The sequence below is a fragment of the Cherax quadricarinatus genome, unplaced genomic scaffold, assembly GCF_038502225.1.
Source record: "Cherax quadricarinatus isolate ZL_2023a unplaced genomic scaffold, ASM3850222v1 Contig14, whole genome shotgun sequence".
NCBI classification, from domain to species: Eukaryota; Metazoa; Arthropoda; class Malacostraca; order Decapoda; family Parastacidae; genus Cherax; species Cherax quadricarinatus.
This window is the reverse complement of record NW_027195040.1, coordinates 71010-143098: the sequence shown is the minus strand read 5'-3', so window position 1 is coordinate 143098 and position 72089 is coordinate 71010. Positions and strand designations below refer to the sequence as shown.

The following is a 72089-nucleotide window of genomic DNA, read 5'->3' as shown; positions in this document are numbered from 1 at the left end:
ATTCTGAAGAGAAGCTGCAGAGATTGGTGGATGAATTTGGTAGGGTGTGCAAAAGAAGAAAATTAAAGGTGAATACAGGAAAGAGTAAGGTTATGAGGATAACAAAAAGATTAGGTGATGAAAGATTGAATATCAGATTGGAGGGAGAGAGTATGGAGGAGGTGAACATATTCAGATATTTGGGAGTGGACGTGTCAGCGGATGGGTCTATGAAAGATGAGGTGAATCATAGAATTGATGAGGGAAAAAGAGTGAGTGGTGCACTTAGGAGTCTGTGGAGACAAAGAACTTTGTCCTTAGAGGCAAAGAGGGGAATGTATGAGAGTATAGTTTTACCAACGCTCTTATATGGGTGTGAAGCGTGGGTGATGAATGTTGCAGCGAGGAGAAGGCTGGAGGCAGTGGAGATGTCATGTCTGAGGGCAATGTGTGGTGTGAATATAATGCAGAGAATTCGTAGTTTGGAAGTTAGGAGGAGGTGCGGGATTACCAAAACTGTTGTCCAGAGGGCTGAGGAAGGGTTGTTGAGGTGGTTCGGATATGTAGAGAGAATGGGGCGAAACAGAATGACTTCAAGAGTGTATCAGTCTGTAGTGGAAGGAAGGCGGGGTAGGGGTCGGCCTAGGAAGGGTTGGAGGGAGGTGGTAAAGGAGGTTTTGTGTGCGAGGGGCTTGGACTTCCAGCAGGCATGCGTGAGCGTGTTTGATAGGGGTGAATGGAGACAAATGGTTTTTAATACTTGACGTGCTGTTGGAGTGTGAGCAGAGTAACATTTATGAAGGGATTCAGGGAAACCGGCAGGCCGGACTTGAGTCCTGGAGATGGGAAGTACAGTGCCTTCACTCTGAAGGAGGGGTGTTAATGTTGCAGTTTAAAAACTGTAGTGTAAAGCACCCTTCTGGCAAGACAGTGATGGAGTGAATGATGGTGAAAGTTTTTCTTTTTCGGGCCACCCTGCCTTGGTGGGAATCGGCCAGTGTGATAATAAAAAAAAATAATATATATATAATATATATATATATATATATATATGTACATATATATATATATATATATATATATATATATATATACATACATATATATATATATATATATACATATATATATATATATATATATATATATATATATATATATATATATATATATATATATATATATATATATACATATACATATATATATATATATATATATATATATATATATATATATATATATATATATATATATATATATATATATATATATATATATATATATATATATATATATATATATATATATATATATATATATATATATATATATATATATATATATATAAATATATATATATATATATATATATATATATATATATATATATATATATATATATATATATATATATATATATATATATATATATATACATATATATATATACATATATATATATATATATATATATACATATATATATATATATATATATATATATATATATATATATATATATATATATATATATATACATATATATATATATATATATATATATATATATATATATATATATATATATATATATATATACATATATATATATATATATATATATATATATATATATATATATATATATATATATATATATATATATATATATATATATGTATATATATATATATATATATATATATATATATATATATATATATATATATACATGTATATATATATATATATATATTTATATATATATATATATATATATATATATATATATATATATATATATATATATATATATATATGTATATATATATATATATATATATATATATATATATATATATATATATATATATATATATATATATATATATATATATATATATATATATATATATATATATATATATATATATATACATATATATGTATATATATATATATATATATATATATATATATATATATATATATATATATATATATATACATATATATATATATATATATATATATATATATATATATATATATATATATATATATATATATATATATATATATATATATATATATATACATACATATATATATATATATATATATATATATATATATATATATATATATATATATATATACATATATATATATATATATATATATATACATATATATATATATATATATATATATATACATATATATATATATATATATATATATATATACATACATATATATATATATACATGTATATATATATACATATATATATATATATATATATATATATATATATATATATATATATATATATATATATATATATATGTCGTGCCGAATAGGCAGAACTTGCGATCTTGGCTTAAATAGCAACGTTCATCTTGCCATACAGGACAAGCGAAAATTTGTGTATGCAATAATTTCGCCAAAATCATTCTGAACCTAACGAAAAAAATATATTTCACTGGGTTTGTTTAGTATTAAATTACTGTAAACAAATATAAAATATATTTAGTTGGGTTATTCTAAAATAAATTTCTCTTGTTATAATAAGGTTAGGTAAGTTTTCTAAGATTCTTTTGGTGCAAAATTAAAAACTTTTACATTAACATTAATGAAAAAAATATATCTTTAAACGTATAAGAGAAAATTTTAGAAAGGACTTAATTTTATATGAGTTCTTTCTAATTGACCAGTTTTACATATTCGGCACGACATATATATATATATATATATATATATATATATATATATATATATATATATATATATATATATATATATATATATATATATATATATATATATATATATAAATAACTCAAATTAACTTGTAATAAATAATTGTCAATGAGTAAAGGAAGAAGTGGACGAGGGGCTTAAACCGTGTTCCGCAAGTTTCACAGTTCAGGTGTAACTAACGTCTCATCTGTTATGACATTCAAGCCTCAGTTAAAACTAGCTTAAGAGTAATCAGTTTAATTAGGTTGATCAATCAATTTGTCAAGTGAAAACATTAATCAATCTAATGATAAACTATTAGTAGATAATTCCTTGAGATTATCACGACACTCTCATAGTGATTATAAAGATTACGTCAGTGGTGACGTGTACTTAGTCAGTGGTGACGTGTACTTAGTCAGTGGTGACGTGTACTTAGTCAGTGGTGACGTGTACTTAGCTCTGTGAAGACCTGTTTGTGTGCTCTCTGTGAATCTGAACCAGGATGCCCTCTCTTGAGCAGCTTTACCAGCAGCTGAGAGAAGAACTCAGAGTTGCTAAACTGGAGATACGGCGATTAACGGAGGAGAACAAGAGGATTCGTAGTAATCCACCTGTTGTGAGTCCCCAGGTTAAGAAGGGAGCTTGGTCAGTGGCCGGGCAACATGGAACCAAGCTGAAGATTAAGAAAACGGTTGGAGAGGCAGAAACAACGAGAAACCAGAAGACTGCCGTGGAAACTTCCAACTCATTCTCGGTGCTACCTGACGAATGTGAGTGTTCTACTGGGAATGCCACAACGAGCACCAAGGAAGCATTGGCAGACGTGAGTGAGACATCCCTAGAAACCCCAACGAAGACCATCGAGAACGTCATGACGAATTCTACAAGTGGTGTAATGCTACCTGGCGAATGTGAGTCGACTACTCGGAGCATCACTACGGACGACGCCAAGGAAGGTAAAAACATTGTTGTTGTTGGGGATAGCCAGATTAGGTACATGGATAGGGCATTCTGTTTGAAGGATAGGAGTAGGAGGCAGAGAGTATGTTTTCCTGGGGCTGGGATGAAGGATATTGTTAGCCGTCTGGATGACATCATGAGAGGTAATGGGAGCAATCCTATTATCTGTCTCAGTGCTGGAGGCAACGATGTTGGCAGACGTAGGAGTGAGGACCTGATTAGCAGGTATAGGTCAGCAATAGAGATAATTAGGAAGAAGGGTGGCAAACCTGTCATATGTGGCATTTTGCCAAGGAGAGGAGTTGGAAATGAATGGTTGTCCAGAGCAATTGGTGTCAATTGCTGGCTGGACAAATACTGTAAGGAAAATGCGGTAACATTCATTGACAACTGGGACCTCTTCTATGGCAGAAATGACATGTATGCCAGGGATGGGGTTCACTTATCTAGGTGTGGGGTGGGAGCACTGGCCAACGCAGTGGAGGGAGCTGTTAGGTCTTTAAACTATTAATAGGATGGGTTTTGGCATAGTTAGTGGTATAGGAGAACTTTTGAGGAGGATATTGGAAAGCCAGTGGCAAAAATGACTGTGAAGTCGCAGGGATAGTAACATGAGTACTAGGAGAACTAGTAATAGGACATGTATGCCAAACTGAGGAGCACTGATATTGGTCTTTAAACTAGCCAGTGGCACTAATTAGACAATGACAGTAATAGGTTTAGTGGAATAACAGAAAGGAGCAGGAAGGGTAAAGAGATAGGAGGGTCATTAAATATTTATTACACAAATAGTCGCAGTGCTAGGAATAAGATGGACGAGTTGAGACTAGTTGCTAGTGCAGGTAACATAGATGTATTTGCCATTACTGAGACGTGGTTTAATTCAAAAAGTCGGGACATGCCTGCAGAATGTCACATTCAGGGTTTTAAATTGTTCCAAGTAGATAGAAGTATCGGGAAGGGGGGTGGGGTGGCATTGTATGTCCGAGATCGCTTGAACTGTTGCATAAAAACAGGTATTAAGTCTGAAGTAACACATACAGAGTCTGTTTGGATAGAATTTTCAGAGGGGCATGAAAAATTAATTTTAGGTGTGATATACCGTCCCCCAAATTTAGATAGGGACCAGGGGAGACTACTATGGGAGGAAATTGTTAGGGCCACAAGGCACGATAATGTAGTAATTCTAGGAGACTTTAACTTTAGTCATATTGATTGGAATTTCTTAACTGGGAATTTAGAATCATACGATTTATTAGAAGTAGTTCAGGATTGTTTTTTGAAGCAGTTTGTGACAGAACCTACAAGGGGTAATAACCTGCTTGACTTAGTTCTGGCAAACAATGAATCCCTTGTTAATAATTTAGAAGTTTCAGAGGAACTGGGTGCCAGCGACCACAAATCAATTACATGTAGAATTGAATGGAAGTATGATAGTAGGGATAACTCAGTAACAGTCCCAGATTTTCGCTTAGCAGATTACGATGGGCTTAGAGAACACTTATCATCTGTTGACTGGGGTAACGAAGAGAGCTATCAATATGACAGTTTTCTGAACACAATACATGCTGCTCAAAGAACGTTTATCCCTTATAAGGAAATTAGATCAAATAGAAATGACCCAAAATGGATGAAAAATAGGCTGAAATATCTACTAGGGCATAAGAAAGGAATTTATAGGCGTATCAAAAGAGGCGAGGGTCATCTTATGAATCAGTATATTGACATTAAGAGGGACATTAAAAAGGGGATAAGAAAAGCTAAAAGGGACTATGAAATTAAAGTTGCTAGGGATTCTAAAACTAACCCAAAAAGTTTTTTCCAGGTCTATAGAACAAAAGTCAGAGATAAGATAGGTCCCCTTAAAAATAACCATGGGCATCTTACTGACAAAGAGAATGAAATGTGCTCGATTTTAAATAATTATTTTCTCTCGGTTTTTACACAGGAAGACACTAATAATATTCCGGTAATTAATTTTTATAGTGGATCAGAAGAAGATAAATTATGTAACATCACAGTCACTAGTGAAATGGTTGTGAAGCAGATAGACAGACTGAAGCAAAATAAGTCACCGGGTCCTGATGAGGTTTTTTCAAGGGTTCTAAAGGAATGCAAAATGGAAGTCTGTGAACCATTAACTAATATTTTTAATTTATCTCTTCAAACAGGTGCAGTGTCTGATATGTGGAAGATGGCTAATGTAATTCCTATTTTTAAAACAGGGGACAAGTCGTTACCGTCAAATTACCGCCCAATAAGCCTGACCTCAATTGTAGGCAAATTACTAGAGTCAATTATAGCTGAGATTATAAGAAGCCATCTCGATAAGCATAGCTTGATTAATGATACTCAGCATGGATTCACAAGAGGCCGGTCTTGTCTAACTAATTTATTAACTTTCTTCAGTAAAGCTTTTGAGGCTGTTGACCACGATAAAGAATTTGATATTATTTACTTAGATTTTAGTAAGGCATTTGATAGAGTTCCGCACCAAAGACTGTTGAAGAAAGTAGCAGCTCATGGCATTGGGGGAAGGGTGCTCTCGTGGATCGAATCATGGCTCACAGACAGGAAGCAAAGAGTGTCCATAAATGGGGTTAAATCCGAGTGGGGATCAGTAACAAGTGGCGTTCCACAGGGATCAGTCTTGGGCCCGTTGTTGTTTATAATATATATCAATGATCTTGATGAAGGAATTACTAGTGATATGAGCAAATTCGCCGATGACACGAAGATAGGTAGGATAATTGATTCAAACGTAGATGTTAGGGAACTTCAGGAGGATTTAGACAAACTCTACTCTTGGTCAGAAAAGTGGCAGATGCAGTTCAATGTAGATAAATGCAAGGTTCTGAAGCTCGGGAGTGTCCATAACCCTAGCACTTATAAGTTAAACAATGTAGAACTTAACCATACAGATTGCGAAAAGGACTTGGGGGTTATGGTAAGCAGCAACCTTAAACCAAGACAGCAATGCCTAAGCGTACGTAATAAGGCAAATAGATTACTGGGATTTATATCAAGAAGTGTAAGCAACAGAAGTCCAGAGGTCTTACTGCAGCTTTATACATCATTAGTAAGGCCTCACCTAGATTATGCAGTTCAATTCTGGTCTCCATATTACAGAATGGACATAAATTCGTTAGAAAACATTCAGCGTAGGATGACTAAATTAATACATAGCATTAGAAATCTTCCTTATGAAGAAAGATTGAAGACTCTTAAGTTACATTCACTTGTTAGACGAAGAATGAGGGGAGACCTGATCGAAGTGTATAAGTGGAAGATAGGTATTAATAAAGGGGATATTAACAAGGTCTTGAGAATATCTCTCCAAGAGAGAACCCGCAGTAATGGATTTAAATTAGATAAGTTTAGATTTAGAAAGGACATAGGAAAGTATTGGTTTGGAAATAGGGTAGTAGATGAGTGGAACAGTCTACCTAGTTGGGTTATTGAGGCTAGGACTTTGGGTAGTTTCAAATTTAGGCTGGATAAATACATGAGTGGGATGGGTTGGATTTGAGTGGGACTTGCACATCAGAGCTTATTTCTTGGGTAGCATTGAAAATTGGGTAGGTCAAATGTTTGTTAGTGGGATGAATTGTAAAGGACCTGCCTAGTATGGGCCAACAGGCCTGCTGCAGTGTTCCTCCTTTCTTATGTTCTTCTTATGTTCAATCACCTGCCCTAAACGATACCACAGTGAAAAGCTCGTTGTGATGATGATAACGAGATACTGCACATCCTCTTTAAGAGACGAGGCCATACCTCCGGTGAGACTTGCCTGAACTTTATAATGGCGACTCATCAAGACTCACTGCAAGGTATCATCACTTGTCTTATGTGTCTGATGCTCTAACTGCGAGAATCACCTTCTGGTCTGACAATATTAACATGAGTCACAGTAGGTGACAGCATTCTTTCTACACAGTTAAGTGTCACCCTCCCAGAGGTCATTTGTGACGTTGGACACGTCGCTTTAATCACAACCAGTCAATGAGCTGAGGGTTATTTAAGTAAAGCTGTTGGCATCATAAACTCAGATCATTGCACAACACTGACAACCAGCCTTGAAACTCTGCACCCAGTTCCTCACTGAACGCTCACACACACACCAACATTCTCCATTATTTCTTTCGTCTGGTGCCCAGCTTTGTGAAGCCCTATGATTTGAGCTATAGTTTCAGGTGTTAAAGACTTCGTTTTACCCATAATCAAACATATATAGCCCCAAAACCAAAGGGAACACTGAACAAAAGATTGGGTGGATGAGAGACAACAGTGCAACACTTCCTCTCACCACGGCAGCCACGTGGGCACTGAGGAGTCACTGTGGAGTGTGGCGGCAGGCCGTGACGTCATGCTAACGGCTGCTACCCGGCATAATTCACTGACGAAAAAAGGCCCACCTGTATGGTAGGCCTTTGATTTTCGTTACTGCATTATGCCGAGGCGCTCACCCAACATAATGCCATGACTAGCACTGTATATAATTTACCCTCTCCCAGTATTTCATTCAACATGGACATCAAATGTGTGAGAGCAGCCAAGTTGATGTATGAGTTAGGTTAGGCAAAGTTCGTCAGGAAACAGAACGAGTGTTTCCTGACGCAGCTCTTAGCCAGATGATGACCCACTGTTGGGGCTTCTGGTCATCTGACCGAGGCCTTCCGTTGGAAATAAATTGTATAAAATACCAACACAATGGAAATATAAATACATATGCAGTATAATGTGATCCTTTATTGACAACGTTTCGCCCACGCAGTGGGCTTTATCAAGTCAAAAACAGATTTACCTGGGTGAAATACGTGAGTATATATAGGATGAGAATGCTGGGGCAGGTGGAGAAAGCTGCATGTGACAATCTTCCGAGTAGAGTGATAGAGTCTAAAACCTTGGGTAGCTTTTAAAAGAGATTGGGTAAGTATATGAGTAGACCTCCTGCAGTGTTCCTCGATTCTTATGTTCTTATGTGGGATAACGATGAAGAAGTTTCTTGGCAAGGGGTTCAGCTATGTTATAGAAGCCGTTGTTCTGGTTGAAGTTTTTAGATATACAGATAAGTGATGATTCCAGGATTCTTTGGTGTTGAGTGTTGTCTTCTTTGGCGATAAGTCTTGCGGAGTTTCTGTAGTTGATTAAATGGTTTTGTGAATTTCAGTGTTGAACACAGGCATTCCTTGGATCGTCAGATCAGAAATACGCGTTTGGAGGTCTCTGGATGTTTCGCCGACTTATAATTTACTGCAGTCATTACAAGGGATTGTGTATACCCATGCAGAGGACTGAAGTTTGTCCTGTCTATTACTGGTAATGTCCTTGATGGTGGTGGATGTGGAAGTAGATACTTGGAATGAGATTTTGGAGATAAGAACATAAGAACATAAGAAAGGAGGAACACTGCAGCAGGCCTGTTGGCCCATACTAGGCAGGTCCTTTACAATTCATCCCACTAACAAACATTTGACCTATCCAATTTTCAATGCTACCCAAGAAATAAGCTCTGATGTGCTAGTCCCACTCAAATCCAACCCATCCCACTCATGTATTTATCCAACCTAAATTTGAAACTACCCAAAGTCCTAGCCTCAATAACCCAACTAGGTAGACTGTTCCACTCATCTACTACCCTATTTCCAAACCAATACTTTCCTATGTCCTTTCTAAATCTAAACTTATCTAATTTAAATCCATTACTGCGGGTTCTCTCTTGGAGAGATATCCTCAAGACCTTGTTAATATCCCCTTTATTAATACCTATCTTCCACTTATACACTTCGATCAGGTCTCCCCTCATTCTTCGTCTAACAAGTGAATGTAACTTAAGAGTCTTCAATCTTTCTTCATAAGGAAGATTTCTAATGCTATGTATTAATTTAGTCATCCTACGCTGAATGTTTTCTAACGAATTTATGTGTTTGGTAATGGAGTTGGTAGGGAGGACTGTGCATCTCTTCTCGGCAGCGTCTTCTCTGGGTGTGTTGAAGCCTTTAATGAAGTGACGCAGGCAGATCTGACGATCCAAGGACTGCTTGTGTTCAACACCGAAATTTACACAACCATTTAATCAACTACAGAAACGCAAGACTTATCGCCAGAGAAGACAACACTCAATACCAAAGAATCCTGGAACCATCACTTATCTGTACATCCAACAACTTCAACCAGAACAACGGCTTCTATAACATAGCTTAATCTCTTGCCAAGAAACTTCTTCATCGTTATTCCATATAAGAACATAAGAATCGAGGAACACTGCAGAAGGTCTACTCATATACTTATCCAATCTCTTTTTAAAGCTATCCAAATTTTAGACTGTCACTACTCGGAAGATTGTCACATGCAGCTTTCTCCACCTGACCCAGCATTCTCATCCTTTGAATACTCACGTATATTTCATCCAGGTAGATCTGTTTGTGACTTGGTAAAGCACATTGCGTGGGCGAAACGTTGTCAATAAAGGATCACATTATGCTGCATATGTGCCTTCCTCTGGCTTACCGATCCACCCCTTTAAAAATTATGGTCATAGTTATAACCATTTAGTGAGATCTACAGATGCATGAGTACTGGCAGACGATTGACTGTATATATCCACACACTTGCCTCAAGAACTGAAATCAGCAGGCTCCATTTTTCCATCAGCTAACTGAATAAACACTGATATAATTCTCAGGATGCAGACTATTTGAAAAAAAAAAAAACCGGAAAATAACCATCACTAATTGCTACAATATATAGACATATGAAAAGAACTGACGCTCCTAAGAGTGGTGACATAAACATGAGACTTATAATTAAATTTGACCCATTAATAACACTAAGTTAACATACTATGGCTTGAATACGAGTATACTGTTGACATTTGTCAGCTGAGTTAGTGAGTACGCAGTGAACCCCAAGGTCGTTAGGTAAGACACTTATTCAACAGTTAGGTATCTTTATTTCGAAACGTTTCGCTACACAGTAGGCTTCTTCAGTCGAGTACTCGACTGAAGAAGCCTACTGTGTAGGCGAAACGTTTCGAAATAAAGATACCTAACTGTTGCATATGTGTCTTACCTAACAACCTGTCGGTATTTTATACCATTTTAATGTTAACCCCAAGGTCGCTAACTTTTGTTTGTAAACAGATCTAGTGGGAAGACCTACCCTCCTCCCAGCGCAGGGTTACCATGTGTCTAGAGTTCTCCAGCAGGCTGGGGTGGGTACTTGGGCAACACGGCTGGGTGTGGTAATGTCTGAAGACCTCATCACAACAATGCCACTATCACATCTGCGAGGAAACTGATAGGAAGGACAATGGGAACGTTCAAGACAAGAGATGCTTAGCCAATGATGATCCTTTTTAAATCACCTGATCTCTCTAGGCTGGAATACTGCTGTACATTAACATCCTCAATCAAGACAGATGAAATTGCAGACCTACAGAATGTACAGAGAACCTTTACTGCACGTGTAAGTTCCATCAGACACCTTAACTACTGGGAGCGCCTGGAAGCATTTCACTTGTACTCAATAGAGCGCAGGTGAGAGATGTCATAATCTACACCTGGAAGATTCTGGAGGGACTGGTCCCTAATATGCACACAGCAATCACCCCATACGAAAGCAAAAGACTTGGCAGGCGATGCAACATACCTTCAGTGAAAAGTAGGGGCGCCACTGGTACACTAAGAGATAACACAATAAGTGTCCGGGGCCCAGGACTGTTCAACAGCCTCCCACCAGCCATAACGGGCATTACCAATAGATCCCTGGTTGTCTTCAAGAGGGAGCTGGACAGATACCTAAAGTCGGTGCCGGATCAGCCAGGCTGTGGTTCGTACGTTGGACTACGTGCGACCAGCAGTAACAGCCTCGTTGATCAGGCACTGATCCATTGGGAGGCCTGGTCGTGGACCGGGTCGAGGGGGCGTTGACCCCCGGAATGCCTTCCAGGTAGACTCCTCCAGATATGCTTGTAGTCGCACTGGCAGGGGTTGCCATATATGGCAAAATATGGACACTAAGAGTGTGTCTAGGCTTGTGCAAGAGTCTGATGCATTAGACAGAGATTAACTGAAGATCCTGGTTGAATAAGACAGGATCATAATGACAAGTCATTACGGACTCATATGTCAATGAATGCAATATTATAATTAATATCTCATGAAGAGAGGAGAGAATAAACGAGGGGAAACACTGATCAACTCTCCGTAGCGGGGATGTAATGGTTTCTTCACCACACAGGAGAGGCTCTAGAAGCTGGTGCAAAATTTAACCACATATTTAATTTCAATCCTTCCATTCTGATAACTTGATAATGCAACTTCTGAGCAACTACAAACTTAATGTACATTTAGTCTCATTGGTCGTTATGCAAGATGTGAATTATATTTGAGCTTTGTATATTCTAAGTTATCAGTTGTATGAGGAAATCTGAGTATTAGTTTTTATAAGATGACTTCTGAATGACTCTTCAGATTCTCTTCAAATATTCAACTCTAATATATAATTACCGTATCGGTGAGTACAAACAGGAAGCTTATCTGTCTCGCCATCAAGAGACGGAGGATGCAGCATCCACCACGTCTTGCGCTGAATGACCCACATGGGTTTAGCACTTAACACATAATTGTATTATCAACTTTTGCTACACAATGCACAATTCCAGTACCCTTCAGGCGACTGGATTATGAAATATGTTGATATCTTTTTTTGGACAGCAAAGCGACCCAAATATATAATGTTCATTATGATGCCCTCTGGAAAAAACTATATTTTGTCGTTATCAGCGACGTGTACTCAGAAGAAGGAAGGTAAACACGACTTATCATGTAAGAGTTCTTTCATCAGATTTAAGATATTTGAGATAAATATTATGTATCTGTGAATTTACACCTGGTATAAAAGGAATTTACACCTAGTATAAAAGGAATTTACACCTGGTATAAAAGGAATTTACACCTAGTATAAAAGGAATTTACACCTGGTATAAAAGGAATTTACACCTAGTATAAAAAGAATTTACACCTGGTATAAAAGGAATTTACACCTAGTATAAAAGGAATTTACACCTGGTATAAAAGGAATTTACACCTAGTATAAAAGGAATTTACACCTGGTATAAAAGGAATTTACACCTAGTATAAAAGGAATTTACACCTGGTATAAAAGGAATTTACACCTAGTATAAAAGGAATTTACACCTGGTATAAAAGGAATTTACACCTAGTATAAAAGGAATTTACACCTAGTATAAAAGGAATTTACACCTGGTATAAAAGGAATTTACACCTAGTATAAAAGGAATTTACACCTAGTATAAAAGGAATTTACACCTAGTATAAAAGGAATTTACACCTAGTATAAAAGGAGTTTACACCTAGTATAAAAGGAATTTACACCTAGTATAAAAGGAATTTACACCTAGTATAAAAGGAATTTACACCTGGTATAAAAGAAATTTACACCTGGTATAAAAGGAATTTACACCTAGTATAAAAGGAATTTACACCTAGTATAAAAGGAATTTACACCTGGTATAAAAGAAATTTACACCTGGTATAAAAGGAATTTACACCTAGTATAAAAGGAATTTACACCTGGTATAAAAGGAATTTACACCTAGTATAAAAGGAATTTACACCTAGTATAAAAGGAATTTACACCTAGTATAAAAGGAATTTACACCTGGTATAAAAGAAATTTACACCTGGTATAAAAGGAATTTACACCTAGTATAAAAGGAATTTACACCTAGTATAAAAGGAATTTACACCAAGTATAAAAGAAATTTACACCTGGTATAAAAGGAATTTACACCTAGTATAAAAGGAATTTACACCTGGTATAAAAGGAATTTACACCTAGTATAAAAGGAATTTACACCTAGTATAAAAGGAATTTACATCTGGTATAGAAGGAATTTACACCTAGTATAAAAGGAATTTACACCTGGTATAAAAGGAATTTACACCTAATATAAAAGGAATTTACACCTGGTATAAAAGGAATTTACACCTGGTATAAAAGGAAATTACACCTGGTATAAAAGGAATTTACACCTGGTATAAAAGGAATTTACACCTGGTATAAAAGGAATTTACACCTGGTATAAAAGGAATTTACACCTGGTATAAAAGGAATTTACACCTGGTATAAAAGGAATTTACACCTAGTATAAAAGGAATTTACACCTGGTATAAAAGGAATTTACACCTAGTATAAAAGGAATTTACACCTGGTATAAAAGGAATTTACACCTAGTATAAAAGGAATTTACACCTAGTATAAAAGGAATTTACACCTAGTATAAAAGGAGTTTACACCTAGTATAAAATGAATTTACACCTAGTATAAAAGGAATTTACACCTAGTATAAAAGGAATTTACACCTGGTATAAAAGAAATTTACACCTGGTATGAAAGGAATTTACACCTGGTATAAAAGGAATTTACACCTGGTATAAAAGGAATTTACACCTAGTATAAAAGGAATTTACACCTGGTATAAAAGGAATTTACACCTAGTATAAAAGGAATTTACACCTGGTATAAAAGGAATTTACACCTAGTATAAAAGGAATTTACACCTAGTATAAAAGGAATTTACACCTAGTATAAAAGGAGTTTACACCTAGTATAAAATGAATTTACACCTAGTATAAAAGGAATTTACACCTAGTATAAAAGGAATTTACACCTGGTATAAAAGAAATTTACACCTGGTATGAAAGGAATTTACACCTGGTATAAAAGGAATTTACACCTGGTATAAAAGGAATTTACACCTAGTATAAAAGGAATTTACACCTGGTATAAAAGGAATTTACACCTAGTATAAAAGGAATTTACACCTGGTATAAAAGGAATTTACACTTAGTATAAAAGGAATTTACACCTAGTATAAAAGGAATTTACACCTAGTATAAAAGGAGTTTACACCTAGTATAAAAGGAATTTACACCTAGTATAAAAGGAATTTACACCTTGTATAAAAGGAATTTACACCTAGTATAAAAGGAATTTACACCTAGTATAAAAGGAATTTACACCTAGTATAAAAGGAATTTACACCTGGTATAAAAGGAATTTACACCTAGTATAAAAGGAATTTACACCTAGTATAAAAGAAATTTACACCTAGTATAAAAGGAGTTTACACCTAGTATAAAATGAATTTACACCTAGTATAAAAGGAATTTACACCTAGTATAAAAGGAATTTACACCTGGTATAAAAGAAATTTACACCTGGTATGAAAGGAATTTACACCTGGTATAAAAGGAATTTACACCTGGTATAAAAGGAATTTACACCTAGTATAAAAGGAATTTACACCTGGTATAAAAGGAATTTACACCTAGTATAAAAGGAATTTACACCTGGTATAAAAGGAATTTACACTTAGTATAAAAGGAATTTACACCTAGTATAAAAGGAATTTACACCTAGTATAAAAGGAGTTTACAACTAGTATAAAAGGAATTTACACCTAGTATAAAAGGAATTTACACCTTGTATAAAAGGAATTTACACCTAGTAAAAAAGGAATTTACACCTAGTATAAAAGGAATTTACACCTAGTATAAAAGGAGTTTACACCTAGTATAAAAGGAATTTACAACTAGTATAAAAGGAATTTACACCTAGTATAAAAGGAATTTACACCTGGTATAGAAGGAATTTACACCTAGTATAAAAGAAATTTACACCTAGTATAAAAGGAGTTTACACCTAGTATAAAAGGAATTTACACCTAGTATAAAAGGAATTTACACCTGGTATAAAAGGAATTTACACCTAATATAAAAGGAATTTACACCTGGTATAAAAGGAATTTACACCTGGTATAAAAGGAATTTACACCTGGTATAAAAGGAATTTACACCTGGTATAAAAGGAATTTACATCTGGTATAAAAGGAATTTACACCTGGTATAAAAGGAATTTACACCTGGTATAAAAGGAATTTACACCTGGTATAAAAGGAATTTACACCTAGTATAAAAGGAATTTACACCTGGTATAAAAGGAATTTACACCTAGTATAAAAGGAATTTACACCTGGTATAAAAGGAATTTACACCTAGTATAAAAGGAATTTACACCTAGTATAAAAGGAGTTTACACCTAGTATAAAAGGAATTTACACCTAGTATAAAAGGAATTTACACCTAGTATAAAAGGAATTTACACCTGGTGTAAAAGAAATTTACACCTGGTATAAAAGGAATTTACACCTGGTATAAAAGGAATTTACACCTAGTATAAAAGGAATTTACACCTAGTATAAAAGGAATTTACACCTGGTATAAAAGGAATTTACACCTAGTATAAAAGGAATTTACACCTGGTATAAAAGGAATTTACACCTAGTATAAAACGAATTTACACCTAGTATAAAAGGAATTTACACCTAGTATAAAAGGAGTTTACAACTAGTATAAAAGGAATTTACACCTAGTATAAAAGGAATTTACACCTAGTATAAAAGGAATTTACACCTGGTATAAAAGAAATTTACACCTGGTATAAAAGGAATTTACACCTAGTATAAAAGGAATTTACACCTAGTATAAAAGGAATTTACACCTAGTATAAAAGGAATTTACACCTGGTATAAAAGGAATTTACACCTAGTATAAAAGGAATTTACACCTGGTATAAAAGGAATTTACACCTAGTATAAAAGGAATTTACACCTAGTATAAAAGGAATTTACACCTGGTATAAAAGGAATTTACACCTAGTATAAAAGGAATTTACACCTGGTATAAAAGGAATTTACACCTAATATAAAAGGAATTTACACCTGGTATAAAAGGAATTTACACCTGGTATAAAAGGAATTTACACCTGGTATAAAAGGAATTTACACCTGGTATAAAAGGAATTTACACCTAGTATAAAAGGAATTTACACCTAGTATAAAAGGAATTTACACCTGGTATAAAAGGAATTTACACCTGGTATAAAAGTAATTTACACCTGGTATAAAAGGAATTTACACCTAGTATAAAAGGAATTTACACCTGGTATAAAAGGAATTTACACCTGGTATAAAAGGAATTTACACCTAGTGTAAAAGGAATTTACACCTGGTATAAAAGGAATTTACACCTGGTATAAAAGAAATTTACACCTGGTATAAAAGGAATTTACACCTGGTATAAAAGGAATTTACACCTAGTATAAAAGGAATTTACACCTGGTATAAAAGGAATTTACACCTGGTATAAAAGGAATTTACACCTGGTATAAAAGGAATTTACACCTGGTATAAAAGGAATTTACACCTAGTATAAAAGAAATTTACACCTAGTATAAAAGGAATTTACACCTGGTATAAAAGGAATTTACACCTAGTATAAAAGGAATTTACACCTGGTATAAAAGGAATTTACACCTGGTATAAAAGGAATTTACACCTGGTATAAAAGGAATTTACACCTAGTATAAAAGGAATTTACACCTGGTATAAAAGGAATTTACACCTGGTATAAAAGGAATTTACACCTAGTATAAAAGGAATTTACACCTGGTATAAAAGGAATTTACACCTGGTATAAAAGGAATTTGCACCTGGTATAAAAGGAATTTACACCTAGTATAAAAGGAATTTACACCTAGTATAAAAGGAATTTACACCTGGTATAAAAGGAATTTACACCTGGTATAAAAGGAATTTACACCTGGTATAAAAGGAATTTACACCTAGTATAAAAGGAATTTACACCTGGTATAAAAGGAATTTACACCTGGTATAAAAGGAATTTACACCTAGTATAAAAGGAATTTACACCTGGTATAAAAGGAATTTACACCTAGTATAAAAGGAATTTACACCTGGTATAAAAGGAATTTACACCTAGTATAAAAGGAATTTACACCTAGTATAAAAGGAATTTACACCTAGTATAAAAGGAATTTACACCTGGTATAAAAGGAATTTACACCTAGTATAAAAGGAATTTACACCTGGTATAAAAGGAATTTACACCTGGTATAAAAGGAATTTACACCTGGTATAAAAGGAATTTACACCTGGTATAAAAGGAATTTACACCTAGTATAAAAGGAATTTACACCTAGTATAAAAGGAATTTACACCTGGTATAAAAGGAATTTACACCTAGTATAAAAGGAATTTACACCTGGTATAAAAGGAATTTACACCTGGTATAAAAGGAATTTACACCTGGTATAAAAGGAATTCAGACATCTGACACATGCTAGACAGGCTCGTTTGATACTTGACAATTTACACTGAGATATGAAAACATTGGAACTGCAACATCATCGTCCGTCCACTAAGATGAAAACCTTCATTTTGTTAATATTATAATAGCACAATTTTTCCAAGATACATGTAAGTAGGATTTGATTTAGTCGAATATGTTGTGAAAAATTTTCTGATCATTGATTTTGGATACCAATGCAGCGTTGACTCGTTTGTCTTTTGTTTGCGCAGTGTAGCCGATATATTCTCAGTTTAAGGGAAATGGAACTAACACTACGTGTACCCTTATTTTTTGTAACCTATTATTATTGACAGTTATATGTAACTCCTTTGAAGCATATATAATTAGTTGGTTAGTTAAAGATTAGCCGGTATTCTCCCGGCCCGGGCCTTGTCCAAGTGGTGGCCCGGCCTTGTCCAAGTGGTGGCCCGGCCTTGGCTCTCTCTTTAGGGAGTGTCTGAGACCTAAGTCTCCCATGGGAGGAGGCACAAGTACCTCCTCATCTTTGGGACCAACTGTCCCCAGGCCTAGCCACAAGCTAGGCCTCTCTGGTCTGCCATCCAAGCCCCAAGGAGGCAAATGGGAATGACAGTCTTATGAGCTAAAAGCTCTGGCTCAGGCACCTACCCTACCCTAGAAGGGCTGGGCATGGTGTCGATCAAGCATATATAACCTTCAGCAAAACTATATATGAATATCAATACCATATATGTAACGTTTTGTCTAAATTTATGTTACGTTTGTCTAAATTAATTGCATCTCTGTACAACACAGGAAGTGACTTACAAATGATTTGTTTACACAATATTATTAATTTCTTACGTTCCATATTGTAAGCAGAAGCCAATGCCAGACTGAAATTCATTTGCTGTTCAGTCCTGAAAATAGCGAGTCTGAAGCCTGGAATGCTTTCACAGTAGTCTTTTGCTTCGTTGAACATTAATGTGGTATTTGGTATGAAGTAATGGTAGTCATCCTCTGCCTGGACTGCATCCCTAATACCCAACAATGAATCTGTAAATAAAAACAACGTTATTCTATTTTACAAGTAATTTTATTATATGTAATAAAGTTGGTAGAAATACCCACAATATGTAAAGTAAAAGGACACAAATGCAACTAATGGGACATTTTATTGTTGCAACGTTTCGCTCTCCAGGAGCATAACGGCTTGACAAAGCTCCTGGAGAGCGAAACGTTGCCACAATAAAATGTCACATTAGTTGCACTTGTGTCCTTTTACTTTACACAATTTTGTTATATATTCGCCTCCAAGACTTAATGTTAGTTTAAGGGTCGTTTATTCTCTTATTCTATTTTTATTGGCTTACCCTTTGCAAAATTTGGATAAAATTGTTAAGAACAACTGATGCATGATAAGTAAAAATGGAAAAAAGATTCAGTGTTTTCTTCTTGTGCAGAAAATATAACTGATCAGAGCATAAATTTCGGGTCCCTGTGCAGCCAGAAGAGGTGTTCACAGCCTTCAGTGCACCTGCCCAAATTTGTATTGTTGTAGGGGTGTGGGAGTTGAGGATGATGGAGAGAGTTGTAGCGATGTGAGAGTGACTATACACAGATGGGCATGGATCAGGAGCCATACAAATAAGTTCATAAAACACCAGTCAAATACTTACGTGTATGGATTATTAGCCATGCACTAGTTGACGAATTACTAACCATATACAAGTATACTGATCACCTGCCACTTACATAAGTACCCGTATCACCCGCCATACACAAGTGCATTAAACATCACCTATACAAAGTGCATTGATCCCTATGCATTGACACGTGAACTGATTTTAATCTACACGCACAAGTAACTTGCCAACCACAATATATACAGAAGAAAGAATTGATAACCAAAACAATCATATATCAATATAAGTAAAGGATCAATAACCTCTCAACACCTTTCCTACAAGTATAGAATAAATTCCCAGCAGATCCACAGCTGCCTATAAAAGGAAAATGTTATTTAAGTAAGTTTATTCAGGTATACACATATACAGTTACATAGATTATCATACATAGCAGCATATGTGTAGAGAACCTAGGATAGCCCAAAAAAGTCAGATAGAGTGACTTATTTCCAGGTTGACTGGGAGTTACGTTGGAGTGCTCGCTGCAAGCATCAATAGTTAGATTATGCTATAAATCACGAGCCATGGTCTGTGACCTGGCCGAGGGAGCGATGAACCCAGGAATCTACAGCAGGTAAAGAAGAGATACGTACACAACGAACAGCCAGGAGCATCACTAGCAGGATGAGGATTGACAGCTCAACATCTTCACCATACTGGGGAGGTTGTGTTGCACTCTGTAAGACACAGCTCTAGTGAGATGAGTTATAATGTCTGACAGAGTGATTACTTTTTAATTCAGCGTTTTTGCTGGGCAACAAGAAGTATTTCAGTCGTTATGTGATCCAAGAAAGTTATTCCCCAGCATCGCATAACCAAACCCTTAAGAGGTAGAGAATTTTCAGTAGGGTTAATGTAGAAGATGCAGGAGATACACCTCAATTTCTTAAAAGTTTCAGGAGTTCGAGATATGTGTATACCTTGTTTAGTCCCAGGAGCATTAACTCAAAACACTCGAGAAGTCTAATAGATACTTCATGATGCACTTAAGAGGTTCAAGAGCTGCAGATCAGCACCTCTGAAAGGAATAAGAATTGGATTTCAAACCAACCTAATACGAAATATTTATGCTGCACTTTACTTAGGATGTATGTACCTCAGCACTCTCAAGAGTTCAAAAACATTTAGCTTAACACTCTATAGAAAGATCCATGAACTGTAAAGCATCATCCCTAACAGGGCCAGGGTGTGGAATTCAACCTGTTATAACACGAAAAATTTTATGCACTGAGCTTTAGAATCCGTAAACACTATATATATCTTCATGGTTCGTAATAGCTATGTATATCTTCATGGTTCGTAAACACTATGAATATCTTCATGGTTCGTAAACACTATGAATATCTTCATGGTTCGTAAACACTATGAATATCTTCATGGTTCGTAAACACTATGAATATCTTCATGGTTCGTAAACACTATGTATCTTCATGGTTCGTAAACACTATGAATATCTTCATGGTTCGTAAACACTATGTATATCTTCATGGTTCGTAAACACTATGTATATCTTCATGGTTCGTAAACACTATGAATATCTTCATGGTTCGTAAACGCTATGTATATCTTCATGGTTCGTAAACACTATGTATATCTTCATGGTTCGTAAACACTATGTATATCTTCATGGTTCGTAAACACTATGAATATCTTCATGGTTCGTAAACACTATGTATCTTCATGGCTCGTAAACACTATGAATATCTTCATGGTTCGTAAACACTATGAATATCTCCATGGTTCGTAAACACTATGAATATCTTCATGGTTCGTAAACACTATGTATATCTTCATGGTTCGTAAACACTATGTATATCTTCATGGTTAGTAAACACTATGTATATCTTCATGGTTCGTAAACACTATGAATATCTTCATGGTTCGTAAACACTATGAATATCTTCATGGTTCGTAAACACTATGAATATCTTCATGGTTCGTAAACACTATGTATATCTTCATGGTTCGTAAACACTATGAATATCTTCATGGTTCGTAAACACTATGAATATCTCCATGGTTCGTAAACACTATGAATATCTTCATGGTTCGTAAACACTATGTATATCTTCATGGTTCGTAAACACTATGTATATCTTCATGGTTAGTAAACACTATGTATATCTTCATGGTTCGTAAACACTATGAATATCTTCATGGTTCGTAAACACTATGAATATCTTCATGGTTCGTAAACACTATGTATATCTTCATGGTTCGTAAACACTATGAATATCTTCATGGTTCGTAAACACTATGAATATCTTCATGGTTCGTAAACACTATGTATCTTCATGGTTCGTAAACACTATGAATATCTTCATGGTTCGTAAACACTATGAATATCTTCATGGTTCGTAAATACTATGAATATCTTCATGGTTCGTAAACACTATGTATCTTCATGGTTCGTAAACACTATGTATATCTTCATGGTTCGTAAACACTATGTATATCTTTATGGTTCGTAAACACTATGTATATCTTCATGGTTCGTAAACACTATGTATATCTTCATGGTTCGTAAACACTATGTATATCTTCATGGTTCGTAAACACTATGTATATCTTCATGGTTCGTAAACACTATGTATATCTTCATGGTTCGTAAACACTATGTATATCTTCATGGTTCGTAAACACTATGTATATCTTCATGGTTCGTAAACACTATGAATATCTTCATGGTTCGTAAACACTATGAATATCTTCATGGTTCGTAAACACTATGTATATCTTCATGGTTCGTAAACACTATGAATATCTTCATGGTTCGTAAACACTATGTATCTTCATGGTTCGTAAACACTATGAATATCTTCATGGTTCGTAAACACTATGAATATCTTCATGGTTCGTAAACACTATGTATCTTAATGGTTCGTAAACACTATGTATATCTTCATGGTTCGTAAACACTATGTATATCTTCATGGTTCGTAAACACTATGTATATCTTCATGGTTCGTAAACACTATGTATATCTTCATGGTTCGTAAACACTATGTGTATCTTCATGGTTCGTAAACGCTATGTATATCTTCATGGTTCGTAAACACTATGTGTATCTTCATGGTTCGTAAACACTATGTGTATCTTCATGGTTCGTAAACACTATGTATATCTTCATGGTTCGTAAACACTATGTGTATCTTCATGGTTCGTAAACACTATGTATATCTTCATGGTTCGTAAACACTATGTGTATCTTCATGGTTCGTAAACACTATGTATATCTTCATGGTTCGTAAACACTATGTATATCTTCATGGTTCGTAAACACTATGTGTATCTTCATGGTTCGTAAACACTATGTATATCTTCATGGTTCGTAAACACTATGAATATCTTCATGGTTCGTCAAGTTTGAGAACCGGAAATGTGTCTGATAATAATCAAAGCTCGTATACATAATAATAATAATAATAATAATAATAATAATAATAATAATAATAATAATAATAATAATAATAATAATAATAATAATAATAATAATAATAGGAAGAAGAATAAATTATGGAATAAAATACAATAAATTAATTGTATCCAGGCTGCTTCAGTGTCCTGGGACAGAGACCGGCTCGTCACAAGAAACATGCTCCTCAAGTCAGTATAATAAATCGTATATGATTACAATATATACACCCGCAAATATGAAGCCTTCGCCGTTGCTATAACTTCATCCCAAGAGGGTCGGAGACCCTTCAGCATTGAGCAAGTGCGCTCTAAAGTTCCTCAAAGAGCTGGGTGAAAAACCAAGGATCACAGGGTGGCCAACTTCCTCTATCAGAGACTCAGTGTTGCCATCCAGAGGGAAAATGCCTGCAGCATTCTGGTCACACGGATCACCGCCGGGGAGCTCGACAAAGTATTCGAGATGTAGCTCTGAGTTGTTATCTATGCTGTTCTACTTCCTATTGTATTTTTGTCAATGTATTCTGTCTTTAAATAAAGTCTACATAAAATATAGAGCATACGGGGTGGTAGGAGAAGACAATATTCAAACAGCTCCAGGGAGAACCTTGAGTTTTCTTTGAAGCAAGTATATTCTTTTCTCTGAGGATGAGGGTCCCCAGCAGAGTTCTAGAGGTGGTACCTCCCGATATAAATGACAACAACAAGTAAGAAGGAGGTGAAAGTGTATAAACTAAGGGAGGAGGAAGATCAGGTATGATATAAGCAACTATTGGCAGAAAGGTGGGCTGGTGCAAGTATAAGCAGTGGAAGGGGGGGGGTTGAAGAGGGTTGGAATAGTTTTAAAAATGCAGTATTAGAATATGGGGCAGAAGTTTGTGGTTATAGGAGGGTGGGGGCAGAAGGAAAGAGGAGTGATTGGTGGAATGATGAAGTAAAGGGTGTGATAAAAGAGAAAAGGTTGCTTATGAGAGGCTTTTACAAAGCAGAAGTGTTATAAGAAGAGTAGAGTATATGGAGAGTAAAAGAAAGGTGAAGAGAGTGGTGAGAGAATACAAAAGGAGAGCAGATGATAGAGTGGGAGAGGCACTGTCAAGAAATTTTAACGAAAAAAAAAATTTGGAGCGAGTTAAATAAATTAAGAAAACCTAGGGAACAAATGGATATGTCAGTTAAAAACAGAGTAGGGGAGTTAGTAGATGGGGAGATGGAGGTATTGGGTAGATGGCGAGAATATTTTGAGGAACTTTTAAATGTCGACGAAGAAAGGGAAGCGGTAATTTCATGCACTGGCCAGGGAGGTATACCATCTTGTAGGAGTGAAGAAGAGCAGAATGTGAGTGTGGTGGAGGTGCGTGAGGCATTACGTAGAATGAAAGGGGGTAAAGCAGCTGGAACCGACGGGATCGTGACAAAAATTTTAAAAGCAAGTGGCATATAGTGTTGGAGTGGTTGGTATTTTTGTTTAATGAATGTATGAAAGTGGGGAAGGTACCTAGGGATTGGCAGAGAGCATGTTTAGTCCCTTTATATAAAGGAAAGGGGGACAAAAGAGATTGTAAAAAATAATAGAAGAATAAGTTTACTGAGTATACCAGGAAAAGTGGACGGTTGGGTTATTATTGAAAGAATTAGAGGTAAGACAGAATATAGGATTGCGGATGAGCAAGGAGGTTTCAGAGTGGGTAGGAGATGTGTAGATCAAGTGTTTACATTGAAGCATATATGTGAACATTATTTAGATAAAGGTAGGAAAGTTTTTATTGTATTTATGGATTTAGAAAAGGCATATGATAGAGTGGATAGGGGAGCAATGTTTCAGATGTTGAAAGTATATGGAATAGGTGGTAAGTTACTAAATGCTGTAAAGAGTTTTTATGAGGATAGTAAGGCTCAGGCTAGGGTGTGTAGAAGAGAGGGAGACTACTTCCCGGTAAAAATAGGTCTTAGACAGGGATGTGTAATGTCATCATGGTTGTTTAATATATTTATAGATGGGGTTGTAAAGGAAGTAAATGCTAGGGTGTTCGGGAGAGGGGTGGGATTAAATTATGGGGAATCAAATACGAAATCTGAATTGACACAGTTACTTTTTGCTGATGATACTGTGCTTATGGGAGATTCTAAAGAAAAATTGCAAAGGTTAGTGGACGAGTTTGGGAGTGTGTGTAAAGGCAGAAAATTGAAAGTGAACATAGAAAAGAGAAAGGTGATGAGGGCATCAAGTGATTCAGATAAAGAAAAATTGGGTATCAAATTGGGAAAGAGGAGAATGGAAGAAGTGAATGTTCTCAGATATTTGGGAGTTGACGTGTCAGCGGATGGATTTATGAAGGATGAGGTTAATCATAGAATTGATGAAGGAAAAAAGGCGAGTGGTGCGTCGAGGTATATGTGGAGACAAAAAAAGTTATCTATGGAGGCAAAGAAGGGAATGTATGAAAGTATAGTAGTACCAACACTCTTATATGGGTATGAAGCTTGGGTTGTAAATGGTGCAGCGAGGAGGCGGTTGGAAGCAGTGGAGATGTCCTGTCTAAGGGCAATGTGTGGTGTAAATATTATGCAGAAAATTCGGAGTGTGGAAATTAGGAGAAGGTGTGGAGTTAATAAAAGCATTAGTCAGAGGGCTGAAGAGGGGTTGTTGAGGTGGTTTGGTCATTTAGAGAGAATGGATCAAAGTATAATGACATGGAGAGCGTATAAGTCTGTAGGGGAATGAAGGCGGGGTAGGTGTCGTCCTCGAAAAGGTTGGAAGGAGGGGGGTAAAGGAGGTTTTGTGAGCGAGGTGCTTGGACCTCCAGCAAGCGTGCGAGATCGTGTTAGGAATGAATGGAGACGAATGGTATTTGGGACCTGACGAGCTGTTGGAGTGTGAGCAGGGTAATATTTAGTGAAGGGATTCAGGAAAACTGGTTATTTTTATACAGTCGGACTTGAGTCCTGGAAATGGGAGAGGTTTGGGATATTGACAATTTGGAGGGATATGTTGTGTATCTTTATATGTATATGCTTCTAAACTGTTGTATTTTGAGCACCTCTGCAAAAACAGTGATTATGTGTGAGTGTGGTGAAAGTGTTGAATGATGAAAGTATTTTCTTTTTGGTGATTTTCTTTCATTTTTGGGTCACCCTGCCTCGATGGGAGACGGCCGACTTGTTGAAAAAAAAATGCATATATATATATATATATATATATATATATATATATATATATATATATATATATATATATATATATATATATATATATATATATATATTATATATATATATATATTCAAACAACCGCAGACAGGCGAGCTTAACTATGCAGGACAAGCCACGTGGGGGGTGAAATGTTTAGCTCAAGTACTTTCACACTTCTCAGTGCGTCATCAGGAGCTGTGCAATGTTGCAATGGAGCAACCAAAGCAGAAAGAGAGGTCTCAGAGTAGCGTAGGTGTCACCGTCCATGGTTACCCTTAGACTGCATTTAGTGGTCGGTGCCAGCCCAACTCTTCCATCATCCCTCTACGCCCCATATGGGGTAGGAGGGTTTCTGAGATGTCAAGTATGAAATTATAAGATATAAAAAAAAAGCCAGCCCAAAGCTTTTTCTAATTGTTTATAACAGGTCATGTGGTTTCAGAAAATGAGTTTCTCGTTAGATACTGTAGACATGGATAACTATTATTCTGTGTGACCTTTTCAAATAATGAAAAAAAGGAATAGAATGTGCTGTTTGTCCATTTAAATATTCTGCTCTGAGCTACTCGAAAGTTCTGCCGATGCACTCTTTCTAAATATTGTCTACTATTTTTCTCAGTGTCGGTTAATATGCCATACATGGAAACCTCTATGCCTATCCGATAATATTTCTACAATATAAATTCTACTAATACCCTTTAACCTCTCCTTACGTTATCTCGTTATCTTGTGTGCTTGTCACACTATGGTACATTAACAGCTACACGCGTTATATAACCATCACAACTGACGTGGTGTGAAGTTTTGGTACATAGACACTGGACGGGCGTCACCAATCCATCAACCCACTTGGCATAATGAACAATCCTATGATTTGTAAAGCATTGTTGTTTAAGACTGTGTACAATGGACTCTACTAAATAATTATCGAGTTTGTATAACCCATAATTTGAGTTGTATACTGTATTCCTTTCATGTTTCAAGAGGGAAGATTCAATTATGTTTCTTTTCATGACAGAACTGTTTGGTATTATAATCTGGGCAGCATAACACCCCGGTGACACCTACACAACTCTGAGACCTCTCTCTCTCTCTCTCTCTCTCTCTCTCTCTCTCTCTCTCTCTCTCTCTCTCTGCTTTGGTTGTTCCCTTGCAACATTTCACAGCTCCTGATGACGCACTGAGAAATGTGAAAGTATTTGAGCTAAAGATTTCCAGCCCCTCCCCCCCGTGGCTTGTTCTGCATGTATATATATATATATATATATATATATATATATATATATATATATATATATATATATATATATATATATATATATATATATATATATATATATATATATATATATATATATATATATATATATATATATATATATATATATATATATATATATATATATATATATATATATGTCGTGCCGAATAGGCAGAATTTGCGATCTTGGCTTAAATAGCAAGGCTCATCCTGCCATATAGGACAAGTGAAAATTTGTGTATGCAATAATTTCGCCAAAATCATTCTGAACCTAAAGAAAAAAATACATTTCACTGTGTTTGTTTAGTATTAAATTATTGTAAACAAATCTAAAATATATTTAGTTGGGTTAGGCTAAAATAAATTGTTCTTGTTATAATAAGGTTAGGTAAGTTTTCTAAGATTCTTTTGATGCAAAATTATAAATTTTTACATTAACATTAATGAAAAAATATATCTTTAAACGTATAAGAGAAAATTTTAGAAAGGACTTAATTTTAAATGAGTTCTTGCTAATTGACCAGTTTTACATATTCGGCACGACATATATATATATATATATATATACATATACATATATAATGTATATATATATATATATATATATATATATATATATATATATATATATATATATATATATATATATATATATATATATATTATATATATATGTATATATATATATATATATATATATATATATATATATATATATATATATATATATATATATATATATATATATATATATATTATATATATGAAAAATATAACATGACTATGATTCACTATTTATAATATAATATCTTTATTTCTACATGTACAAGGTGTACAGTCCTAGATGACATCAATGTCATACTACTGTATAGAAAGCCGCTTGTTATGCTGAGCATTTCGGGCAAATTAGGTCAATTTTGTCCCAGGATGCAACCCACACCAGTTGACTAACACCCAGGTTTCCGTTTTACTGATGGGTGAACATGGACAGCAGGTTTTATGGAAACACCTTATAACACTTTCTATCGTAGGGGTTCTTAAATGGAGATATCGAGGGTTGAAGGTAGACACACTTGTTGGATGGTAACATATATTGTCAGACTGTGATGATGAGAAATGGAGCCCAGCCTCTGCCTGTCCTAGCCTATGTCATAACGCCGAATGAGACCGAGGCAGAGGTACGAACGTACACATGCGCATCCCGTGACGTCACACAAAGTCACAGGCCTAAAAGGGATCTCCTATCTAAAGCACATGGATGATACTAATATGCTATACAACACAGGGATCAGCAACTATGCTGACAGCTCGGTCATGTTATGTATGTCGTCTCGACATACACTACTATCTATAGGCTGAACAGCCAGGTGGTTCTGGGCTGATTCTATACAATAACTAATTCATATATAACTTAGAACTAATGGATGGTATCATACTGGATGTTAACAAAATGAATTTTACGTAATGGGTGTTAACGTAATCACTTTTAACGTAATGCATTACAAACTATAAGAACAAATCATTGTACAATATGGGATGGAATTGATCGATCGATCTGTATTCATGCACTCTACGGATTCTGAGGAAGAATAAATATATATATACAAGGTGAAATTAACAGCAAAGGCATCTGGTGCACTCAGACTATTACTGTCAAATTCTCAGAATACGGAGGGAACGTGAATACGAAAAAAAAAATCTGAAGAAAACTAATCAGTTAATAACAAACAATTGACAATTTACTTCATCTCGGACATCTAGTTATACAGACTATGTACATTTAAACCCAATTCTGCGAGGGTGAGGTTTACATATGCAGAATGGTTATCATCTCTGGGAGGATCGAATTCCTCTGCAATGGCTAATGATTCCCGTTGGGGAAGATAACCTCTACCTGATCGACATTGCTCGCACATCGTGTTAAAATCAAACCAGCCAGTGGTGTTATAAATGATTCCACTAAACTATTACTTGCTGCCGCTATGAGGACCTGCCTACATCTCGAATTCACAGCGATCCACTCACTCAAGGATTCCTTTATTGTCGTCTGCACCGACGACAATGAAGCAGCTAAACTTATGGACGACACTGCATTGAACACATTACGGGACCGACAATTCATCATATCACCGTCTCCCTCCTTGCTGGCGAAACGTTCAGTTTTTGTTAAACAATTGGATAAGATAATCACATCCATACCAACGGATGAACTGAAGACCTCTATCGAAGACCAAAACACCTGGGCCTCTGTAGACACCATCACACGAATTCCCAATGCCTCATCTATAATCAAAATCACCTTTTCAAACATAGATATGGCTACCCAAGCACTTGCTAATGGACTAGCTATCTCATATTACCACACACATCCACGCCACATTGAACCTGAACGTTTTGCCCATGTCTCTCCCTGTTGGAACTGTTACTCTTATCAGCATTCAACAAAGGACTGTCCCATTAAAGACAAAAAGTTCTGTTCTACCTGTGGAAAAGAAGGTCATAACTTCAAAGCCTGCACCACCACCAATGCCACTCCAACATGTCTTAATTGCAAGGGTACTCATCATACCCTTGCAGCTAAATGCCCACTACGAAAAGAATGTCGAAAAAAATTAAAGAAGAAACCAAGAAGAATAGTCCCAAATCGCCGACATATACCTCCATTTCAAAAAGCCAGTCGGACACCACCAGAATTCTACAAGCCACACAGCAGTCATCTCTATCCAGCAATTCCCTTTCTGCACTCCCTGACGCTGCTCCCTCTAAGGTGTTGTATTGCATGATGTATGCACACCTTGCAAATGCAGCAAACCCAGGCACATTCAACACTACAATTAACGAACTATTCCGCCTTAACAACATGCCGTCATTCAACTTTCCTGACTCGCCAACATCACAGGACTTCCTCAAGATTATCCCAAACATCGCTAACTTCACATCAACTTCAGGCCCAAATCCTAACTCTGCCCCAAAAAACACTCCTGAACCACGCCCAGTGACCACTGCCACCTCTCAACAACCACCAACAACCAGCCAGACCGCAAATACTCTAGACTCCCAGCCTCCTCTTGACACAATCACTGTAGAAACAATTGAACAAGAATTTCCTGACGAATCCCCCGACGAAGCAGATAGCGACGACTCCAGCACACCCTCTTGGGAAAACCTTACTTTCTACACCTCTCCCTCGAACGCTGACACCATGACCTGCTCTGAACTATACAAAGGCCTCGGTGATGGAACAGTCGAGTATGCCAGCGAATCACCTCTTCACTTCACACTCACGCAAGTTCTTGAGTTCATCAAGCCTCTTCGTTTCACTTTTTCCAACAAGACAACGCTATACCACCTCTCCAGGAGCAGCTTCAAGAAGTTTGCAAATGGCTCCACTGCAAACCTGCCTCCTCAACTACTAAAATAACCTCCCACATGTCTGCTGCCCTCTGATGGTCCTACCTGCCTGCCCTCTCCTGCGACCTGGAAACTTCCAGCTCTCGAGACTCAAAGACCTCACCTACCACGAGACTGTTGCATACACAGCTTGCTCTCTTCCCGTTTTTTCTCCACGTCTGTCCCACGATCGCCTTAGCTGCTGGGTCAAGCCTTGGCTCTATTTCTACGACTAAGAACACTCCTCTCCAGCGCTATTCTTCGTCTGTCCCGTCTTCCCCGCTCATCCCATTGGGATCTTACCTGCACTTGCTTGCTTGCTTGACTGAGGGAGATTTGAACGAATATCTACAAAGGATACTTGTGGGTTTCTCATTACTTGTCGAGTACGCAAGGAGTAACGACATTCAGGTTGATTATCTAACTGAGTATCTGAGGTAGAGGGTACAGAGTCAGGAGGATTTTCAGCATCTGTCACATTAGTCTGGGTAGCAATATCATCAACATCGCATACTAATTTCATATGATCTAAATGCTATTCTTTGTACTTACCAGTACTAATTTATCTAACCTTATACTTATTACCAGAGATATGTTCTACAACTCGATACGGTCCGACAAACTTTTGATCGAGCTTAGGCATTGCGGATGTTTTGTTGAAATTTGTCAGCATTACTCTTGAATCTACTTTTACTTTTGATGGCTTAGCACCGCTATTAGTTACTCTAGTAAATTCTGCTGTTGATTTATGTAGTGTTTCACGGATTCTTCTAAAAACACTTTGAGCCATGCTGGTACGAGTTGCTACGAAATCATCAGGGTTGTAATTAAGTTTCGGAGTGGAATATAACAACTCATAGGGTAAACGCTTGTCTAGACCATACAATGCATAATGTGGAGTATCACCTATGGAAGCCTTGTAAGCAGAATTTATGGCACACTGAACATCTGGTATGACTTCATCCCAAGTTTCACTATTGGGGTTGATAGTGGCTCTCAGGACATCAAGTACTTTCTTATTGGTTCTTTCGGCTAACCCATTGATGGCAGGATGATGAGGAACAATGGTGGATTTAGAGATCTTGTATAAAGTACACAAATTTTCAAGAATCTCATTACAGAATTCACCTCCATTATCTGTTACTAAGGACTTAGGGGTGGTATGCCTGCAGATAATACGTTCTTTAAACGCTTTAGCTACTGTCTCTGCAGTCTTATCTGCAATAGGAACTAACTCACAATATCTGGTGAAATGGTCTACCATAACACACAGATGTTTGTTGCCTTGGAGGGAACATTTAAAATTGGCTAACAAGTCAAGGGCAACTCTTTCCCATGGTTCGCTAGTGGTTGGGTACACTTGGATTGGATTAGGACCATTGACATTTCCTTTATGTTGCATACAGACACTATATTTCTTAACATACTCTGAAATGTCAGTTGCCATACGTGGCCAAAAGTATTTCATTCTGGCTTGTTACACAGAACGATCCATACCAGGGTGTGCAACACCTGGTGCATCATGAACTAGCTGTAGAGCTACGTTCACTAGTGACTGGAATTACTAACTGGTACACTCTTCTGCTTGGAGTACCCAACTCGGCTGTTCGATACAGTAATTCTTGGCTCATTACAAAGTCACTAATGGGTGCTGGTGGCTTCACAGTATGAATAAGATCTTCCTGGAGCAGGAATCGAATCACCAGAACACAAGGGATCGGTTCTTTCTTACTGGAGGAATGAACAAACTCGGTGGAGTGGATGACTCCCCCCGGTTGAAAAAATTAACGCTATAACACGCAATATGAGCAAGGGAGAACGAATCTACTATCTCAAACTGCAAGCACAGGAGAAAATAAATGAACACGGTCAACAATGCTGATATTCAATCTGAGTCGCACACAGTGACACGAGGTATCAGCTATAAAGAAACTACACTTACAAACGTTAACATGTGAAAGTTACTCGAGAAATAACTTCTAACAATGCACTGATTACTGTCAACTAGGATGGGATCACCATCTGGAGCATTAGGAACAACAACAGACACTCTAGTGGAGCACTAGCTGTAACAGAGACGTCTTTCTGCATACGGCATGTGACATCAACAAGAGATGGCATTACTAGTTGCAAGTAATCGTTTTCTGACAAGGCATCCCCTGTGGAGAAACTACTACTCGAACTAGCAGTCATTGCAGGGATAGGCTGTGCACTCAAGGCAGTCTGAGTGTCCCTGGACACTTGAGGCAACGGAACACTATCCTGCAAGTCTGAAGGTGTAGGTGGAACACAGATGGGAGTGACAGAGTTACTAGTGCCTGACCGCTCGGCTACGTTAATAAGTAATTCACGGATCTATAGGAACTTAATCTGAACTTCACATTTCGCAGCACTTTAACAAATCTCAGATACAAGCTGTGAGAACAAACACATTGCTCAAGGGCTAGGTATTGTCTTTCAGTCAGTAAGGGAATTTTGATACTGTGGACTGATTCATATTGACTTTGACTGGCATGATACACTAAGTGAACATTCAAAAGTGACTGGGACATCTTCTCAGTGAACTTACTGAAGGGCATAAGGCAAAAAAAAAAAAAAATAGAAAGAATGACACAGTAAGCTTAAACGGGAAGAAAATGCTTAACGATTCTGCATAAGTAATTAAAAATTGACAGGTCACACAGTAAGTAAAGAACTCACACAAGAAAAATACGCAACTGAATGAACAACACTTTGAAAATCAAGAGAACTTGTACTTTACTCAAATCTGATTTACTCAACTTTTACTTTAAATTGAATGAGTGGCACAGTGAGTTGTTTTTACTTTCAATGCAACAGGGAAACACACAATAAAATGATAAAATGGACTCGATAAAACTTGTGCAAAAATGAAACAAACTGGGACACAATTCGCTGAAATAAAATAAAATGGCACAGAAAGAATAAAATATTATGCACAGAACAGAGCATATGAAACTACACTGAAATAAACTGTAGCAATATTGCAAATGACAATTGCTAATCAACAAGTATTGCACAACACTGCATAAAATCTCTGCAAGAAAAACTTTAATGGCAACACAATATTTGCACAAGAATTATTGCAAAATGAGTCAATGTGCAATCATAAAAAATTATTACACACACAAGAAAAGAAATATATCAAGGAATGAGCTGAGGGAACACTTTAACTCTTAACTGCACTCAAGCAACACTTAACAAGCAAAAGAACAATTTACTCTAAAAGAAAAATTTAAAAATTGCACTAAGAGTGAATTTGTTCAATGAAACATGGAAAATAATAGGTGCTAAAACACGGAACAAAAAAGTTTGAACACTTACAGTGATGCAGAACACAACACTTACAGTGATGCAGAACACAACACTTACAGTGATGCAGAACACAACACTTACAGTGATGCAGAACACAACACTTACAGTGATGCAGAACACAACACTTACAGTGATGCAGAACACAACACTTACAGTGATGCAGAACACAACACTTACAGTGATGCAGAACACAACACTTACAGTGATGCAGAACACAACACTTACAGTGATGCAGAACACAACACTTACAGTGATGCAGAACACAACACTTACAGTGATGCAGAACACAACACTTACAGTGATGCAGAATACAACACTTACAGTGATGCAGAACACAACACTTACAGTGATGCAGAACACAACACTTACAGTGATGCAGAACAGTGATGCAGAACACACCACTTACAGTGATGCAGAACACAACACTTACAGTGATGCAGAACACAACACTTACAGTGATGCAGAACACAACACTTACAGTGATGCAGAACACAACACTTACAGTGATGCAGAACACAACACTTACAGTGATGCAGAACACAACACTTACAGTGATGCAGAACACAACACTTACAGTGATGCAGAACACAACACTTACAGTGATGCAGAACACAACACTTACAGTGATGCAGAACACAACACTTACAGTGATGCAGAACACAACACTTACAGTGATGCAGAACACAACACTTACAGTGATGCAGAACACAACACATCAACATAAACATAATACTATAATTTTCTTGCAATGAAACTTGATGTGCAAAAAATTTTGTAAAAATTATTTCTTGCTTGCACAAAATAATGGCACTATTGTCTGTGGAAATAAGACAAATTAAACACTGGCTAAATGAAAAGAATATGAACACAAGAATGTTCAACACACAGGGAACAAAACAAGAATACACAAATGCTGGGATGAAAGAAATATATATAACTGAGACAACACTGAGTTGTGATGCAGAATATAACTAAATAAATTACTGAATTACTCCACTGAATCACTGAGAACACAAGGTGATTCTGAAGTGTAAACACAAGTTCTATACTGCTCATATGTTGCACACACAACAAAGGAAAAACACTAGGTACTTACTTCAAGTGTATAAAAAGACACACAACACAACAGACATAAGATAATGCACGAAAATTAACACTGAATTAAGGAGATTATCAAATTATTGCAATCAGTAAATGATAAACACTGAGTCTGATCAAGAGTCACTGAATGTCACTAAGAAAATCACTGGAACACAAAAGAAATGTCTCAACACTCGCAAATGTCTCTATGAAAAAAAAATATTGTCGCTGTAACGACTTGGTGTAGAATGACGTAGATGGTAGTGGAGAGTAGAGGATTGTTTATGTCGTCTTGCTGCTGTCCTCTGCACATGTTATCGTAGAATTGCGCTTACATCGACGACAGACACACACAGGAGGCTTTCAACGGTGGCACGAAGCACACTCTAGCTCTTGACCCCCTATGTGGTCCTTAAAATATGGTGCTACAACCCTTAGTAGTGTGCCAAAACACTGGTAGAGGTTAGGTGAGTACCACAACAGTGATAGTGGTTGGGTTTGTGGGTAAACAGGGCTAAGACCGGGCAATGGTGAGACACACGTGGTGAGTGGGTGGTTGGGCATATGGGTTGAATGGCTTAAGCCTCACTGAGGACAACCACACTGCCGCGAAGATATTCTAAGCTGGCTAGCTTAAAATACACCCACGAAATACCACAACACCACAAGGATGAAAAAGAGCACTCAGAATTGCTTGGAACTTGAATCATGAGCGATGAAGACTACTCACGTGGCTTGCTTGAGTACTGGGGTAAGACACCTGAGTTAGTTGCTAGCTGGCTTATCTTAACCCTTCACACAGAATAGCTTGATAACTTCACACGATGAGCACAGCAGGGGTGGAAGCTGGCTTGGCAGGCAAAGGAACTGGATGGAGTAGACTAGGCTCGACTGGGCTCCATTGTTCTGACTCCCCCACCACAGACTGGGAGCTGGCTTATTTTGCAAACTCGGGTCAACCCCTCGGGAGTGATGCAAATAAGCAGATAAACACTAATACAAAGAGACTGACCAGTGAATGGTGTAGAAGCTGGTAGGAGCTTGAGCAGGAGAACTGGCAGAGATAGCTGGCTGGCGTTAACCTTCTCGGTAGGCCTACTCACAAGATGGCAGGCTCGGTCGAAATATATCTCCAGAAATCGCTGTAATCGTCAGAATTACAGGCCCACCGTTGCCACCATTTATCGTAGGGGTTCTTAAATGGAGATATCGAGGGTTGAAGGTAGACACACTTGTTGGATGGTAACATATATTGTCAGACTGTGATGATGAGAAATGAAGCCCAGCCTCTGCCTGTCCTAACCTATGTCAAAACGCCGACTGAGACCGAGGCAGAGGTACGAACGTACACATGCGGATCCCATGACTCCACACAAAGTCACAGGCCTAAAAGGGACCTCCTATCTAAAGCACATGGATCAGCAACTATACAACACAGGGATCAGCAACTATGCTGACATTTCCAGCCTTACCGGGGATTCGAACTCCGGACCTCAGTGTGAGAGGTGAATGCGCTAGCGATCGAGATACGGGATACCTATTTATAAGTTTCTTCTTACGATTATATTATATTTTAAAGTCTCTAAAAATCTGTATCTTTTGTCTTAGAAAACTGGCAGAACAGTACTATTAAGGCCAGCAAATTTGAAAAACACAATATATAATTGGGCAGTAAGATTTCAAATCCTTTAAGATATCTCAGGGCTGAAAGTATGAAGCCGATCAGAAAAGACATTATCTTGTTTTTGCATAGAACCCAATATTCCCATTTTCTCTATATCTTCAGTAAAATTAGCAAACTAGAGTCAACATAGTGCACAGTTTCGATAGTTAAAAGCCGATCAGAAGAGGCATTCTCCAGTTTTTGCATAAATATCTAATCAATAGTATATTGAGACTTATTCAGCCAACTTGCACTGTGAACCTTTCTTTTAAGTTAACACACCACGGTTTTGAGACCGTCAGAAGAAACATTCTTGAATTTTCGCCCATACTTGTAAATTTAGAAACTTACAGAATAACTCTTCTATGCATGGGTATATTTCAAGTTACATAAGACAAGCTATTAATACAAAGTTACCAGGACGTGTGAGGAGATTGGAAGAGGTTCCAGAACCTCACATCCGCCATGTCAAGGGAAGGGTGTAGGAGACTTATTTTCTCTGCACCTACCTTGTGTAGGATACTTAGCCCTGGACCTGCTATGTTAGGAACCAGGTGGGGAAGATCACAAGCTTGAACCCATGTACTAGAAGGGAAGAAAGGGGTACTTGCCCCCCTTGCACACGCCTTTAAGGAGGAAGGTAAATTGATATTTTGGAAAGTTATATATATTTTAGAAATCAGTGTAAAATTTTTTTTAAAAATGATGTGTCACTCAACATTATGCAACCATAACATTGTCATTTTGTTCAAATTTTCAGAATGCCGTAAAACCTCATACTTGCTCCTGGTTACTGACTTTCACGGCGACTGTGTTTTAGAAAAATAAAGAAATAAATACTGACAAATATAAGATTGTATGTTAGTGAAGTCTCAATTTTTTTACTTACAAAGCTTAAACTTTGTTATAAGTGTTTGATGCTTCTAAGATGATTTATACTTATATTATTTCTCTGGAAATATTATCACATAATTTGGTATCTTTTTTATGTAGACGTTTCGGCAAACTGTGGCTTTATCAGTGCAATAAAAGGATAAAAACAGAAGACTGAAGAGGAAGCAGATGAGGTAATCAGTCCCTCAGTCTAGTAGCAGGTGTTCAGCACCTCAGTCTAGTAGCAGGTGTTCACCACCTCAGTCTAGTAGCAGGTGTTCACCACCTCAGTCTAGTAGCAGGTGTTCAGCACCTCAGTCTTGTTCATAATTTAGAAATGAAATTGACAAATTGGCGCACACACACACACACACACACACACACACACACACTGTAATATGGATCCCAACCTTTTTCTAGGCTGAACAAAACTGACAAATGTACAACTGCCTTCATCACAAGCTGGTTGAACCTTCCCTCACCATCGACTCAGGTTCTCAAATTATAAAAAAAGGAGAAAAAATATGAAGAATTCTGTATACTAGTTTAAGGTACACATAAAAGTATACCAAAAATAAGTTGTATCATGCGATTATCAGTGTTTGTGTATATTTCGCTACTCTTGCGAATTCCTTGCATTGTTAAAATCTCTAGTAAGGCTGATGCATGCAGGGGATGAGATGAAAAGCTGTAAGACTTCTCCCTGAAAGCTGGCTGCCTTGGATCAAAGTCTAGCACAAGCTGGACTCCAAGGTATTGGTCCGGTGTTGTGAGAATGGTATAGCACTGCGTACCTTGTTCCAAGGTTCGTAGGTTCGAGTCTCCTTCAGCCAGAGATCATTATTTGTGTATATTTCGCCTGCTCTTGCGAATTCTTTGTATGTATGTATATATATATATATATATATATATATATATATATATATATATATATATATATATATATATATATATATATATATATAGAATTACCGACAATATATTAAGTAAAAGGACACAAATGCAACTAATGTGACATTTTTGTTGTGGCAACGTTTCGCTCTCCAGGAGCTTCATCAAGCCTGGAGAGCGACACGTTGCCATCATAAAATGTCACATTAGTTGCATTTGTGTCCTTGTACTTAACACAGTATATATGAAGGAAACAAGTACAATAGAAATTTTAGTAAATGTTGTGCGGTATCGAGCGGTAAACCTGAGAGATGTTGTGTTCTGTCAGACTATGATCTTCAAAATGCACATCAATAATCACATTGTAGTGTTAAGTAAAATGAGATAAATAGTAGAATTATACTTTATTGCGTCAGTTTCAAGCTGCAATTTGAGTAGCAATATAATTTCAGCACAGTAATTTGCTCCTAAGTCGCTTGCAACTTCCCTTTTTGTTAGAAAAGGGAGAGGAACGGGTTGTGGAAAATTAAATAGTAATGCTTGTAAATAATGTATCACTTGTTTGAGTTTCAAAATTAATTCATACATGTGGGTGTACCTTCGGTCCCAGGACCGAAACGTTTTCTAATAAATATGTCATAGTGTTTGCTTACGTGTCTTTCTAAACCAAGTTGTCGGTATTTATTATCAAGGTTTATACCACCTTCAAAGTAGATAAGTAGATACTTATCAACCTGCCGGGGTTTTATATACGTTTTTAAAATTCACCTTCAAAGTAGCCGTAGACCGAGCTGGAGTCCCTAGTGAGGTTGAAGGAAGGTGAGGGACCAACCTGGGCGTGAAGACACTCCCATTTACTTCCATTCTGTACAGCTGTCCATGCCAAGCACTCGTCCATCGCAAAGCATACAGACTTACAAGTACCTGGAAAAGAAAGGGCAAAATATTAATTATATCAGTTTACCTCTTATACCTGGTTCCAGTCACGGTATTGTGCCTTTTTTTGTTAGTTATTCGTTCATCATAAGTGAACTTATCCCTGCAGCTAGTTCATGATGTACCAGATGCTGCACACTCTGGTATGGATCGATCAGTTAAACAAGCCAGGTTGAAATACTTTCACCCTACGTTGTTTAACGTATTTCAGAGTATGTTAGAAAATATTTCTGAGAATGTTAGAAAATATTTCAGAGAATGTTAGAAAATATTTCTGAGAATGTTAGAAAATATTTCAGAGAATGTTAGAAAATATTTCAGAGAATGTTAGAAAATATTTCAGAGAATGTTAGAAAATATTTCAGAGAATGTTAGAAAATATTTCAGAGAATGTTAGAAAATATTTCAGAGAATGTTAGAAAATATTTCAGAGAATGTTAGAAAATATTTCAGAGAATGTTAGAAAATATTTCAGAGAATGTTAGAAAATATTTCAGAGAATGTTAGAAAATAGAGAGTATGTTTGAAAATTCAAGGTTAGCATACATCATAAAGGTAATGTCAGTGGTCTTTATCAAATTCAAGTGTATCCCATTACAGGACTCGCAACAATGATTTCAAGTTGAAAAAAATTCAGATTCAGGAAGGATATAGAAAAGCACTGATTTGGTAATAGAGTTGTGGATGAGTGGAACAAACTCCCGAGTACAGTTATTCAGGCTAAAACGTTGTGTAGTTTTAAAAATAGGTTAGATAAATACATGAGTGGGTGTGGGTGGGTGTGAGTTGGACCTGACTAGCTTGTGCTGCTGGGTCTGATGCCGTGCTCCTTCCTTGAGTGGAGGTGACCAGACTGGCTGGGTCATTGGGCTAGTCCGGGGGGGGGGGGTCATTGGGTTAATCCTGGGGGAGACATGGACCTGCTCCACATGGGTCAGTAGGCCTGTTGCAGTGTTCCTTCTTTCTTATGTTCATATGTTCTTATTAACTAATTAACTAATTTCCAACGTTCAATCCAAGGAAAAATTATCTGTGTGTGACGATACATCATTTTGCTAGATACAGTGAGTTATTTCCAATAAAACTGCTGAAACTGTTACCAGAGCATTTAAAGAATGAATAATATGCAAATATACAGTTCCTAAGTCTTTGTAACCGACAATGGTGGTGAGTTTTGTAATGAGATTTTAGAAAAGTTGTGAACTTTGCATAAAATAACAAAATCTACTATTGTTCCTCGCCATCCTTCCAGTAATGATTTAACAGAAAGAACCAATAAGTATTAGATGTGAATATCAAAATGGTATACAATACCGACAGGTTGGTAGGTAAGACACATAGGCAACAGTTAGGCAACTTTATTCCGAAACGTTTTGCCTACACAGTATGATTCTTCAGTCGAATACAGAAAGTAGGCAGGAACAGTAGAGATGTGAAGACGATGTAATCAGTCCATCACCCTTGAAGTCGAAGAATTTGAGGTTGTCAGTCCCTCAGCCTGGAGAAGTTCAGTTCCATAGTCAGGAACTATCTGAAGATCAAGCGACAGTGCGGAGACTTAAATACTGTCAGAAGGAGAGGTGCAGAGGGGTAGTAGTAGTAGTGAGAATGCAGCCACTGAGAGGTCACGTCCCTCTCAGATCCAACAATTCTCACTTGAAAAAGTTGTCCAAGGTGCTTTCTGTACCAAGATGCCATTGTGTTGCAGTGTCTGATAAGATGAATATCAAAATGGTATACAATACCGACAAGTTGGTAGGTAAGACACATAGGCAACAGTTAGGCAACTTTATTCCGAAACGTTTTGCCTACACAGTAGGATTCTTCAGTCGAATACAGAAAGTAGGCAGGAACAGTAGAGATGAGAAGACGATGTAATCAGTCCCTCACCCTTGAAGTCGTAGAATTTGAGGTTGTCAGTCCCTCTACCGCCCACACCTGCCTCTACCTCTTCTAAATCCAATTCGTTCTCGCTAAACCTCAAATTCTCTAATCCTGATGCCACTATCTGTTCTGAAAATTTATTATATCAGATCACTGGTGCACCTCAGCAAAAAGTCTTTAAAACCAACTCAGGCTTCAAACTCCTTCTTGACAAACATTCCTACGAAACGTGCACCTCAACCGATACCAGACAAAAACTTCTCAAAGCAGGCTTCACCATTATTTGGACTCCTGAGCACCGTGCCAAAGCACAGTCATTGCTAAACACATAGACTACTCTCTCCTGACAGCCTATGATACAGACAAAGAAGACTTAATAAAAGATATCAGTACTAAGAAAAAACTCTTTGTTGACGGTATTTACAGACCCGAAAACTCTACCATTCTCAAAATACGCTGTTCTACTCCTTCTGAGGCCTCTACACTCTTCAGTCAAGGTATCCTTACCAAGACCATCTGCATTCCTCCAAACACTCTCTTCACACCGAACTTCCACCCAATCACACAATGTCTTATATGCTACAAATTCGGCGACGGCAAAAACACACGTACATCTACACAAGTCTGCTCCAGATGTTCAGCAACTGGCCACTTCTGGAATACTTGCAACCTCCCCCTTAAATGTTCTAACTGCGGCAGGTCACACACTGCAGTTGCAAATTCCTGCCCCTCTAGAAGACATTCTCTCCTCCCTCAGAGCAAGCCAACCTCCCTCCCTCCCCAACCCCATCCCTGTACCTCCCTCCCTCCCTCCCCTACCAAACCGCCCTCCTCCACCCCAATGCCTGGTAAAAGAGGTAGACCAAGTGCGTGGTCTACCCTACACACATCAAACACCAACACACAGACTACAAACACCTCTCCTTCTATGCCCACACCCACACTAGACTACAAAACTAACTGTCAACTCGCTACTGCTGCACACTCTGCGATGGTAATCTCTCAAGCTTACCAATCAGACTACTCACATGTCCTTAACCTAATCTTGTCTGCTAACAATCTTCCCTCTCTAATCATCCCTCCTTGCTTCTCTTCTAAAACCCCTACAACCTCTAACTCCTCCCTCTCTCCCACCCCCCACTTCCTACACCCACCAACTCTCCTTCTCCCCTACCCCTTCTCACTACTTCTACCCCTCCCACCAACACCCCTACTGCTGCAGCTACGACCACCCGTCCCCCCACCTCCTTACCCACCTCCTCATCCCCAACCAAAGCTTCCACTTCCTCTTCCCTTACCATAGCTTCCACTTCCTCATCTCCTACCGAAGCTTCCACTTCCTCTGCATCTACCTTCGCCCACTCCTCCACCACAACCAAACTTCATCCAGGTCCAACTCCACCTCCTCTTGACAAAATCCACTCAAATCTAAACCTGCCCCAACTTCTGACAGACAGACCAAAGAACATAAAAACAGATCCATCTCTTCCTCCCCCTCCCGGAAACGGGTCCGTAACACCTACAAACACACATCCACCGATGGCACCACTATCATGGGCTTTAATCCAGACTCCTCCCCCGACATTAATTTTGCTATGACGAAACCATTAAATCATGTTTAAGGTGACTCAGTTCAACGTACGTTCTTTACAGTAAGACACTTACTGGCCGAGCATTTTGAAGCAGAGAGGAAAGAAATTGTTTTATTAAACAGTACCTGCCTCGAAGCCCCTCAACGTATCCGCCATTATGGTTATACTGCACTACAGTCCCCCTATGATCCTCATGATGGGGTTGCCATCCTTGTCAAATCCAACATAAAATGCGAATTTCTCCCAAACTGTTTAATTCACCAACACTGTCTTGCGGTCAGAATACACACCCACCTTGGTCCCTTTATCTTTTTCACCACCTATGCTCGCCCAAACACTATTCTCAACATACACGACCTTTCCTTAGTCTTCAACTACACCAACACACCAACTAGCTGACATGAATGCCAAACACACAGCCTTTCATCACACCAGTAACAACCACCTTGGTCACCAATTACTCAGCTTCACTGACCATAAACACCTAATTCATCTCGGCCCAGACTTCAACACCTTCTACAACCACACGGGCCAAGGCAAACCAGACATCATTCTAGCAAACCGAGCCAGATCTCTATTTCAACACTACATCTCACCTGGCCCTATTTCAGGCTCTGATCACATCCCAGTCATCTTACACATCTCCTCCAACCCTATCCTCATCCCAGCCACACTTTCCTTCTACAAGAACGCTGACTGGGATGCTTTCAAACAACACATAGACAATATTAACCTCACCTATGACTACAACAACAAACCTATCTCTGACATCGATACTCAACTTGATCTCATCCAGGACACCATTACACAAGCATCCAACACTGCAATACCAAAGAAAACTCACACCACTCGTTATTCCTTCAAACCCTCACTCAGAACAAGAAGACTAATTATCTGCTACCACAACCGCTTCCTCTACAACACACACAGATTTAATCAAGTTCGATTAGGTCTCACTTACCTTAGAAACAACTTTCTACACAGCCTAGACCAAGACCACAACAATCACTGGTCACAACTCATACAACAAGCGGACAAACAGCATATTAAAAACACTAAAGCCTTCTGGAACTTTATCAAAAAAATCAGAGGCACAACTCCCACCAACAAATTCAAACACATCACCCACAACAACACACATCTCAGACCCGCAGGCTGCTACCAGCATCTTCAAACACATCTGGGAGAACATCTTCCACCCTCACCCACCTCACCCTAACGTTATTGAACACACTCAGAACATAGAACACTGGAACACTGCACACACACAAGAAACAACACCAGATAGCCACATCCATCTGGACTCTCTTACCTCCTCCCAAGAACTCGACACTCCTTTCACCAACACAGACGTTAAAACTCTCCTCAGACACCTTCCTCCCAAGGCTCCTGGTGCCTCTGGCCTAAACCATATTATTCTAAAACACCTTCCTGACTCTATCATTACTGCCTACACTAACCTCCTCAATGCCTCCCTTGCCTCTGGATACTTCCCTTCCCTCTTCAAAGCTGCTACTGCTATCCTCCTTCCTAAACCCCCCCAAAAAACCCACTCTCATCCTAGAAACTATCGCTCTATCAGCCTCCTCGAAACTTTAGGAAAACTCTTTGAAAAACTCATCAACTATCGCCTTCGCAGATACCTGGAACACAATTCTCTACTTTCTGATGGCCAGTTTGGCTTCAGAACACACAGATCCACACAGGATGCCATTAACATCCTTCTCAACTAAATCCACATAAACAGAAAACAAAGAAACAGGACAGCCCTGGTTGCAAAAGACGTTGAAAAAGCTTTTGACACTGTCTGGCACGAAGGGCTCAAGTACAAACTCTGCACTAGCTTTAACCTGCCTCTCACTACTCGTAAACTCCTCTGCAACTTCCTACACGGCCGTACCATGAGAATAAAATTCCAAGGCTGTTACTCTGACTACTTCACACTAAATGCCGGAGTAACCCCAGGGATCTGTCCTCTCCCCTACCCTCTACATTTTATACACTAACGACATTCCAACACCTGTATACCACAACTCCATCACACTAGCCTATACAGACGACATTACACAACTTATCACTCATGCCAATATAGATACACTCACAAAACACAAAATGAGGTCGACAGGATAGCCGTCTGGGAACAAAAATGGAGGATCAAAACCAATGCAGCTAAATCCAGCATTACGTATTTTAACTACAGGAAACGTGATCCTCCATTACCTGTCGAGCTCAGAACAGCTGACACCCGCACTTGCATCCCCATTACACAATCTGTCACTGTCCTTGGCGCTAATCTTGACTACCTTCTTCGTTTACACGGACACATTCACTCAAAGCATGCAATAGCTAGTAAGGCCCTACAAGCTGAAACATGCCTCTCAACGCACCAAACTACACCTCTACAAATTCCTAATACGTCCTCTGATAACTTACTCTCCTCTAGCCCTCTCTCTTGCAGCAAAAACAAACTTACTTAAACAGCAGCGTGTCCAGAACAAGGCGCTGTGCTGGGTGCTTGATGTCAGATGGGAGGACTTCGCCACAAGCGAGTCTCTCCATGCCCAATTAGACATCCCTGCGCTGAATCTGTACTGGAAGACGCTCAGTGACAGATAGACAAACTTGAGACACGACATGACTACTGGACCTCTCTCCTTGACGAAGACATTCGCAGACCCACAAACCAACACAACCTTTTCTACTCCTTACATGATCCTGCTCCTAACCATATTTACAAACAACCTTGGATTTTCTGACAGGTTCCTTCTCTGACAGGTACCATTCTCTGACCCACGTTCGCCTTAGCTTTTGGGTTAAGACATGGCTCAGTTCTACACTCCTCTCTAGCGCTGAACGTCGCATGTCCCTTCCTTCCCGCTCACCCCACCGGAGTCCCAACAGAAGAGCCTGAATTTCTCTTCTCAATATCTGTCCCACGATCGCCTTCGCTGCTGGGTTAAACCCTGGCTCTATTTCTACTACTAAGAACACTCCTCTCCAGTACTATTGTTCGCCTGTCCCGTCTTCCCCGCTCATCCCATTTGGGATCTTACCTGAACTTTCGTTCGTTCGTTCGTTCGCTTGATCTTCAGATAATTCCTGACTATGGAACTGAACTTCTCCAGGCTGAGGGACTGACAACCTCAAATTCTACGACTTCAAGGGTGATGGACTGATTACATCGTCTTCACATCTCTACTGTTCCTGCCTACTTTCTGTATTCGACTGAAGCCTACTGTGTAGGCGAAACGTTTCGGAATAAAGTTGCCTAACTGTTGCCTATGTGTCTTACTTACCAAGTTTTAGATGTGTTAAGAACTACTATAACTCCCCATGGGACGAAGTTATACCTGATGTTCAATGTGCTATCACTTCCGCCTACAATATCTCGACAGGAGATACTCCTCACTATTACTTGTGTGGTGTAGATAAACGTTTATCTTATGAGTTATTATATTCGATTCCTAAGCCTAGTTATAATGATTATATTTTGTCTCGCACTCGCTTAGCGCAAAGTATTTACAGAAGAATCCGTGAAAAACTTCGCAAATAAACAGAAATTGGCGAAATACAGACGCGTAAAAAAATGGTCTTAGGTAGCACTAATAACTTACATGGATAGTCAACTGTGAGGGTGTTGAAGGCTTCACCAGACTCGAACGTCAACTCAGGAGCTGTGAAGAACGGCCAGCGTCTCATTGCGAAGGACAAGTTGACCAACCACACTAGAGTTGTCACTCTCAACACTCCTGACAGCAACATCTCTCCTCAAACTGCTAAACAGTCACAAAAGTAAGCAACACAAACAGTAAATACAAAAGCATTCAATAAGCAAAAATAACTTTAAGAATATGGAGATATATTGAAATGAGACATTCCAGAACATCATTTGTAGTGAGGCAGTAATACAGAACATTTGAAGGTTAATGCTTGGAAGATACTGGAGGGTCTGGTCCCAAATCTTCACATGCACAGGAGGTTAAAATGAGTCGAGTTTTTCCCTCTTACGACTGGCTAATATTCCTGCTTATGAATCTTTTATTTAACCACTGCTCATTCGAACTAAAAAAAAAAAAATTCTGCGAAGAAAAAAAATGTTAGAGCACTTGCTAATGAGCTGTATTTCGCCAATTTCTTTGTTTTTCTTTGAGAGTTCACAGTTGATGCATTAATGAGGTTGAGTGCTGTTCAATATCACTAATGCATAAACTTGTTAGAACTCGTTAGTACACGACAAAACACATGGTATAGTGGGGGTCTGACAAAGTATTTGTAGGGGAAACAGCCAGATCTCTGGACATTAGGATCGCAGAACACAAAAATGCTTGCAGAAATGATGACCGCAAAAACGCGTGTGTTCAACATAGGGACGATGTTGGACACCTCATGAAATTCAATGAAGCTAAACTAGTGATTAAAGAAGACGACTTAAGACGGAGAAAATGCATTGAAGCTGCACTAATCACTGTCAGTAACACTATAAAGCAAAAATCCGGTAGTTACAGTATCTCAGAATTGTTAATCAACAGGATATTACCCATCCTGAGAACTGCTGTTACATGATGTCAGCAGGTCCCTCTCTAGCCATCCGTCTCACCTCCTTAGTTCCACTACTACTACTACCACCTCTACCCACGTGTCACTTCACCTGACTCCTGCCACTATATATATATGTGTTTTCTTAGTTTTCTTTGTATTAGGACTGAAGAAGCCATTCGTGGCGAAACGTTTCCTTTAATAAATGTCCTGAACTGTACGTAAGTGTCTTTTTCCACATCTTGTCGGTATCATCATACCATTTTCTCACTACAGACGGTCTTGGAGAGGCCCTAACAAGTACAAAGTTTAGAAGACTGAGCATGAACAAAGAAAATCGCAGACGAAGTACTGGAACGAGAGCAATGGCTGTAAACCTCGCAGAGAGAGAAATGTCTCATGGTAAGCTTGAGGTGCACATCAAACGAATAACTGCTGGAACAAATGCATTTCTGACAACGCCAAGATAAGCTTCCGAAAACTTCGGCAGGCAGTCATTCCCGACCCTGTATAAGACATACGTCAGGTTCACACTTTATCAAACATGTAAAGAAGTTGGAAATAGTGGATAGATTTGTAACGAGGCTAGTTCCATTTCCTACAATTAGAGATTAAGAGAGCAAAATCTGATGACACTAGAGCAGGGATGGCCAACCTGTGGCCCATGCACCAAAAGTGGCGCATTGCATGATTGTAAGTGGCACATTGCACCAGTGATAATAATAAAAAAAGCAAGCCTACTCATACAAAAAGTATTAACCAATATCCGATTTGTGGAAAAAATTATAACAGAAATTCAAGGAACTTAAAGCTGAAAATGAGTTTTACTGAAAATAAATCTAAAACCTAGCAATCGTTTTCAGTGATTTTTATTACTTCGAGAACATCTTTTAGCGAATGTCATTTCTTTCACACTAATCTATTTACATTTAAAGTATATTCAGTAATCCTAGGAACAAACTGCAGTGAACACCCACACCGCCATCTGTTAGCAGCCATCTTAATGATCTAAATCTGAAACTGCAGAGCAAGAACAAATTGTTTCCTAGTTTAGTAAATGATGTCAGTGTATTCAAGATGAAGTTAAAACTCGCAGTTTTAAAATTAGAATTTAAGCAAGTTTCCACATTTAAAATAACAGATAATGGAAATTTTACAGAATATAATGAGAAAATCAGATTATTGCAAGAGTCATTTGAAAGTCGTTAAGGTGATTTTGCTACAGAAGAAGACTGCATACTGGCATTTATAAACCTATTTTCACTTAGTGAATAAAAAATCCTAAAGATGAGTAGTAACAGACAAATGGAACTTATTGATTTGAAAATAAATTCATTATTGAAAATAAAATTTGATGAGCATCCTTGATTCCCAAATGTATCTGAGATAATTAATTTTTTGGCGATCATTTTTCCAGAACTAAGAAAATTGGCCGCTACTGGGTCACTCTTCCTGCTCTATGAGCTTTATCATACCTCTTCCGAAAGCTATGTATGGATCCTGCCTCCACTACATCACTTCCCAAATTATTCCACTTCCTGATAACTCTGTGACTGAAAAATTCCTTTAGAACATAAGAACATAAGAAAGAAGGAACACTGCAGCAAGCCTACTGGCCCATGTGGGGCAGTCCATGTCAGCCCCCGGCTTAGACCAATGGCCCGCCCAGTCCGGTCACCTACACTTAAGGAAGGGGCATGACATCTGACCCAGTAGCACAAGCTAGTCAGGTCCAACTCACACCCACCCATTCATTTATTTATCTAACCTATATTTAAAACTACACAAAGACTTAGCTTCTATGACGGTACTCGGGAGTTTGTTCCACTCATCCACAACTTTATTACCAGACCAGTGCTTTCCTATATCCTTCCTGAATCTGATTTTTTCTAGCTTAAAGCCATTGCTGTGAGTCCCGTCTAGGATAGATATTTTTAGCACGCTATTCACATCCCCTTTATTCATTCCTGTTTTCCATTTATACACCTCAACTTCCTAACATCCCTGAGCCATCTGAGTCTTCAACTTCCAACTGTGATCCCTTGTTGCTGTGTCCCATCTCTGGAACACCCTCACTCTGTTCACCTTGTCGATTCATCTCAGTATTTTATATGACGTTATCATATCCCCCTATCTCTCCTGTCTTTCAGTGGCGTCAGGTCGATTTCCCTTAATCTCTGCACTTTCTCCAATTTCTTGTCATGCTGAGCCTCGCGTATGTCGTATACTGTGTCGTGAATGCCTCTTTGTTGAGGTTTTTCTAAACTAAGCTTGTCAGCAGATCAGTTGCTGCAGCAGCTATTGGGCTGATGTGTGGCTCTGGCGGTAAGTCCTATACAATACTTTCCCTGAGGCATTTCTCTTTGAGCGAGGTTTGCATCCTTTGCCCCCCAGAGCCTGTAATCTGGAAATTCTTATATTTACAAAAGGAAGCAGACAGGAAGCGTTGAACTACTGAAGAATATAACCCTACTATAGCTGTCTCATTAGCTAGATTGCGATGTCTATGTTCCTAAGGACCGCATTCAGCAACAGCATGAATGTTAAGATTGTCAAAATTGCATCCCGGTTCAAGCCGGGTTACGAGGGTAGAAGACTTCTCGAAACTGGTCACAAACACCTCTCTCTCTCTCTCTCTCTCTCTCTCTCTCTCTCTCTCTCTCTCTCTCTATAACACACGCTAGTATTATAATTATTAGAACTACTCTCAGTGTTAATGGTATCTCATTAGTATTACGGATACACAGAAGTGAATTGTATTTCTGGGACATATAAACAACTGACGTGCTCACGCACACGCACACGCGCGCACACACATACACACTCGGGGCCGGGAGCTGGGTCTCGACCCCTGAAACCACGACTAGGTGAGTACACACAGCTGATCCTTGGAATTTGACTGCCTCCCCCACAGACCTCTTACCTTTTCCCTCCCTCGCGTTTCTCTCTCTCATAGCCTTCTTCCCTCCTTTCTCCCTCTCTCTCTCTTTCTCTCCCTCTCCCTCTCCCTCTCTTTCTCCCTCTCTCTACCCTTTCTCTCCCCCCTCACATTTCTCTCCCTCCCCCTTGGTCTTATCACTCACCCCCATACTCTCTCCTCTCTCTCCCTCTTTCTACCCTTTCTCTCTCCTCTCTCTCCCTCTTCCTACCCTCTCTCTCTCTCCCCCATACCCTCTCCCTCCTCTAGCCTTCTGTCTGTGGTAATAAAAAAAAAAAAAAAAACAAAAAAAAAAAAAAAAAAAAAAAAAAAAAAATGGGTGGCCTTAGAGGACGGAAACCCAGAGATCTGGTGGACGAACCAGGGAGGAAAGACTGGGAGCTAGAGCTCCAAAAAAGGGAGGAAGAGTGGGGAAGGAAGATAGTAGAGCTTGGTAAGAAAATGGAGGAGCGGATAGCTGAAGAGTGCAGGAAGTGGGAAGTACAGGTCTTAGCAGCAGAAGCTAGGATACAGTGCTTAGAAGAGAAACTGCAAAGCCTGAAACAGATTAGAGAGACAAATGACAATTCAGGTGTGACATCAGGAAATTCAAAGTCAGGCGCAGACAAGGGGATGGTAAGCAACAACGGAGACATGCCGTACATGAAGGCCCTATCAGACCCACGTGGGGCCAGGGAAAAGACGACGAGCACACTAAGATCAAACGACAGGTCCGAAGACAATGAAGGTATGCTATATGCAGAGATTCTAACAGCCAACTGCAGTAGCAAGGGACAGCTGGTCAGGAAAGACAGTCCACTGAGAATAGAAGTTTCAGATATGACAGGGACTGAAGGCAAGAACATGTCAATGGAAGGAAATAAAATGCCTCAGAGGACGCAGATGGAGACTCAGTGGGAGGAGGAAAGGGCGAGGTCAGTTTTTGTGTACGGGCTCCAAGAAGCCAAGGGGGCCAACTTTGAAGAAATAAAACAGGAGGAGAAAAAAATGATTGAAGGCATCATGAAAACAATAGGGGAGGGCAATATGACCCAGGTGACAAATTTTCAGAGAATTGGGTGGTTTGCGAGTGGAAGGATACGGCCTGTCAGAGTAACTTTCAAGGAAGAATCAGTTCGAACCAGGATTCTGCAAGAGAAAGCAAGACTGAGGGACAAAGAGGGGTACCAGAGAGTATACCTCGACCGCGACAGAACACAAGAAGAAAGGGCTACACTGAAAGAGAGGGTACAGAGACGCAAGGAGGAACGAGAAGCAATGAAAATGAGCAGGACCCAGACACAGGAGGAAGGGCAAACACACCCCACAGAATCTCCCACCAAAAGACTCCACCCGCGACATTCCCAACGCAACTGAGCAACCTATACAACAACCCACTCACTGTTCCCTCTGCCACCAATCCCCATATCACAAACCTCACCCCAACAGCTGTCCCTTATGGGCATTCTGACCCCACCCCCATCAACACAAACCCCACCTACACCACAGCCCCATATAGGCCCCCACCAAGGCTCTCGCTCCCCCAACCCCAATATTCTTGCATGACCACAATGATAGAAAAGAAACTAAAGGTTTGGTACACAAACGCGGATGGAATAATGAATAAACATGAGGAGTGGAATGAAAGAATCAGTGAAAAATCCCCAGACATCATAGCAGTCACAGAAACAAAACTCGCTGAGACAATAACAGACACAATCTTCCCAACAGGATATCAGATCCTGAGGAAAGATAGAAGGAGTAGAGGGGGAGGAGGGGTTGCACTGCTCATAAAACACCGATGGGGATTTGAGGAAATGGAAGGCATGGACATGATTGGAGAAAGAGACTACATTGTAGGTACAATTCAGTCCGGAGAACATAAAGTAGTCATTGGAGTGATGTATAACCCACCACAGAACTGCAGGAGGCCAAGAGAGGAGTACGAAGAAAACAACAGGGTGATGGTGGACACACTGGCTGAGGTGGCAAGAAGAGCTCACTCGAGCAGAGCAAAGTTACTGGTAATGGGCGATTTCAACCACAGGGAGATCGACTGGGAAAACCTGGAGCCACATGGGGGTCCCGAAACATGGAGAGCCAAGATGATGGATGTGGTACTTGAAAACCTCATGAATCAACATGTCAGGGACACAACCAGAGAGAGAGGGGAGGATGAGCCAGCAAGACTGGATCTTGTGTTCACCCTGAGCAGTTCAGACATTGAGGACATCACTTATGAGAGGCCCCTTGGAGCTAGCGATCATGTGGTTCTGAGTTTTGACTATATAGTAGAGTTACAAGTGGAGAAGGTAACAGGAACTGAAGGGGACAGGCCAAACTATAAAAGGGGGGACTACACAGGTATGAGAAACTTCCTGCAGGAGGTTCAGTGGGACAGAGAAATGGTAGGAAAATCAGTAAACGAGATGATGGAATATGTGGCAACAAAGTGCAAGGAGGCAGAGGAAAGTTTTGTTCCCAAGGGAAACGGAAATAATAGGAAGACCAAAACGAGTCCTTGGTTTACCCGAAGGTGTAGGGAGGCAAAAACTAAGTGCAACAGAGAATGGAAAAGGTACAGGAGGCATAGGACCCAGGAAAACAAGGAGATTAGTATAAGAGCCAGAAACGAGTATGCACAGATAAGGAGGGAGGCCCAGCGACAGTATGAAAACGACATAGCATCGAAAGTCAAATCTGACCCGAAACTGCTGTATAGCCACATTAGGAGGAAGACAACAGTCAAGGACCAGGTGATAAGGCTGAGGAAGGAAGGTGGAGAACTCACAAGAAACGATCAAGAGGTATGTGAGGAGCTCAACACGAGATTTAAGGAAGTATTTACAGTAGAGACAGGAAGGACTCTGGGGGGACAGACCAGATGGGGACACCTGCAAGGAATACACCAACAAGTGTTGGACGACATACATACAGATGAGGAGGAGGTGAAGAAACTGCTAAGGGACATCGATACCTCAAAGGCAATGGGAACAGACAACATCTCCCCGTGGGTCCTTAGAGAGGGAGCAGATATGTTGTGCGTGCCACTTACCACAATCTTCAACACATCCCTGGAAACTGGGCAACTACCTGAGGTATGGAAGACGGCAAATGTAGTTCCCATTTTTAAAAAAGGAGACAGAAAAGAGGCACTAAACTATAGACCTGTGTCATTGACGTGTATAGTATGCAAAATTATGGAGAAGATTATCAGGAGGAGAGTGGTGGAGCACCTGGAACGGAACAGGAGTATAAATGCCAACCAGCACGGATTCACGGAAGGCAAATCCTGTGTCACAAACCTTCTGGAGTTTTATGATAAAATAACAGAAGTAAGACAAGAGAGAGAGGGGTGGGTTGATTGCATCTTCTTGGACTGCAAGAAGGCCTTTGACACAGTTCCTCACAAGAGATTAGTGCAGAAGCTAGAGCATCAGGCGCATATAACAGGAAGGGCACTGCAATGGATCAGAGAATACCTGACAGGGAGGCAACAACGAGTCATGGTACGTAATGATGTATCACAGTGGGCACCTGTGACGAGCGGGGTCCCACAGGGGTCGGTCCTAGGACCAGTGCTATTTTTGGTATATGTGAACGACATGACGGAAGGGTTAGACTCAGAAGTGTCCCTGTTTGCAGATGATGTGAAGTTAATGAGGAGAATTAAATCTGATGAGGACCAGGCAGGACTTCAAAGAGACCTGGACAGACTGGACACCTGGTCCAGCAAATGGCTTCTCGAATTTAATCCTGCCAAATGCAAAGTCATGAAGATGGGGGAGGGGCACAGAAGACCACAGACAGAGTATAGGCTAGGTGGCCAAAGACTGCAAACCTCACTCAAGGAGAAAGATCTTGGGGTGAGTATAACACCGAGCATGTCTCCGGAAGCACACATCAATCAGATAACTGCTGCAGCATATGGGCGCCTGGCAAACCTGAGAACAGCATTCCGATACCTTAGTAAGGAATCATTCAAGACACTGTACACCGTGTATGTCAGGCCCATACTGGAGTATGCAGCACCTGTTTGGAACCCGCACTTGATAAAGCACGTCAGGAAACTAGAGAAAGTACAAAGGTTTGCGACAAGGTTAGTTCCAGAGCTAAGGGGAATGTCCTATGAAGAAAGATTAAGGGAAATCGGCCTGACCTCACTGGAGGACAGGAGGGTCAGGGGAGACATGATGACGACATATAAAATACTGCGTGGAATAGACAAGGTGGACAAAGACAGGATGTTCCAGGGAGGGGACACAGAAACAAGAGGCCACAATTGGAAGTTGAAGACACAAATGAGTCAGAGAGATAGTAGGAAGTATTTCTTCAGTCATAGAGTTGTAAGGCAGTGGAATAGCCTAGAAAATGACGTAGTGGAGGCAGGAACCATACACAGTTTTAAGACGAGGTTTGATAAAGCTCATGGAGCGGGGAGAGAGAGGGCCTAGTAGCAACCGGTGAAGAGGCGGGGCCAGGAGCTAGGACTCGACCCCTGCAACCACAAATAGGTGAGTACACGCACACACACACACACACACACCAAACCTAAGAACAGCGTACCGATGCCTCACTAAGGAATCGTTCAGGACATTGTACACTTTGTACGTCAGGCCCATACTGGAGTATGCAGGACCAGTTTGGAACTCACACCTGGTCAAGCACGTTAAGAAAGTAGAGAAAGTGCAAAGGTTTGGAACAAGGCTAGTTCCAGAGCTAAGGGTAATGTCCTACGAAGAAAGGTTAACGGAAATAGGACTGACGACACTGGAGGACAGGAAGGTTAGGGAAGACATGATAACGACATACAGAAAATTGCGAGGAATAGATAAGGTGGACAGAGACAGGATGTTCCAGAGATGGGACACAGAAACAAGGGGTCACAATTGGAAACTGAAGATTCAGATGAGTCAACAGTTGTCAGTATGGAAAGTGAGGTAGTGGAGGCAGGAACCATACATAGCTTCAAGACGAGGTATGATAAAGCTCATGGAGCAGGGAGAGACAGGACCTAGTAGCGATCAGTGAAGAGGCGGGGCCAGGAGCTGAGTCTTGACCCCTGCAACAACAAACAAATAGGTGAGTACATACACACACACACACACACTGAGAGGAATTGACAAAGTGGACAAAGACAGAATATTCCAGAGATGGGACACAGCAACAAGGGGACACAGTTGGAAGTTGAAGACACAGATGAATCACAGGGATGTTAGGAAGTATTTCTTCAGCCACAGAGTAGTCAGGAAGTGGAATAGTTTGGGAAGCGATGTAGTGAAGGCAGGATCCATACATAGCTTTAAGCAGAGGTATGATAAAGCTCACGGTACAGGGAGAGTGACCTAGTGGCGACCAGTGAAGAGGCGGGGCCAGGAGCTAGGACTCAACCCCTGCAACCTCAACTAGGTGAGTATACACACACGCGCACACACACACACACACACACACACACACACACACACACACACACACACACACACACGCACACACGCACACACACACGCACACACACACGCACACACACACGCACACACACACGCACACACACACGCACACACACACGCACACACACACGCACACACACACGCACACACACACGCACACACACACGCACACACAGACCAGATGGGGACACCAGCAAGGAATACACCAACAAGTGTTGGACGACATACATACAGATGAGGAGGAGGTGAAGAAACTGCTAAGGGACATCGATACCTCAAAGGCAATGGGACTGGACAACATCTCCCCGTGGGTCCTTAGAGAGGGAGCAGATATGTTGTGCGTGCCACTTACCACAATCTTCAACACATCCCTGGAAACTGGGCAACTACCTGAGGTATGGAAGACGGCAAATGTAGTTCCCATTTTTAAAAAAGGAGACAGAAAAGAGGCACTAAACTATAGACCTGTGTCATTGACGTGTATAGTATGCAAAATTATGGAGAAGATTATCAGGAGGAGAGTGGTGGAGCACCTGGAACGGAACAGGAGTATAAATGCCAACCAGCACGGATTCACGGAAGGCAAATCCTGTGTCACAAACCTTCTGGAGTTTTATGATAAAATAACAGAAGTAAGACACGAGAGAGAGGGGTGAGTTGATTGCATCTTCTTGGACTGCAAGAAGGCCTTTGACACAGTTCCTCACAAGAGATTAGTGCAGAAACTAGAGCATCAGGCGCATATAACAGGAAGGGCACTGCAATGGATCAGAGAATACCTGACAGGGAGGCAACAACGAGTCATGGTACGTAATGATGTATCACAGTGGGCACCTGTGACGAGCGGGGTCCCACAGGGGTCGGTCCTAGGACCAGTGCTATTTTTGGTATATGTGAACGACATGACGGAAGGGTTAGACTCAGAAGTGTCCCTGTTTGCAGATGATGTGAAGTTAATGAGGAGAATTAAATCTGATGAGGACCAGGCAGGACTTCAAAGAGACCTGGACAGACTGGACACCTGGTCCAGCAAATGGCTTCTCGAATTTAATCCTGCCAAATGCAAAGTCATGAAGATAGGGGAAGGGCACAGAAGACCACAGACAGAGTATAGGCTAGGTGGCCAAAGACTGCAAACCTCACTCAAGGAGAAAGATCTTGGGGTGAGTATAACACCGAGCATGTCTCCGGAAGCACACATCAATCAGATAACTGCTGCAGCATATGGGCGCCTGGCAAACCTGAGAACAGCATTCCGATACCTTAGTAAGGAATCATTCAAGACACTGTACACCGTGTATGTCAGGGCCATACTGGAGTATGCAGCACCTGTTTGGAACCCGCACTTGATAAAGCACGTCAAGAAACTAGAGAAAGTTCAAAGGTTTGCGACAAGGTTAGTTCCAGAGCTAAGGGGAATGTCCTATGAAGAAAGATTAAGGGAAATCGGCCTGACGACACTGGAGGACAGGAGGGTCAGGGGAGACATGATAACGACATATAAAATACTGCGTGGAATAGACAAGGTGGACAAAGACAGGATGTTCCAGGGAGGGGACACAGAAACAAGAGGCCACAATTGGAAGTTGAAGACACAAATGAGTCAGAGAGATAGTAGGAAGTATTTCTTCAGTCATAGAGTTGTAAGGCAGTGGAATAGCCTAGAAAATGACGTAGTGGAGGCAGGAACCATACACAGTTTTAAGACGAGGTTTGATAAAGCTCATGGAGCGGAGAGAGAGAGGGCCTAGTAGCAACCGGTGAAGAGGCGGGGCCAGGAGCTAGGACTCGACCCCTGCAACCACAAATAGGTGAGTACAAATAGGTGAGTACACACGCACACACACACACACAAAGAAGACCGCAGAGAAGACCGCAGACGGAGTACAGTCTAGGGGGCCAGAGACTACAAACCTCACTCAAGGAAAAAGATCTTGGGGTGAGTATACCACCAGGCACATCTCCTGAAGCGCACATCAACCAAATAACTGCTGCAGCATATGGGCGCCTGGCAAACCTCACCTGGAGTTTACCTGGAGAGAGTTCCGGGGGTCAACGCCCCCGCGGCCTGGTCTGTGACCAGGCCTCCTGGTGGATCAGAGCCTGATCAACCAGGCTGTTACTGCTGGCTGCACGCAAACCAACGTACGAGCAACAACCCGGCTGATCAGGTTCCGACTTTAGGTGCTTGTCCAGTGCCAGCTTAAAGACTGCCAGGGGTCTATTGGTAATCCCCCTTATGTATGCTGGGAGGCAGTTGAACAGTCTCGGGCCCCTGACACTTATTGTGTGGTCTCTTAACGTGCTAGTGACACCCCTGCTTTTCATTGGGGGGATGTTGCATCGTCTGCCAAGTCTTTTGCTTTCGTAGTGAGTGATTTTCGTGTGCAAGTTCGGTACTAGTCCCTCTAGGATTTTCCAGGTGTATATAATCATGTATCTCTCCCTCCTGCGTTCCAGGGAATACAGGTTTAGGAACCTCAAGCGCTCCCAGTAATTGAGGTGTTTTATCTCCGTTATGGGCGCCGTGAAGGTTCTCTGTACATTTTCTAGATCAGCAATTTCACCTGCCTTGAAAGGTGCTGCTAGTGTGCAGCAATATTCCAGCCTTGATAGAACAAATGACCTGAAGAGTGTCATCATGGGCTTGGCATCCCTAGTTTTGAAGGTTCTCATTATCCATCCTGTTATTTTTCTAGCAGCTGCGATTGATATAATGTTATGGTCCTTGAAGGTGAGATCCTCTGACATGATCACTCCCAGGTCTTTGACGTTGGTGTTTCGCTTTATTTTGTGGCCAGAATTTGTTTTGTACTCTGATGAAGATTTAATTTCCTCGTGTTTACCATATCTGAGTAATTGAAATTTCTCATCGTTGAACTTCATATTGTTTTCTGCAGCCCACTGAAAGATTTGGTTGATGTCCGCCTGGAGCCTTGCAGTGTCTGCAATGGAAGACACTGTCATGCAGATTCGGGTGTCATCTGCAAAGAAAGACACGGTGCTGTGGCTGACATCCTTGTCTATGTCAGATATGAGGATGAGTAACAAGATGGGAGAGAGTACTGTGCCTTGTGGAACAGAGCTTTTCACCGTAGCTGCCTCGGACTTTACTCTGTTGACTACTACTCTTTGTGTTCTGTTTGTGAGGAAATTATAGATCCATCGACCAACTTTTCCTGTTATTCCTTTAGCACGCATTTTGTGCGCTATTACGCCATGGTCACACTTGTCGAAGGCTTTTGCAAAGTCTGTATATATTACATCTGCATTCTTTTTGTCTTCTAGTGCATCTAGGACCTTGTCGTAGTGATCCAATAGTTGAGACAGACAGGAGCGACCTGTTCTAAACCCATGTTGCCCTGGGTTGTGTAACTGATGGGTTTCTAGATGGGTGGTGATCTTGCTTCTTAGGACCCTTTCAAAGATTTTTATGATATGGGATGTTAGTGCTATCGGTCTGTAGTTCTTTGCTGTTGCTTTACTGCCCCCTTTGTGGAGTGGGGCTATGTCTGTTGTTTTTAGTAACTGTGGGACGACCCCCGTGTCCATGCTCCCTCTTCATAGGATGGTTAAAGCTCGTGATAGCATTCCGACATCTTAATAAGGAATCGCTCAGGACCCTGTACGCCGTGTACGATAGGCCCATATTGGAGTATGCGGCACCAGTTTGGAACTCACACCTAGCCAAGCATGTAAAGAAACTAGAGAAAGTGCAAAGGTTTGCAAGAAGACTAGTCCCAGAGCTAAGGAGAGGTTAAGGGAAATCAACCTGACGAAACTGGAAGACAGGAGAGATAGGGGGGACATAATAACGACTTACAAAATACTGAGAGGAATTGACAAGGTGGACAAAGACAGGATGTTCCAGAGACTGGACACAACAACACGGGGACACAGATGAATCACAGGGATGTTAGGAAGTATTTCTTCAGCCACAGAGTAGTCACGAAGTGGAATAGTTTCCGAAGCGATGTAGTGGAGGCAGGATCCATACATAGTTTTAAGCAGAGGTAAGATAAAGCTCATGGTTCAGGGAGAGTGACCTAGTAGCGACCAGTGAAGAGGCGAGGCCAGGAGCTTGGACTCGACCCCTGCAACCTCAACTTGGTGAGTACAACTAGGTGAGTACACACACAGTTGAAGATTCAGATGAGTCAAAGGGATGTTAGGAAGTTTTTCTGCAGTCTCAGAGTTGTCAGGAAGTGGAATAGTCTGGAAAGTGAGGTGGTGGAGGCAGGATCCATACATAGTTTTAAGACGAGGTATGATAAAGCTCATGGAGCAGGGAGAGAGAGGGCCTAGTAGCGGTCAGTGAAGAGGCGGGGCCAGGAACTGAGTCTCGACCCCTGCAACCACAAATAGGTGAGCGCAAATAGGTAAATAGACACACGCACACACACGCACACGCACACGCACACGCACACGCACACGCACACGCACACGCACACGCACAGATATATGATAAAGCTCATGGAACAGGGAGAGAGTGTTAGGAGCGACCAGCGAAGAGGTTACCTGGAGGTTATTCCGGGGGTCAACGCCCCCGCCTCCCGGTCCATGACCAGGCCTCACAATGGATTAGGGCCTGATCAACTAGGCTGTTGCTGCTGGTCGCACGCAGTCCAACGTACGAGCCACAGCCCGGCTGATCAGGTGGGGCCAGGCTCTGTGAATGGACCCTTGCTACCACAATTAGGTGAGTAAACACACACACACACACACACACACACACACACACACACACACACACACACGTTTATTGTGCACAAACTACATTCAAGAGATTAGTTCAAAAGTTAGAGGATCAGGCACACATAACAGGAAGGGATCAGAGAAAACCTGACAGAGAGGCAACAACGTGACGAGGTGTCAGAGTGGGCGCCTGTGACAAGCCGGGTCTTAGGACTAGTGCTGTTTTTGGTATATGTGAATGACATGACGATAGGGATAGACTCAGAAGTGTCCCTGTTCGCAGGGAATAGAGGGAAAGGAGAAGTTGCATTGCTCATCAAAAACCAGTGGAGTTTTGAAGAAATGGGAGGACTGGGCAGAGAGAAAGCAGATGACTACATAGGAACACTTCAGACTGGAGGTTACAAGTAGAGGAAAAGACATTAAATGAAATGATGGAACACGTGAGCACAAAATGCAGGGAGGCAAAGCAGAAGTTTGTACCTAAGGGTAAAGAAGCAATGTGAAAACTAGAGTGAGCCTATGGTTTACCGGAGGTGCAGAGAGGCCAAAGCCAATTGTGCTAGATCATGGAAGAAGTATAGAACACAAAGGACTCGGGAAGACAAAGAGTTGAGCAGAAGAGCCAGAAAAGAATATGCATGGATATTGAGGGAAGCCCAGCGGCAATTTAAGAATGATATAGCATCGATAGCTGAATCTGACCCAAAGTTGTTATACAGTCTCATCAAGAGAATATAAAACAGTCAAGGACTAGGTAATAAGGCTGAGGGAAGGAGGGAAATTACCAGGAAGTATATGGAGAGCTCAGTAAGAGATTTAAGGAGGTTTTCTAAGTGGGGACAAATAGGCTTCCAGCAAACTGAGGTGGTAGAGTACAACAGAAAGTGCTGGACGCACTACACACAACCGAGGAGGAGAAGGTGACGAAACTGCTATGTAAACTAGATACCTCGAATGCGGTGGGCCCAGATAATATTTCCCCATAGGTCCTGAGAGAGAAAACAGAGATACTGTGGATGCAGCTAACAACAATCAACAAATCTATTGAAACAAAGCAACTGCTTGAAGACAGCAAATACAGTCCATATTTTTTAGTAGCACTGAACTACAGACTATTGTCACTGAATTTTATAAGAATTTTATCAGAAAAGTGGTGGAACACCTAGAAAGGAATGAGATCAAACAGGACAACCAGCACTGCTTCAATTATGGGAAATCCTGCATCACAAACCTACCGGAGTTCTACAACAAGGTAACAGAAGTAAATCTGGGCAAAGAGGGAAAAGTAGACCGCATCTTTTTGTGAGAAAGCGTTCGACACTTCCCGGCAAAAGAGATTGGTGAAAAATCCAGATAAATAGGCAGGAATAGCAAGAAAAGCACTTGAATGTATCAGGAAAGAAATAACTAGGGATGGTACATAGCGAGATCTCAGAGTAGGAGAATGTGTCGGTAGAGTGTGGTTCCACTAGGGTCAGTCCTGGGGCCGGTGCTGTTTCTCGTATATGTGAGTAATATGACGGTAGGGATTGATTCAGAAGTGGGAAAGGACAAAGAATATCACATACGAAGGTTAAAGACTGCAAACCTCACTCATGGAAAAAGTTCTTGGGGTGAGTATCATACCAAGCACATCCCCTGAGGCGTACGCCAATAACAGCTCTTGATAGAGTGCTACACAAAATATTGTTAAAAAAAGGTGGTTGCTCGTAATATTAGGGAAAAAGTCCTTTCATGGAACGAGGCTAACTAATGGGAAGCAGAGAGTATGCATAAATATTGTAAAATCTGAGTGAGGATCAGTCACATGCGGCATCCCATAAGGATCATTTTTAGGCCCATTGTTGTTAGTGATACGTATTAATGACCTTGATGAGGGAATACTAAGTGATACAACCAAATTTACTGACGACTAAAAAGCAGGCGGAATAAGAGATTTAGAGGAAGATGCCGCTGAACTTCAGGAGGATTTGGGCAAGCTAATATCGTTATCATTAAAGTGGCAGATGCAGTTCAATGTAGTTAAGTGCCAGGTCCTCACGCTTGCGAATATGAATATGCCTTGCACTTACACTCTGAATAATACGGAATTTGACATTACAGAAATTATGGTAAGCAGCAACCTAAAGCCAGGAGAAAAGTGCCCGAGTGCGTGTAATAAGGTTAGCAGATTAGTAGGATTTATATCAATAAGTTGATAAATTAGACACATGTGCAACTCTTGGGTATCTTTATTGAGGAAACGTTTCGCCACACAGTGGCTTCATCAGTCAATGATGAAGCCACTGTGTGGCGAAACGTTTCCTCAATAAAGATACCCAAGAGTTGCACATACCTGGAGGTTACCTGGAGGTTATTCCGGGGATCAACGCCCCCGCGGCCCGGTCCATGACCAGGCCTCCTAATTTATCAACATGTCGGTTCTCTGAACCATTCATCTACAAATATCAATAAGTATATGCAATAAGAGTTCAGAGGTTATACTACAGCTCTATACATCATTACTTAAATTATGCAGCTCATGTCTGGTCTCCGGTCTACAGAATGACAACATTTTCCACTAAGATGGACTGAGATGCCTTAAGGAGAGTTATATCACTGATATTTAGTGGAATATAATGACTTATAAAACGCACAGAAATATTGGAATCTATTGTTAAACGTCTAAATTTTTTGATGATGTTTGATAAGCATTAAAATAATCTCTCTAAAAAATCATGCAAGTCATTTTTAAGACAATACAAATATCCATTTTTTTTGTCAGCTTAATATCCAAATTTATTAATATTACAGAAGGAAAAGTATGAAACACTAAATTTTTATAATAAAATATTAGCAAATTAGAACCTAAAAAGTCCTAAGTATCTTAATCTTCGTTAAATAAGACTCAGCAACATTAAATTTGAAGTCGGTATCAAAAACATTCTTATCTTAATTTATTTAATGAATTTAGCAAACAAAACTTGCACAGTCCAAAACACTTTAAATAAAATACACCTTATTCGAAATTTTACATACAGTTAGAATAAGAATTTTGCAATTATTACACAGAAACCAATTTGTGTATCAAAATTGTCAACTTGGGAATTATTATTATTATTATTATTATTATTATTATTATTATTAATAGATCAGATGAGACATTCTCTGCTTATTGCGCATAAACTAATAATCCTAACTTCTATATCTATGTTGCTTTACAAGCATCAAAACAGCCTAGAAGTGTGTAAAACTTAGACTCGTTCAGAATAGATAATCGCAAGTTGGAGGATATATAATAATGTCACAATTTTTAATAAGGTTATCGAATTAACATCAAGACAGTCCAGTAACATGTTGGATACACAAGTGTTGAGAGTTTGAGGTGGATCTGGTGTTTACATTTTATAGCAAGGAAACCAATGTTACATTTGGTCTATAAAACTGACTTTGTAGCACCTGCACTGCCTGATGTAAGTCTGAACTTTGTGGCACCTGCACTGCCTGATGTAAGTCTGAACTTTGTGGCACCTGCACTGCCTGATGTAAGTCTGAACTTTGTGGCACCTGCACTGCCTGATGTAAGTCTGAACTTTGTGGCACCTGCACTACCCGATATAAGTCTGAACTTTGTGGCACTTGCACTACCCGATATAAGTCTGAACTTTGTGGCACCTGCACCGCCTGATATAAGTCTGAACTTTGTGGCACCTGCACTACCCGATATAAGTCTGAACTTTGTGGCACCTGCACTACCCAATATAAGTCTGAACTTTGTGGCACCTGCACTACCCGATATAAGTCTGAACTTTGTGGCACCTGCACTACCCGATTTAAGTCTGAACTTTGTGGCAAATGCGCCGCCTGATATAAATCTGAACTTTATGGCACCTGCACTACCCGATATAAGTCTGAACGTTGTGGCACCTGCACTACTTGATATAAGTCTGAACTTTGTGGCACCTGCACTGCTTAATATAAGTCTGAACTTTGTGGCAACTGCACTGCTTGATGTAAGTCTGAACTTTGTGTCACCTGCACTGCCTAATATAAGTCTGAACTTTGTGGCACCTGCACTACCCGATATAAGTCTGAACTTTGTGGCACCTGCACTGCTTGATATAAGTCTGAACTTTGTGGCACCTGCACTGCTTAATATAAGTCTGAACTTTGTGGCACCTGCACTGCTTAATATAAGTCTGAACTTTGTGGCACCTGCACTGCTTGATATAAGTCTGAACTTTGTGGCACCTGCACTGCTTAATATAAGTCTGAACTTTGTGGAACCTGCACTGCTTAATATAAGTCTGAACTTTGTGGCACCTGCACTGCTTAATATAAGTCTGAACTTTGTGGCACCTGCACTGCTTAATATAAGTCTGAACTTTGTGGCACCTGCACTGCTTAATATAAGTCTGAATTTTGTGGCACCTGCACTGCTTGATATAAGTCTGAACTTTGTGGCACCTGCACTGCTTAATATAAGTCTGAACTTTGTGGCATCTGCACTGCTTAATATAAGTCTGAACTTTGTGGCACCTGCACTGCCTGATATAAGTCTGAACTTTGTGGCACCTGCACTGCTTGATATAAGTCTGAACTTTGTGGCACCTGCACTGCTTAATATAAGTCTGAACTTTGTGGCACCTGCACTGCCTGATATAAGTCTGAACTTTGTGGCACCTGCACTGCTTAATATAAGTCTGAACTTTGTGGCACCTGCATTGCCTGATATAAGTCTGAACTTTGTGGCACCTGCACTGCCTGATATAAGTCTGAACTTTGTGGCACCTGCACTGCCTGATATAAGTCTGAACTTTGTGGCACCTGCACTGCCTGATATAAGTCTGAACTTTGTGGCACCTGCACTGCCTGATATAAGTCTGAACTTTGTGGCACCTGCACTGCCTGATATAAGTCTGAACTTTGTGGCACCTGCACTGCCTGATATAAGTCTGAACTTTGTGGCACCTGCACTGCCTGATATAAGTCTGAACTTTGTGGCACCTGCACTGCTTAATATAAGTCTGAACTTTGTGGCACCTGCATTGCCTGATATAAGTCTGAACTTTGTGGCACCTGCACTGCCTGATATAAGTCTGAACTTTGTGGCACCTGCACTGCCTGATATAAGTCTGAACTTTGTGGCACCTGCACTGCCTGATATAAGTCTGAACTTTGTGGCACCTGCACTGCCTGATATAAGTCTGAACTTTGTGGCACCTGCACTGCCTGATATATGTCTGAACTTTGTGGCACCTGCACTGCCTGATATAAGTCTGAATCTTTCTGCAGGTAAGGTAAACCAACATTGAAAATTTGAAGTTATTTAGAATCGGAGTTAAAAAATAAAATAGACTTCTGACAACCAGTATGTATTTGTTATCGTTCGATGCCTCGTAATAAGGATTCTGTAATCTTTTATTTTTTTCTGTATTAGAGCAAACTTGAAAGAATTCAAACCCTCACTGATGATGAATATCGTGTGAGGAAACCCCTAAAACTGCTTTCACACTAATTGACGATTATATACATTGTAAGAGAAAAGTTAAATGCTTCATGTAACACTAAGAGCCGCTACTCTAGTATCTTAGCAAGCAATACTTTGACTCTGTACCAGACGTGAATTTTCATATTAATAGGTGAATGCAGTTTTGTGTCTGTGCCGCTCTGCTTGTCTGTTAACCCCCTCCCCCTCTCTCTCTTTCTCTCTCTCTCTCTCGCAATCTCACCTTACAAGTCCAACACGTCAAGCAGTAGACGAACAAGTCAGAAGAGCTACCGCCTCCTCCCGTTCACGTCTCCAGACTGACTCAGCTCGCTTCTTCACTCACCATTTTCGATTCACCAACATTCTACTGAATTATTAAGAACTACCGATGGGAACATTCCTTGTATTTGTCTGTAGGAACATCTTTGTTAGGTGATGATAGAGGCTGTAACCAATACCAATATAAATCGACTAAGACTCCAGGTGTGTGCCTAAAGAATAAGGTTCAGAAAACAAAATATTCCCCACATAATCAACAGCGGGTCCAGGAGCTTGTTTCCTCGCTGTTGAAGTGCTCTTTGTAAACTTATCCAATTAAAACTTTTATGATTGAATAGCACAACAGTGAACTTGCCACACGCAGTTCGATTCCCTGTCCATTCTTTTGTTTTTATAGACCACTAATGAAACTAAGTCACAAAAGTGTTGGTTGTAAAATAAACTTATTTAGAACTCTGGTGGTTGAATGGTTATTGCGCTGAGCTGGCTACTCGCTGCTCCATTCTCAGTCTTCGTTCATTCTTCTTTTATTCTTTATCTATCGTTCATTATGACGTATCTTCGGTTTAGAGGCTACTGTAAATAACTTCGAGGTTTATGAGAATAAATGTGGGATTGCGGAAATAAAACGGTAGCGTGGCAGACATGTGTAACTGATGTAACCATGACGTAGAAGTGCTGGCTGGATAATTATCCTATTTAGAACTCTGGCAGCTGAATTTTTATAGTTCTGGACAAGAGTTTAAATCTCCTTCCATTCCATTATTTAAATTAAGAACTCAGGTACAAATGAAAGGCCTGTGGTGCCTGTGGTGCCTGTGGTGCCTGTGGTGCCTGTGGTTGGTATGCCTGGGGCACTTTGTGCTGATTGGTATGCCTGGGGCACTTGGTAATGATTGGTATGAATGGGGAACTTGGTACTGATTGGTATACCTGGGGAACTTGGTACTGATTGGTATGCCTGGGGAACTTGGTACTGATTGGTATGCCTGGGGAACTTGGTACTGATTGGTATGCCTGGGGAACTTGGTACTGATTGGTATGCCTGGGGAACTTGGTACTGATTGGTATGCCTGGGGAACTTGGTACTGATTGGTATGCCTGGGGAACTTGGTACTGATTGGTATGCCTGAGGAACTTGGTACTGATTGGTATGCCTGGGGAACTTGGTACTGGTTGGTATGCCTGGGGAACTTGGTACTGATTGGTATGCCTGGGGCACTTGGTACTGGTTGGTATGCCTGGGGAACTTGGTACTGATTGTTATGCCTGGGGCACTTGGTACTGATTGGTATGCCTGGGGAACTTGGTACTGATTGATATGCCTGAGGAACTTGGTACTGGTTGGTATGCCTGGGGAACTTGGTACTGATTGGTATGCCTGGGGCACTTGGTACTGTTTGGTATGCCTGGGGAACTTGGTACTGATTGGAATGCCTGGGGCACTTGGTACTGGTGGTATGCCTGAGGAACTTGGTACTGATTGGTATGCCTGACGAACTTGGTACTGATTGGTATGCCTGGGGCACTTGGTACTGGTTGGTATGCCTGGGGAACTTGGTACTGATTGGTATGCCTGGGGCACTTGGTACTGATTGGTATGCCTGAGGCACTTGGTACTGATTGGTATGCCTGAGGAACTTGGTACTGATTGGTATGCCAGGGGAGCTTGGTGCTGGTTGGTATGCCTGGGGAACTTGGTACTGATTGGTATGCCTGGGTCACTTGGTACTGGTTGGTATGCCTGGGTAACTTGGTACTGATTGGTATGGCTGGGGAACTTGGTACTGATTGGTATGCCTGGGGAACTTGGTACTGATTGGTATGCCTGGGGCACTTGGTACTGATTGGTATGCCTGGGGCACTTGGTACTGATTGGTATGCGTGGGGAACTTGGTACTGATTGGTATGCCTGGAGCACTTGGTACTGATTGGTATGCCTAGGGAACTTGGTACTGATTGGTATGCCTGGGGCACTTGGCACTGGTTGGTATGCCTGGGGATCTTGGTACTGATTGGTATGCCTGGGGAACTTGGTACTGATTGGTATGCCTGGGGCACTTGGTACTGATTGGTATGCCTGGGGCACTTGGTACTGATTGGCATGCCTGGGGCAATTGGTACTGATTGGTATGCCAGGGGAACTTGGTACTGATTGGTATGCCTGGGGAACTTGGTACTGATTGGTATGCCTGGGGCACTTGGTACTGGTTGGTATGCCTGGGGAACTTGGTACTGATTGGTATGCCTGCGGAACTTGGTACTGGTTGGTTTGCCTGCTGAACTTGGTACTGATTCGTATGCTTGGGGCATTTGGTACTGGTTGGTATGCCTGGGGCACTTGGTACTGATTGGTATGCCTGGGGCACTTGGTACTGGTTGGTATTCCTGAGGAACTTGGTACTGATTGGTATGCCTGAGGAACTTGGTACTGATTGGTATGCCTGGGGCACTTGGTACTGGTTGGTATGCCTCGGGAACTTGGTACTGATTGATATGCCTGGGGAACTTGGTACTGATTGGTATGCCTGGGGAACTTGGTACTGATTGGTATGCCTGAGGAACTTGGTACTGATTGGTATGCCTGGGGAACTTGGTACTGGTTGGTATGGCTGGGGAACTTGGTACTGATTGGTATGCCTGGGGAACTTGGTACTGATTGGTATGCCTGGGGCACTTGGTACTGGTTGGTATGCCTGGGGAACTTGGTACTGGTTGGTATGCCTGGGGAACTTGGTACTGGTTGGTATGCCTGGGACACTTGGTACTGATTGGTATGCCTGGGGCACTTGGTACTGGTTGGTATGCCTGGGGCACTTAGTACTGATTGGTATGCCTGGGGCACTTGGTACTGATTGGTATGCCTGGGGCACTTGGTACTGGTTGGTATGCCTGGGGCACTTGGTACTGATTGGTATGCCTGGGGCACTTGGTACTGGTTGGTATGCCTGAGGAACTTGGTACTGATTGGTATGCCTGAGGAACTTGGTACTGATTGGTATGCCTGGGGCACTTGGTACTGGTTGGTATGCCTGGGGGACTTGATACTGATTGGTATGCCTGGGGAACTTGGTACTGATTGGTATGCCTGGGGAACTTGGTACTGATTGGTATGCCTGAGGAACTTGGTACTGATTGGTATGCCTGGGGAACTTGGTACTGGTTGGTATGGCTGGGGAACTTGGTACTGATTGGTATGCCTGGGGCACTTGGTACTGGTTGGTATGCCTGGGGAACTTGGTACTGGTTGGTATGCCTGGGGAACTTGGTACTGGTTGGTATGCCTGGGGCACTTGGTACTGATTGGTATGCCTGGGGCACTTGGTACTGGTTGGTATGCCTGGGGCACTTGGTACTGATTGGTATGCCTGGGGCACTTGGTACTGATTGGTATGCCTGGGGCACTTGGTACTGATTGGTATGCCTGGGGCACTTGGTACTGGTTGGTATGTCTGGGGCACTTGGTACTGATTGGTATGCCTGGGGCACTTGGTACTGATTGGTATGCCTGGGGAACTTGGTACTGACTGGTATGCCTGGGGAACTTGGTACTGATTGGTATGCCGGGGGAACTTGGTACTGGTTGGTATGCCTGGGGAACTTGGTACTGATTGGTATGCCTGGGGAACTTGGTACTGATTGGTATGGCTGGGGAACTTGGTACTGATTGGTATGCCTGGGGCACCTGGTACTGGTTGGTATGCCTGGGGCACTTGGTACTGATTGGTATGCCTGGGAACTTGGTACTGATTGGTATGCCTGGGGAACTTGGTACTGATTGGTATGCCTGGGGCACTTGGTACTGGTTGGTATGCCTGGGGCACTTGGTTCTGGTTGGTATGCCTGGGGAACTTGGTACTGATTGGTATGCCTGGGGCACTTGGTACTGGTTGGTATGCCTGGGGCACTTGGTACTGATTGGTATGCCTAGGGCACTTGGTACTGGTTGGTATGCCTGGGGAACTTGGTACTGATTGGTATGCCTGGGGAACTTGGTACTGATTGGTATGCCTGGGGCACTTGGTACTGGTTGGTATGCCTGGGGCACTTGGTACTGATTGGTATGCCTGGGGCACTTGGTACTGATTGGTATGCCTGGGGCACTTGGTACTGATTGGTATGCCTGGGGCACTTGGTACTGCTTGGTATGTCTGGGGCACTTGGTACTGATTGGTATGCCTGGGGCACTTGGTACTGATTGGTATGCATGGGGAACTTGGTACTGACTGGTATGCCTGGGGCACTTGGTACTGATTGGTATGCCTGGGGCACTTGTTACTGGTTGGTATGCCTGGGGCACTTGGTACTGGTTGGTATGCCTGGGGCACTTGGTACTGGTTGGTATGCCTGGGGCACTTGGTACTGGTTGGTATGCCTGGGGAACTTGGTACTGATTGGTATGCCTGGGGCACTTTGTACTGATTGGTATGCCTGGGGCACTTGGTACTGGTTGGTATGCCTGGGGCACTTGGCACTGATTAGTATGCCTGGGGAACTTGGTACTGGTTGGTATGCCTGGGGCACTTGGTACTGGTTGGTATGTCTGGGGAACTTGGTACTGGTTGGTATGCCTGGGGCACTTGGCACTGATTAGTATGCCTGGGGAACTTGGTACTTGTTGGTATGCCTGGGGCACTTGGTACTGGTTGGTATGCCTGGGGAACTTGGTACTGGTTGGTATGCCTGGGGCACTTGGCACTGATTAGTATGCCTGGGGAACTTGGTACTGGTTGGTATGCCTGGGGCACTTGGTACTGGTTGGTATGCCTGGGGCACTTGGTACTGGTTGGTATGCCTGGGGAACTTGGTACTGGTTGGTATGCCTGGGGAACTTGGTACTGGTTGGTATGCCTGGGGAACTTGGTACTGGTTGGTATGCCTGGGGAACTTGGTACTGGTTGGTATGCCTGGGGCACTTGGTACTGGTTGGTATGCCTTGGGAACTTGGTACTGGTTGGTATGCCTGGGGAACTTGGTACTGGTTGGTATGCCTGGGGCACTTGGTACTGGTTGGTATGCCTGGGGAACTTGGTACTGGTTGGTATGCCTGGGGAACTTGGTACTGGTTGGTATGCCTGGGGAACTTGGTACTGGTTGGTATGCCTGGGGAACTTGGTACTGGTTGGTATGCCTGGGGAACTTGGTACTGGTTGGTATGCCTGGGGAACTTGGTACTGGTTGGTATGCCTGGGGAACTTGGTACTGGTTGGTATGCCTGGGGCACTTGGTACTGGTTGGTATGCCTGGGGAACTTGGTACTGGTTGGTATGCCTGGGGAACTTGGTACTGGTTGGTATGCCTGGGGAACTTGGTACTGGTTGGTATGCCTGGGGAACTTGGTACTGGTTGGTATGCCTGGGGAACTTGGTACTGGTTGGTATGTCTGGGGAACTTGGTACTGGTTGGTAGCTCCTTATGATGTATTGATTGCAACACGAAAGGCCAAGAGCTAATATTCAACTCCCCCAGTTGTTGTGCATCTTGTATCGCTTGTTCTCGATATTTTTGCATAATATGAATACCACATGATAATTCTTATCCCAATTCTCTAGACATTTCCTTCCTCTGCCTCTGCTGTTTCTCTTACAGATATGTTCTTAAAACCCAAACAGCGTCATTAAGTTTGTGTTTCTACGGAAGTGCCTCAGTAAACAGGTGTTACG

The 72089-nt window shown here is 40.4% G+C and overlaps 1 protein-coding gene across 1 annotated transcript; it reads right to left on the bottom strand.

Annotated features, from left to right (window-relative positions):
- Positions 1 to 18624: 18624 nt before the first annotated feature.
- LOC128686308 (uncharacterized) lies at positions 18625 to 46849 on the bottom strand. Its single transcript, XM_070079757.1, has 3 exons — positions 46694 to 46849; positions 39436 to 39591; positions 18625 to 18941 (listed from the first exon to the last, which is right to left on the bottom strand). The coding sequence occupies exons 1-3, from the start codon at positions 46839 to 46841 to the stop codon at positions 18625 to 18627; spliced, it is 621 nt and encodes a 206-aa protein (XP_069935858.1). The 5' UTR covers positions 46842 to 46849.
- Between the last annotated feature and the right edge of the window lie 25240 nt (positions 46850 to 72089).

Coding starts and splice junctions, on each gene's coding strand:
- LOC128686308 (XM_070079757.1), bottom strand. CDS start 46,841: ATGTTGCTGTCAGGAGTGTTGAGAGTGACAACTCTAGTGTGGTTGGTC. Junction 39,592..46,693: donor CCTCACAGTTGACTATCCAT/GTAAGTTATTAG, acceptor TTTCTTTTCCAG/GTACTTGTAAGTCTGTATGC. Junction 18,942..39,435: donor GGTCTACGGCTACTTTGAAG/GTGAATTTTAAA, acceptor TTTTATTTACAG/ATTCATTGTTGGGTATTAGG.